Source organism: Neoarius graeffei, chromosome 4 (assembly GCF_027579695.1).
Source record: "Neoarius graeffei isolate fNeoGra1 chromosome 4, fNeoGra1.pri, whole genome shotgun sequence".
Taxonomy (NCBI): Eukaryota; Metazoa; Chordata; class Actinopteri; order Siluriformes; family Ariidae; genus Neoarius; species Neoarius graeffei.
In genome coordinates this window covers 63723608-63795696 of record NC_083572.1, presented here as the reverse complement: position 1 = coordinate 63795696, position 72089 = coordinate 63723608, and the positions used below count along the sequence as shown (strand labels likewise).

At 40.8% G+C, this 72089-nt stretch overlaps 4 protein-coding genes across 5 annotated transcripts in view; 2 read left to right on the top strand and 2 right to left on the bottom strand.

The window, feature by feature from the left end:
- rps26l (ribosomal protein S26, like) overlaps positions 1–1946 on the top strand; it is a 10065-nt gene extending 8119 nt beyond the window's left edge. The window contains exon 4 of the mRNA XM_060919468.1: positions 1851–1946. Coding sequence (XP_060775451.1) covers positions 1851–1886 — 36 coding nt within the window. The 3' untranslated portion in view covers positions 1887–1946. The remainder of the gene's footprint in view (positions 1–1850) is intronic.
- Positions 1947–16915: 14969 nt separating this feature from the next.
- rplp2 (ribosomal protein, large P2) lies at positions 16916–26031 on the top strand. Its single transcript, XM_060919466.1, has 5 exons — positions 16916–17023; positions 25238–25361; positions 25530–25578; positions 25694–25789; positions 25905–26031. The coding sequence occupies exons 2-5, from the start codon at positions 25239–25241 to the stop codon at positions 25979–25981; spliced, it is 345 nt and encodes a 114-aa protein (XP_060775449.1). The 5' UTR covers positions 16916–17023; position 25238; the 3' UTR covers positions 25982–26031.
- An 18777-nt stretch (positions 26032–44808) lies between these two features.
- LOC132884436 (uncharacterized) lies at positions 44809–49148 on the bottom strand. The gene is made up of 6 exons (XM_060918278.1): positions 48906–49148; positions 46858–47992; positions 46212–46352; positions 45989–46059; positions 45547–45878; positions 44809–45341 (listed from the first exon to the last, which is right to left on the bottom strand). Exons 1-6 carry the CDS (start codon positions 48945–48947, stop codon positions 45308–45310), a joined length of 1755 nt encoding a protein of 584 aa, XP_060774261.1. The 5' UTR covers positions 48948–49148; the 3' UTR covers positions 44809–45307.
- A 14471-nt stretch (positions 49149–63619) lies between these two features.
- LOC132884434 (potassium voltage-gated channel subfamily A member 10) lies at positions 63620–65296 on the bottom strand. 2 transcript variants are annotated; one of them, XM_060918277.1, is made up of 2 exons: positions 65223–65296; positions 63620–65129 (listed from the first exon to the last, which is right to left on the bottom strand). In XM_060918277.1, the coding sequence occupies exons 1-2, from the start codon at positions 65294–65296 to the stop codon at positions 63626–63628; spliced, it is 1578 nt and encodes a 525-aa protein (XP_060774260.1). In that variant the 3' UTR covers positions 63620–63625. The 2 variants fall into 2 exon arrangements, with proteins under 2 accessions (XP_060774260.1, XP_060774259.1); XM_060918276.1 differs by having other exon boundaries at positions 63620–65296.
- Between the last annotated feature and the right edge of the window lie 6793 nt (positions 65297–72089).

Genomic DNA, 72089 nt, shown 5'->3' with positions numbered 1-72089 from the left:
AGGTCTTCCCTGAAAGAGATGTTGTCTGGATGGGAGCATATGTTGCTCTAGAACCTGGATATACCTTTCAGCATTGATGGTGTCTTTCCAGATGTGTAAGCTGCCCATGCCACACGCACTAATGCAACCCCATACCATCAGAGATGCAGGCTTCTGAACTGAGCGCTGATAACAACTTGGGTCGTCCTTCTCCTCTTTAGTCCGAATGACACGGCGTCCCTGATTTCCATAAAGAACTTCAAATTTTGATTCATCTGACCACAGAACAGTTTTCCACTTTGCCACAGTCCATTTTAAATGAGCCTTGGCCCAGAGAAGACGTCTGCGCTTCTGGATCATGTTTAGATCCGGCTTCTTCTTTGAACTATAGAGTTTTAGCTGGCAACGGCGGATGGCACGGTGAATTGTGTTCACAGATAATGTTCTCTGGAAATATTCCTGAGCCCATTTTGTGATTTCCAATACAGAAGCATGCCTGTATGTGATGCAGTCCCATCGAAGGTCCCGAAGATCACGGGCACCCAGTATGGTTTTCCGGCCTTGACCCTTACGCACAGAGATTCTTCCAGATTCTCTGAATCTTTTGATGATATTATGCACTGTAGATGATGATATGTTCAAACTCTTTGCAATTTTACACTGTCGAACTCCTTTCTGATATTGCTCCACTATTTGTCAGCGCAGAATTAGGGGGATTGGTGATCCTCTTCCCATCTTTACTTCTGAGAGCCGCTGCCACTCCAAGATGCTCTTTTTATACCCAGTCATGTTAATGACCTATTGCCAACTGACCTAATGAGTTGCAATTTGGTCCTCCAGCTGTTCCTTTTTTGTACCTTTAACTTTTCCAGCCTCTTATTGCCCCTGTCCCAACTTTTTTGAGATGTGTTGCTGTCATGAAATTTCAAATGAGCCAATATTTGGCATGAAATTTCAAAATGTCTCACTTTCGACATTTGATATGTTGTCTATGTTCTATTGTGAATACAATATCAGTTTTTGAGATTTGTAAATTATTGCATTCCATTTTTATTTACAATTTGTACAGTACTTTGTCCCAACTTTTTTGGAATCGGGGTTGTAGAACAATTAATGATTTTGGGGGGCCGTGTGGCCCAAAATTCTCCGCCGTTTTTTTCCTGCTTCACCGTGACCCACTTCAAGATACTACATCATGCATCACATGGTGTGCTCTCCCCGTTCGTGCAAGGCATTGTGGGGAAACAAAATTGAAACAGGAGAGGAAATGTGTGTGAATGAAACGTGAAAGAGTGACTACAGTAACGGAAAGTGAGAAAAAAAGACGTTATGTTGTGAAGGAAAGGAAACACAGGACCAAACTAATAAATATCGGCGGTCAGCGAGCACCTTGGCGTGATCAGCTGTTTGTTTAGTGACAGAATGATGTAACCGTCAGTGTACGGTCAAGGTAAACTTGCACATGTGCACGCCAGACTTCCTCTGTCTGCTTGACTGCGTGAAGCGAGCAATTTCGTGCACGTCATTTGCTAGGGAATCCCTTCAATTTAAATAACTTCCCAGCCACAGAATGTGATTTTTTTTTGGGAGATATTGCAGAAATAAATGTGTATCACAGTGACCAAATTTCAGAGGGAACTAAATTTCCCAAATTTTATGAACTCGAAAGGCTGTATAGCTTTAAACAAAATCTGTGCACACGAATGTATAAAACTGCAAAGCTTCATTATATCAGGCGATGAAGTAATAATAAAAAAAAACACTGCATATACTTATAATTTCTTTGTGAAGAACCCCCCACACACACACATTTGACACATCCCTCCCCTCTTAACTTTTCTGCACTAATTTTATTTTTTGCTTTTCTGCAGGGTGTTGCCCCCAGAGCTCCTCCAAAGCCAATGTGAAGAATGAGTCAAAAACTGTACATTTATGTGCAAATGGAATAAAATGATTTGACGATAAAATATTGTCTTGTATGAATAGTGGTTTTATTGTGTGTTAAAGATGCTTTCAGTATTACAATGATCACTGGTGTTTCAGAATTACTTTAAAATACACTTTGACTGGAAACCTATATACAGTATATACTTTTTGAAATAGTACATTAGATTTTGTTTGGTTTGTGAAAGAGTTACATTTTGGCTCAGGGTTTGACAGCACAATAATCCTAATATTTGAGCCATTTCCTTTTTTGGTCTGCTGTGCTATTCTGTAGGGCTCATCTGCTTTGTATTGTTCAAAGGAGGTTTACGCAATGAATAAGGGCTGATCTCAGATCACTTTTACTTCCCTGTTGATTGTAATTTTAACAGCTGCAGAAAGGAGCTTAATATATGTTTTAATTAAAATGGGTCAAATTAATTGAATGATTTCTAACTCATCAAGAACCCAACTCATTCAGTGGAAAAAACAAATGTCTTGTTATAGCATTGACCTAACACGGAAAATATTTCCTGTGGAGACATCAAAGCATAATTGACACTGATGCTACTTGATTCCTTGTTGAATGCCACCATCAACTGTTAAGAGCAGAGATCTTGTGCATTTATAGACACCTTTTACCTGCGAGCTCTCAGATCCACAAACCGTAGCTGCCAGAGCATCGTTTTACCATCTGCCTAACCTACATATTGGATTTGAAACTGCTGAGAGAGCTGCTAAGTCTCTCTGATCCTCTTTATGAGGTGCCTTAAGCACCAGTCTTTTCTTTCCCAGAGAGATGGTCATTTGGAGTAGACTGTACCTAACTGGTCAACTGATTTATGTTCAATCGAACATGATCTTTCACTGAAGAACTGCCTTCATGGAATTGTAAAAGGAGCAGCACAAAGAAGATCTGGTTGTCTTAATATACCCACCGTGTCTTGAGGTGTCTGAACAAGGAAGTGAGTCATTCTATAATTTGGGGTATATTTTGCATTAAAAAAAAACCCAAAAAACTGTTCTTTTTCAATAGAACAAGCAGAGATTCTTGTGAATATACTTTAGTGTACCATATCTGCTAGTTGCAAAGTGTAACTAACATTAAAAAAAAAATTAAGGGAAAGGATGTTTTTGACTCAGTTTGTCTGATGTTAAGGACAAATGATGTCATTTCAGTTATTTGATTAAATTCTGCACTTCAAGTGAAATACAATTTTAAGGGCTCTTCAGTGTATTCTGCCATTATATACAATAATGATTTAATTTTTTTCCCCCAGATATGCGGGTGATATTCAGGACTGAGATATATATATATATATATATATATATATATATATATATATATATGGACATATAGATACGGATGAGTGTTTTATGTGTCACTTGTGAGGAAATTGAGTTGTTTTGAGAAGTTTGGATACTTTGTTGATATAAAAAGAACACGTTAGCTTGAAGATATGAAGTTTATCTTCTCATGTTGAAAAAACTCACATTTTTCATATGAAAGACATTGTGGATCTGAGTGACATTCAACAGTTATTCCACAAAATTGAGTTGTATACAAGCTGATATATATATATTTTTTTGCAAATTCGATGAAAACTTTATACCAAATGTCTGACAAAATCATTTCTGCTTACAATATAAACAAACCGGTGAAATGATAATAGAAAATTGTGAAAAATGCTATAATTCTTGGGGAAATAAATGTTCTTACCATCAAATACTTTTATTCCATATTTTGTTGCTTTTTTTTGTACATTTTGGGGTTTTGTTTTTGAGTAGAGTTTTTATTTTGTCCTTGGTTGATTTAGCAAAATACTGTGCCATTTTGTTTTTCCTCACTGTATATGAGCCATGTGATTGCTCATATCCAGTGAATATGGATAGAATAATTCCTGATATTTCACTTGGATGGTGTCATTCCCAGTGTTTTCCTGCTTACTAGATGTGTGTTGTCAAAATGGTGAACTGGGTCAAAAAAGCAGAAAAAATTACCATCAAAGAAAAATGCATAGACTTTAATAAATACTTGTATACACATGAGTGTTTATTAGAGAGGTGGGTGGGCGGGCGGGCAGGCAGGCAGGCCTCTCCACTCATCCTCCAGACTCTAGGGCCTTGATTTCCAAATGAAATGCAAATTTACTTTTCATATCAGGCAAGAATCGGACAATATTTGAATTTGAAAACTACAACCCCAAGTCAGATAAAGTTCGTATGCTACAGTGGTGCTTGAAAGTTTGTGAACCCTTTAGAATTTTATATATTTCTGCATAAATATGACATAAAACATCATCAGATTTTCACACAAGTCCTAAAAGTAGATAAAGAGAACCCAGTTAAACAAACGAGACAAAAATATTATACTTGGTCATTTATTTATTGAGGAAAATGATCCAATATTACATATCTGTGAGTGGCAAAAGTATGTGAACCTTTGCTTTCAGTATCTGGTGTGACCCCCTTGTGCAGCAATAACTGCAACTAAACGTTTCCGGTAACTGTTGATCAGTCCTGCACACCGGCTTGGAGGAATTTTAGCCCATTCTTCCGTACAGAACAGCTTCAGCTCTGGGATGTTGGTGGGTTTCCTCACATGAACTGCTCGCTTCAGGTCCTTCCACAACATTTCGATTGGATCAACGTCAGGACTTTGACTTGGCTATTCCAAAACATTAACTTTATTCTTCTTTAACCATTCTTTGGTTGAACGACTTATGTGCTTAGGGTCATTGTTTTGCTGCATGACCCACCTTCCCTTGAGATTCAGTTCATGGACAGATGTCCTGACATTTTCCTTTAGAATTTGCCGGTATAATTCAGAATTCATTGTTCCATCAATGATGGCAAGCCGTCCTGGCCCAGATGCAGCAAAACAAGCCCAAACCACGATACTACTACCACCATGTTTCACAGATGGGATAAGGTTCTTCTGCTGGAATGCAGTGTTTTCCTTTCTCCAAACATAATGCTTCTTATTGAAACCAAAAAGTTCTATTTTGGTCTCATTCATCCACAAAACATTTTTCCAATAGCCTTCTGGCTTGTCCACGTGATTTTTAGCAAACTGCAAACGATCAGCAATGTTCTTTTTGGAGAGCAGTGGCTTTCTCCTTGCAACCCTGCCATGCACACCATTGTTGTTCAGTGTTCAGATGGTGGACTCATGAACATTACCCAATGTGAGAGAGGCCTTCAGTTGCTTAGAAGTTACCCTGGGGTCCTTTGTGACCTCGCCGACTATTACATGCCTTGCTCTTAGAGTGATCTTTGTTGGTCAACCACTCCTGGGGAGGGTAACAATGGTCTTGAATTTCCTCCATTTGTACACAATCTGTCTGACTGTGGATTGGTGGAGTCCAAACTCCTTAGAGTTGGTTTTGTAGCCTTTTTCAGCCTGATGAGCATCAACAACGCTTTTTCTGAGGTCCTCAGAAATCTCCTTTGTTCATGCCATGATACACTTCCACAAACGTGTTGTGAAGATCAGACTTTGATAGATCCCTGTTCTTTAAATAAAACAGGGTGCCCACTCACACCTGATTGCCATCTCATTGATTGAAAACACCTGACTCTAATTTCACCTTCAAATTAACTGCTAATCCTAGAGGTTCACATACTTTTGCCACTCACAGATTAGATTAGATAGAACTTTATTGATCTCTTTGGGTGGGTTCTCTCAGGGAAATTAAAATATATGTAATATTGGATCATTTTCCTCAATAAATAAACGACCAAGTATAATATTTTTGTCTCATTTGTTTAACTGGGTTCTCTTTATCTACTTTTAGGACTTGTGTGAAAACCTGATGATGTTTTAGGTCATATTTATGCAGAAATATAGAAAATGCTAAAGGGTTCACAAACTTTCAAGCACCACTGTATGTTGAAATTAAAAATGAAAATGATTTGTCAATAATATTTCACTTCCATTGTATTCAAAATAAGACAGTAGCGCATTATTTGATGTTTTACTTCATGCATTTTATCGTCCCCCCCCAAATAAACACATTTCAATTTTGATATTTGCAAAACATTTCAAATAAAGTTGGGATGGTAAAGCATTTACTGCTTTGTAATGTTGCCATTCTTTCTCACAACACTTAAAAGATGTTTAGGGACTAAGGACACCAAGTGATGAAATGTTTCAGGTGTTATTTTGCCACACATTCTCTTTTGGAGACATAGGGGACAGGCACCGTCTCCTTTTCCAGCCATGCCTTTATAATGTGTACAGAATTTGGTTTTGCATTGTCTTGTTGAAATATTTCTGGAAAACATGTCACCTTGAAGGCAGAATATGTTGCTCCAAAGTCTCATACTTTTCTGCATTAATGCTGCTATCCCAGAAGTGAAGGTTACCTTTGGCAAGGGCACTGACACAACCCCATACCATGACAGATCATGGCTTTTGGATTTATTATTGGTAACAGACTGGATGGTCCTTTTTGTCTTTGGGCTGGAGCACAGTGTCCATTTTTTACAAAAAAGACCTGGAATACTGATTTTTCCGACCACAATCCACTTTTCCACTGTGTGATGGTCCATCCCAGATACCTCAGAGCCCAGAGAAGTCAACAGCGCTTCTGGACACAGTTAACATAAGGCTTCCTTTTTGCACAAAGTTTTAACTGGCATTTGTGAATGTAACTCGGTATTGTAGTGCTTGACAAAGGTTTGCCAAAGTAATCCTGAGCCCATGTGGTTATATCAGCTGTAGATGAAGGATTGTTCTTGATGGAAGTGTTGTCTGAGGGATCGGAGATCACAGATGTTCAACTTAGGCTTGCACCCTTGCCTTTGTGGTTATATCAGCAATATATACATCAGCTTACCCATCATAATTCCTCCACATTCCTTGAATTGTTTAATGATATTATGAATTGTAGAGAGTGAAATATCCAAATCCCTTTGGGTCTTTCTTTGAGGAGCATTGTTTTTAAACATTTCAATAATTTTGTCACCATAAAAAACCCATAATGTTGACAAACTGGAGATCCTCAGCCCATCTTTTCTCCTCAAAGACTAAGCCTTTCCTGGATACTGATATTGTTCCAAATCACGATTGCAATCACGTATTGACATCACCTGTTTCAAATCACATCATTATTTAATTCTTTTGCCTCATTAGTAGCCCTAAATTGCTCCTGTCCCAACATTTTTTGTGTTGCAGGTCTGAAACACAGGAAATGATGTATATTAACAAATTAAATGAAGTTGACCAGACAAAACATAAAATATTTTGGGCTCTTACTCTCTGCAATGAAATGCAGGTGAAAGTAAATTTAGAAATCACTGCTTTTTTTTAAATTTGCATTTTCCATACCGTCTCAACTTTTTCTGATTTGGGGTTAGAAGAAGAAGCCTTAGGCTACATCCACACGACAACGGCAACGAGATTTTATTAAAAAAAATATCGCGTCCACATGGGCAACGGATCAGTAAAATATCAGGTACATATGGCAACACAGCGCTTGCTGAAAACGATGCAATACACATGCCACACCTCTACGTGCGCTGTAAGACGGTCCCATCGGAGACACCAGAACAATAGAAGAAGTAGGATGCATGCGCATAAACCCCTTCTTCTACCCGGTGTGAAGTACTCACAGGAACAAACACACAACAACAAGAAGAAGATGGCTGCGACTACGTGAGGAAATCGTGCCTTCTGTGTGTACAAATTAGTTTTATTAGTGTTTATAGTTTTATATAACTTAATTTTCTTATTGTGTGTGAACATTTTGAAAAGCATTTTCTCATCTCATTATCTCTAGCCACTTTATCCTTCTACAGGGTCGCAGGCAAGCTGGAGCCTATCCCAGCTGACTACGGGCGAAAGGCGGGGTACACCCTGGACAAGTCGCCAGGTCATCACAGGGCTGACACATAGACACAGACAACCATTCACACTCACGGTCAATTTAGAGTCACCAGTTAACCTAACCTGCATGTCTTTGGGCTGTGGGGGAAACCAGAGCACCCGGAGGAAACCCACACGGACACGGAGAGAACATGCAAACTCCGTACAGAAAGGCCCTCGCCGGCCACAGGGCTCGAAACCTTCTTGCTGTGAGGCGACAGCGCTAACCACTACACCACCGTGCCGCCCCGAAAAGCATTTTTATCCAATAAAAAAAAGAAATTCAAGAAATGGTTCAGTTACTTGTTTATTTAAAAGAAAAGCTGTATACAAAAGTGAATGCAATGCAGTGGTTCATACAAAACAGCGAGAGTGCTGCTTGTTCTAGTCATGTGGTTGTGACGACATCGTAAACAAATCCGTTTTACTCACCCAGACGACTTCACAACGGCGCCGTTGCCAGATTTTTCCACTCTGGAACCCGTTCTCAAAAAATATCGTTTTGGGGCACCCAAAACGCCGGTGTCGTGTGGACGCCAGGCCGAAACGATAAACAATTTTATCAGATTCACCTGAATCCGTTGCCGTGTGGACAGGGCCTTAATTTGTGACATGCACACTCAAGCACAGTGAAGTTTGTCCTCTTCATTTAACCCATCTGAAGGAGTGAACACACGCATGCACACACATACCGAGAGTAGTGGGCAGCTATGCTACAGCACCCAGTGAGCAGTTGGGGGTTCAGTGCCTTGTTCAAGGGCACTTCAGCCCAAGGTCGCCCCATGTTAACCAAACTGCATGTCTTTGGACTGTGGGGGAAACCCACGCAGACACAGGGAGAACATGCAAACTCCACACAGAAAGGCCTCCATTGGCCACTGGGCTCGAACCTGGAAATTTCTTGCTGTGAGCCAACAGTGCTAACCACTACACCACCGTGCCGCCCCTGGGTTGTCCAACAATTGGTCTCCTCAGTTCCTAAATGTTTACAGAGTGTTGTTCAAAGTTGAGTTGATGCAACATGATGGTAAACATGCCCCATCTCAACTTTTTTTGAAAGTGTTTCTGGCATCAAATTCAAAATAAGCATATATTAAAAAAAAAAAACAATAAAAATTTCTCAGTTTCAATTTTTGATATTTTGTCTTCGTGCTATTTTTAATGAAATGCTTCTATGCTTTGCAAATCATTACATTCCGTTTTTATTTACAGTTTACACAGTGTCCCAACTTCTTTAGAAACAGGGTTGTCATTAGAATAAATATAATTATGATCAATAGACATGGAATGTACCTCAAATTATAGAATGTCTCACATAATAACAAAAGACTGGGTTCTGAAGAAAATATTTTGTTCCTGTGGCTAATTTTCCCATTTCTTCTAGACATTTGGGAATAGTAATTAAAATGGCTGATCGTCATGAAGCTGGGGAGGAGAGGGAGATGGAGGCACAGGAAGAGATTAGTGAAGAGGAGGCTCTCCTGCACTTTGGCCGCTACACCGAGGCCCGAGGTTGCCTACCCTGGGAACAGCGCACATTCAAGGAGAAGTTGATGCATCACCTGGATCGGATGTTTCTAGTTTTTCTTGCCATTTTCTTCCTGGTTATAGTCTCAGAATTTGCCTATAAAATTTGGTATATTACCAACTGGTGGAAGATTTTGGAATTGATACTTGACTCTGTATCCTACCTCTTCATGCAAGAGAATGAGGAGGAGCTACTTGAACTGTGAATAGTTTATTATTCGGCTTCAGTCTGTCAACAGGATTGTAGACGCACATGTAGCCATAAAAATGGGAAAATAATTTTTCATATGTTTGTTCCTTTTAGTAGACTCCATGACTCAAGTAATTTGTACTTGGTGAAAATGTGAGCTGTAACTGCCATACATGAATAAATCATTATTAAGCATATGCAGTGTATTTTTGTTATCACTGTTTAAAATGGAATCTGTGGAATCCAAGTAGGCACAAATATTGCGTACATTTAACCAAATGACGGCAAAAAAAAGGAGCAGTTGTTGGCTCAGGTGTTTCACAGCAATGGCTCTGCTGACATACTCAGAATTTCTCGGGAAATACAATTTTCAGTTCCTATTAAAGAATATTAAATTGTTTCCTCAGTACTATACAATCTCAACTTAAAATTTTTTAGTATAACCTTAAATTAAAATATAAATAATTTATTTTTGAGAAGGGTTAATTCAGCTATATTGGTTATATTGAGGGTGGCACAGTGGTATAGTGGTTAGCACTGTCACCTCACAGCAAGAAGGTTCTGGGTTCAAGCCCAGCAGCCAACAGGGGCCTTTCTGTGTGGAGTTTGCATGTTCTCCCCGTGTCTGAGTGGGTTTCCTCCGGGTGCTCTGTTTTCCCCCACAGTCCAAAGACATGCAAATTAGGCTAATTGGTGGCTCTAAATTGATCATAGGTGTGAGTGTGAATGGTTGTTTGTCTCTATGCCCATGTTTACATTAGACCGTATCAGCGGATCCTCAGATTAACGTTTTTAAAACGATTAGTGTGCACACAGCAACACCAATACACGATTTGCGTGCACATAGCAACGCCAATACACGGATACGCTCGGCTCCGCAGGCATCCTGCGCTCCAAATCACTCCGCCCTGAACAGCGAGTGCCCTCTGGAGGGTGCGCACTCCGGCCCTGCGCAGCTCACACAGCGCGCGAGTGAAGTGCACAAGCCACGATTCGGGACTGAGCCGCTGTGTGTGTGATCCCAGCGCATATCACTTACCACTTGCAAGTGGAAGGATGGCAAGCCTAAAGACAATCATAACTACACAATGGGCAGTATTTGCATCAGTATTTGCAGTATTTTCATACTTTTATACTCTTTAATGAAAGGTGATACAAGGCGGAAGTCCGCGCCGTTTTTCAGCAGTCGCGTCACATGACCAACGCCAGTGAATCAGGAAGGTGGATGTCACAGTGACATTGTCCAATGAGACACCAGCTAGAGCTCAGCACAGCGTATCTGCGTATTCTCAATGTTTACACAGCACCGGAGCTGACACGATCTGGACTGAATACGTGGACCCTGGCGGATTCCCGTTTCCCGGCGTTTCCAGGCGGTTTAATGTAAACGGACAGTGCATCCGCGAAGAAAACGAGACAGATACGGTCTAATGTAAACGTAGCCTGACTCTTTACATATAAAGAGAAGGGGGGAAAACAGAATTGTATCATATTTTAATGAAGTAATATTTAGTCTTTTGGCAAGACTGATTGAAAACCATTTTTAAAATGATGTTTGGAAATTTGGGACACATTTAGCATTAACAAATTGGCTTATGCCTTTAATTTCATCATCAATTATATGTTTAAAATATTATTCTGATTCTGATTATTTATTAGTAGTATACTTATTCATCACTTATCCAATCACATTTCCATTAAGAGGATTTAAATAATATTTTCAAATTCATCACTATATTCTAATATTGTATGAACACAGTAGACCAAGTAAAAGTTGATTACGTACTGTATTAAGTACAGTGACTACAGCCTATGTAACATTCTATAATTCATTTCTCACATTATTAACAATAACAGGGTTTAGCAAATCTTGTGTTTAGACCGATTAAATTCTAAAAATTCTACTCCTACTCCAAATTCATAACCAATCTTTATTAAAATTCAGTGTGCACACATGAATAAATAATAATTATGATAGTAAAAAAATACATTAATAACCCTTATCATAACTATAGTTGTGGGTGGTCTGTAGTTTCATGCATCCATTATATTCCTTCACTTTTCCTCTCTCCACTTAATGTAATTTATGACTGCCCCAATTTACCCGAACCATGTTGTCCCAAAACACCAAACCACTTTGTGGTAATTTGGGTTATTTGGCAATTATTAAATTCTAAACATATGTAACTGTATCCATCCATTATCTGTAACCGCTTATCCTGTGCAGGGTCACAGGCAAGCTGGAGCCTATCCCAGCTGACTATGGGTGAGAGGTGGGGTACACCCTGGACAAGTCGCCAGGTCATCACAGGGCTGACATATAGACAAACAACCATTCACACTCAATTTAGAGCCACCAATTAGCCTAACCTGCATGTTTTTGGATTGTGGAGGAAACCCACACAGACACGGGGAGAATATGTAAACTCCGCATAATAAGGTCCCCATCAGCCACTGGACTCGAACCCAGAACCTTCTTTCTGTGAGGCGACAGTGCTAACCACTACACCACTGTGCCAGCCCTCCATATGTAACTCTGCTATAGTAATTCTCATTATCTCTAGCCGCTTTATCCTTCTACAGGGTCGCAGGCAAGCTGGAGCCTATCCCAGCTGACTACGGGCGAAAGGCGGGGTACACCCTGGACAAGTCGCCAGGTCATCACAGGGCTGACACATAGACACAGACAACCATTCACACTCACATTCACACCTACGGTCAATTTAGAGTCACCAGTTAACCTAACCTGCATGTCTTTGGACTGTGGGGGAAACCGGAGCACCCGGAGGAAACCCACGCGGACACGGGGAGAACATGCAAACTCCACACAGAAAGGCCCTCGCCGGCCCCGGGGCTCGAACCCAGGACCTTCTTGCTGTGAGGCGACAGCGCTAACCACTACACCACCGTGCCGCCGCTATAGTAATTACTATACATATTATATGTATATATATCATACGTGGAATAAATTAGTCAAGACCATATTATAACATTCGGGAAAAAAATAGCCAAAACACATATCTTTTTTCCCTGCACTAAAGTTTAATGATCACACCCCCATATATGATACCACATGACTTAATCATGTTGCAATCAGGGACTTTATCTGTAAGGTTTTGCATCCTAAGTTTTAACTCACTTCTCAGACCAGAAAACAAACCTTGGCCCTGTTTCCCTGTGTTAGTTCATGATGGAAATTAAGATCATAAACTTTTATTATCTATAATGTACCATTCAGAATAAAAAAAAGAGATTAACCCTAATTTGTACAATTCAAAACTGTATCCAAATTTGAACATTATTCAGAAATTGATCACTATATAGGCCAGAAATGAAGCAAAGAAAAATGTAGGTTGCCTTTAACTGTATAATGCATCGAAATATCTTTATCCCTTTTCTATTCTGTTAATTTATTTGTGATACCCCAATAGCTTTTTGGTTGTTTCCCCCCTATATTCCCCCCCCCCCCCCCCCCCCCCCACCCCCCCCCCGTGCATTAGTGGCTTTATTGTAATGTACACTGTAATTATTATAGAATGTGTATTGTAAATTATTAACCCATAATGCCGAACATAAATGTTATTTAGTTTAGTAGTTAACTGCTGCATGGTGGTGCAGTTGATTAGCACTGTTGCCTCACAGCAAAAAGGTTCTGGGTTTGAGCCCAGTGGCCGACGGGGGCCTTTCTGTGTGGAGTCTGTACAGGGGTAAGTCAAAAAGTTTTAAGACAGATGTTATAAATTCAAAAGAATACAAAGAAGGAATTATCTGATGGAAACATCGCTTGCAGAAGTGTTTAGACTTAAATAGAGGATATGTAGAGAAATAGCTTTGTTATTTTCGTAAATAAAGATTTTTTTCATTTGTCTTAGAACTTTTGGACTTACCTCGTATGTTCTCCGGCTGCTCCGGTTTCCCCCCACAGTCCAAAGACATACAAAGTTACGCATCTCCCATAACCCAGTATGGAACAGAACGGGACGGAACAGTACCGTCACATATTTTGATGTGGTGTCACGTAGTTTCTTATGCCTTCCGGGTTTTTATATGCTGTTCCATCCCATGTATAAAGTGTTTCGTCCCGCAATACCATTTTTGTGACATTTATTTACATAATGTATAATCTTACCTGGGGCGGCACGGTGGTGTAGTGGTTAGCGCTGTCGCCTCACAGCAAAAAGGCGAGGGCCTTTCTGTGTGGAGTTTGCATGTTCTCCCCGTGTCCGCGTGGGTTTCCTCCGGATGCTCTGGTTTCCCCCACAGTCCAAAGACATGCAGGTTAGGTTAACTGGTGACTCTAAATTGACCGTGAGTGTGAATGGTTGTCTGTGTCTGTGTCAGCCCTGTGATGACCTGGCAACTTGTCCAGGGTGTACCCCGCCTTTCGCCCGTAGTCAGCTGGGATAGGCTCCAGCTTGCCTGCGACCCTGTAGAACAGGATAAAGCAGCTAGAGATAATGAGATGAGATAATCTTACCTTTTCTGTTCCAGTTTCACAGAGACATCCGTCACATCCACCATTTTATTAATCGGTACTTACATTATTCATCCCTCCTTTACAGATGAATCCGTCCCATCATGTATAACATAAAGTTAGAAGAAAAACAAAATATATTGTTTATTGTTTTATTGTCAAAACATGTAACTTAACTACTATTTATTCATCTATTTTACAATTTCTTGCCTCTTCCCCTACCTCTACCTTTTCGTTTCTTTAGCTGACATCGTATACATTTCAAGTTCTTATCTTTTTTGATCTGTGCTTCTGTTTTATGACCCACGTTTTCACAATCAGTGTGAAACCACATTTTACATGCATTGCACATAAAATACAAATCCGAATCTTCTGGTAGCTTACAACTACAGTAAAGCCTTTCTACATGAATGGTTCTATATCTATCAGTTTTCTCAACAATTTTATGTGGGAACATAGTAAAGAGTTTGTTTTGTATACAAGTATGTAAGTGCTCTCTCATGACCCTAACATCATACTCGACAGTACATGGGTCAATGCTATGTAAAATACTGACACAATTTGCTATGGCAAATACACCACAGGAAATAGTATCAGGTTGGGATTGAACATCTACAAATTTCAAAACTAGTGACATTGATGACACTGGTCTTGCAAACCAAGCCACACTTCTTAAACATGTTAACCTGAGATAGTTGCCTCCTCCACTGTCTAACACATCAACATCTCCATCATGACAGTTAAAAGTGGAGACAGCTATCCAGTGAGAACTCATCCCAACAGGATGGCGCTCGTTCCACCACATGGGATTTCTTTGTGACGTCACGCCAAGGTATATTTCGTAATTGGAGTTCCAGGCTTTTAGATCAATTTCAATTGAAAATATCGTGAATATAACGTTAATACAATACGACGGGATATAATAATACTGGATAATCAAAAAATACATGACAGTGATACATATGAGTACAAGATGTTAAGTATGAAACCCCTGAATATTTAGAAAACGTAACGTTATTTTAATGTACTGTCCCGTTCCGGTTCATACTTTCCATACCGGGTTATGGGAAACACCTACAGTTAGGTTAACTGGCTACTCTAAATTGTCTGTGTGTGTATGATTGAGAGGAGAAAACCTCTATAATAATCCAGCAACGGGAAACCACTGCTGTAATTTTTCCCTAGAGACTTTGATGGCGGGTGGCCGGGTGGTGTAGTGATTAGCACTGTTGCCTCACAGCAAGAAGGTCCGGGTTTGAGCCCCGTGGCCGGCGAGGGCCTTTCTGTGCGGAGTTTGTATGTTCTCCCTGTGTCTGCGTGGGTTTCCTCTGGGTGCTCCGGTTTCCCCTACAGTCCAGAGACATGCAGGTTAGGTTAACTGGTGACTCTAAATTGACCGTAGGTGTGAATGTGAGTGTGAATGGTTGTTTGTCTCTGTGTCAGTCCTGCGATAACCTGGCGACTTATCCAGGGTGTACCCCGCCTCTCACCCATAGTCAGCTGGGATAGGCTCCAACTTGCCTGCGACCCTGTAGAACAGGATAAGCAGCTACAGATAATGGATGGATGGATGGATGGATGGATGGATGGACTTTGATGGCTGAAGCCATAGACATATAAACATAGATGCCGCCTTCAGCGTAGAATCATACGTCATCCTCGTCCCCATATTGGATGTGGCATAGCCGAGAATAAAGATGCCTCATTCATGTGCTGCGTTTAACTGTACCAACAGGTTTACCGTCCAAATGAGATCACATGGGATTACCTTTCACAGGTGAGACTGGAAAATACTTTTCATTGTATTTGGTCATTATAACGTAATTTTACGAACAGATTTTTCTGACTTTGTGGCTAATATGAAGTCTCGCGCATAATAGCCGCTCGGTGAAACCTGTCTCCAAACAACGAAGTATTTCCTTCGTAACTACGCTGATTGTTGTTAGTTGCTTAGCTAACTTTTCACATACTATGTAGGTTTCCCAAAAATAAAGACATGAAAAAGCAGTGGGAGACAGCTGTGCGACGGGAAGGGTTTTCTGCTACTCCGTCATCCATGCTCTGCAGTGAACACTTCAGAACGGAGGATTTTGACAGAACAGGTCAGACAGTCAGGATCAGAGAGGGAGCTGTTCCTTCAGTCTTCAGTTTCCCAGCTCATCTCCACCGGGTAGGTGTATAGTTATAAGCAGTGAGAATTAGATAATACAGTGCCACACTATGATGAACGTTTTTGAATGTATGATGAATGTTTTTAACCTTTCTGAATGTGAAGGAATCAGTGATGTATTTTGTTTTGGTATGACGTTAGAACCTGGCCGAACTCAGTTTGGCGGTCATTCAGCTCACTTTATTCAACGAGAGTAGGTCTGTGTGGTGACTCAATAAATAAAACAGTACATTTTTATTTTCATTCACTATTTCCAGTTTTTCCACTATTTCCATCATTTATCATATTCAGTCTTGTAGGTTGGTTATTGTGGCCTCAGGTTTTGGTAGCTTGCTACGGTATGCTGACTGATTAGCTTACCTGAGCTATCTATCGCGGATCTGTCACTAGTTTGCAGTGTACACGGTATTTCGCACACTATTTATAACCATCACATTAAAAGTTATATGTGTTGTTTTGATGCCTGTTTGTTTCCAAATATATACGTGTGTGTCTTAATGGGTGAATAAAAGGCATCGAGTTAAATATTATTGTAGAAAGGGGCTTTATGAAGTTCAGTCCATTTACTTGCATTGGTTTACGGGGAAGATTTGCCACATCCAATATGGCGGACACTCTGACGTATCCCAGCAACGGGGCCGCCGTCAGAGCGTCACTGTAGTGATGTGATTGATTGATAGATAGAGCTAAGTGCTGCCACCTACAGGGTTTTGATGATTTTTTTTGGCAAATAATTTTCTGACCAATGACAAGCTGAGAGTTTGACGAGACACTTCGTGGAACCAATCAGCTTGCTGAAAGCTCCTTCATACTGACGACAGCTCCCTACTTTCTTTCTTCTCTTTCCGGAAACTGCAGCGAGTCCAACGTTTCGGGTCTTTCAGACTTAAAGTGAGTTATTTTCAGTCTCCAAGTCTCGTTTTTATTTAAATACGATCAAGAACGGCAACTAGATTAACACGTTACAACTAAAGCGGCCTGTTTTTGTGTTTTGTTCCAGAAAACGGGGTAAATACAGGACGCTATCTTCGTCTTGCCGTTGCTAGTTAGCCTTTTAGCAGTTAGCCTGGTGGCCATGCCGTGTGCTCGACTCCATTTTGTTATTGAGTCTCGCAGTGCATTACAGTTAATCGGTTTGGAAATAAAAGCCTAAACTTATTATAATAAAGTAATAGTCACAGTTATCAGTGTAAATATGTGTAATTTAGGTTGAAGTGTCTAACAGTAGTTTAGAGGGAATAATATGCATATCCATACAAGCTAAATAAAGGCGAGCTGTTAGCTGAACCGCTAGGAGGCGCACGCTTCTGAAATCCGAAATATTCTATTTCAGTACTAATAAGAATATTTTCGGAAGTGGTTAAACATCAGCCTCATGGAGCACAGCATTGTCTGGACTGATTTGTAGCACAGCATGTCTCAGTAAAACTCCTGATTTTGGTTGGTCAGATGTTCTAACAGCAGCTCTGACAGTGACAACTGGAGTAAACTCCCATCTGTAGTAATGTGCTCTGAATGCTGTGTGTTAAGGGTTGTTTTACAATCAGGGTACTAAGTTTGTGTCACAGGGGTCCAAAATTCAAACTGTTTCTTGTACCAGTTTTTAAGTGAAGGACAAGTTAAAGAACAGATTTCAGGTAATTTTTTTTTAACATATGTGTATGGTAGTTTTGTGTAATCTGCTATAAGATAAAGAAGATTAAGTGTAGCTTTAAGCAGGGCTGGGAGAAACAAATGAAGTGATTCTCGGAGAGGACATTATTATTTTTTTTTTGACAATTCAGAATCCACTACTTCCAGGGGCGCCGCCAGAAATTTTGGGCCCCATGAAAGATTAGAATTTTGGGCCCCCCAACTTTGCCCACCCTCGTCACAATTGCCTTGTCATTATTTGACTTTTGATAGCCCATAGACCTTGAGTTTGTGACTGTTATTACATTTTATGTATTAACCTACCAGGGACCAGATGAAAACTGGTCAGTGACTAATTCTGGTGCATTTACAATCGCAAATGAAAATTCAAGATTTTGCCACATGCCTTCTTGTGCTAGGACAATTGGTAGTGAAATGTGTGATGTGACTGCTAATAAATCATAGAAAAAGTTTTCTCCAGCTCCTCAATTTGAAACCAATGGTTTAGAACGTGTGAGCATTCCACACACGTAACCATGTCAAACACTTGACTGGTGTCCGTTATTAGCAACACTTTTTAATCTAGCAAACTGTATATGGCACTCGCTCATTAAAAACTTCAATCCTAAAGCATTTATGGGTTGTATTGCTGCTTACCTCCTTCTCCAAAGGGGGGTTCAGTGGTTTGGTAGGGCGGAGGTCCCCCTGAGGCTGAATCTGTGCATATTTAGGGCACCCCATTAGTTATGAAACTGGTTATTAGCACCAGCATAATGTAATATTTCATCTCGTTTATTATCACACAAGTCAGTTCAGTTATTAAAATGGAAAAAATGTCACTGTACAAACTGTAAAAGTGTTCTCTTGATAGGCTAATCCAGCCACGTTCATACTGTTCATTTACCATTCGCTAATATTTTGAACACACATGTGAGCGATAGCTACCTTTCTTTGGGAAAAACTGAGTGACCAGTTGCCTGCCTCTCCGGTCCCTCTCAGCTTTCAGCTGCCTTTCTTTACATTTTTGACAGCCACTCTTCATATTTAGCGATCATAGGCTGTACGCACTCCACTGCTGGCTGGCTGCTGCACCGCGACACAGCAGCAAGTAGCGTTGCACTGATCAGCACACAGATTTAACGCATCGCGCTTCTACCAGAACTGGACCGTACCATTTTGCAAAAGGGGGAGGGTTAAATGACAATATGTTGAAGAACTCAAGAAATTGACAACCTTGTTCAATTAGCTCATTTTACCAGATGGAATATTGCATTGTTGTTTTTTCAAAAGTCTTATTAAAATCATTAAAAGCATATTATCAGCCCCTTAAAGGGCCCCATGGCAGTGCTGGGCCCCTAGAATTGTTCTAAACCCCCCCCCCCGGCGGCGCCCATGACTACTTCCATAGGGCTTTTAAATATAAGGCTGTAAGCTTTGTGTTAGTTGTCTCTAATATTTATGTCCCAATATCTTGACCACATTTTAGGATGAAAATAATCATTTTAGATATGTTATTTTATATTGAAAAATTAGCTGTCTCGGAGAGGACTTTTTTTTGACAAAATTGCATACTAATTTGATCAAAATAGTCTGAAAACTTACTGGCATTCAACATTAAAACTTTGTTTCCAGTGATATGGAACCAAATATTTGTTTTATGGTATAAAGAATGATTTAAGTGCATCCCTTTTGGTCAAAAAAGCACTTTTTCTAAATGACACGAGTTATTTTGCTAAATATGACACATATTGCTATACATTCACCAAAAATAACGTCATCACCAAATTTTTTTTTTGCATGGTAAATAGCTGTCACAGGGCTACAATAAACAACCAAATATATTTAGTCAAGCCTTTTGATATTGAAGATAATAAGTGTTAAATGTGATTTTTATCTTGCGTACCCTGATTGTAAAACAACCCTTACTGCATTATACTAACTGCTCATACACAGAGACTTGTATAGCGAATCTTCCACATCATCTAAAGCTAATAATAAACAAGTTCAAAGTGTTTTTTGTCATATGCACAGTAAGGACATGTCCTCTTGCACAGTGAAATTCTTAGTTTGCTGTCCACCATGAATGCCAATTACAAATAAATAAATAGGTGGAAGAAATAATACAAAGTAAAGGCAATATAGTGCAAAAAAAACCCCACCCAGTATAGTGCAAAATAGACTTGGGCAACCTTTTATTGTCATTCATTATACAAGAAGTGTACACTGAATGACATTTTGTTGCAGTTTGGCTCAGCACAGAATTAAACACAAAGCGTATTAAATTAAATTATGCAGCAGCAAAAATATTATAAAGTGACCTGTGGAATTAGGAATGCTCAAGTTATAAACAGGAGTTTGGGTTTGGAGTTCAGCAGTCTGGTGGCCTGGGGGGAAAAAGCTGTTAGAGAAGCTGGTGGTCCTGCACCTAATGCTGCGGAACCTCTTTCCAGAGGCCGGAGGGGAGAACAGTCCATAATGAGGGTGTGAGGGGTTACTGATGATGTTTCTGGCTCGAGACATGCAACGCCTTGGTGCAACGTCCTGAATGGAGGGAAAAGAAGTCCCAATGATTTTCTCTGCTGTAAGCATGCACCGATACTGGCATCGGCCCCGATACTCCACTAATATACTCCTACTCATACTTGTCAAACAGTTGCCGATACCATGAACCGATACCAGTGCCGATCCCATGCGCCGATACCAATATTCCCCGCAGCGCTTTTTGTTCCATTTGAGAGAGAAAAAAAAACTGAAGCATTGTTGAGCTCAGGCTTGAGCATAATATGATAGGCTATACCATGCGCTGATAGTGTTCCGTGAAGCGCCTTTTGCCAGCGTCCGTTCGAGGGAAAAAAGCCTCTCCCAGGAAAAAAATTGTAAATCTCAAGCATTGAGCGTAGGCTAATTTCGTCAGAAGACAAAAAAAATTGTTCGACAACAACCCATTTTTCCATGACGAAGATGTGTTTGCGTAGTCATGAAACAGTGCCGTCACAACATCTTTCCCCAACACTGTCATTTTAAACATCTCTCCACACTCCACTCCCTTTCGCTGCCATACGCAGATAGGCGTACGCTAAGATCCCCAACGTTGTCCTTTTTTAATGTTGGCTATTCGCCTAGGTAAGGGTTTTGTAGGACAGGCTACTCACTAACAAACAAATGAAAATCGGATTTTTGTATAGGTAAATCCAACCGGCAGAGTTTTTAAGTACGAGTCCAACCGGGAGAGTTTAAGAGTGAGAGAGAGAGCTTTAAGAAATGGCTGATTGAGTTTTCCAACTTGTTTCAGTTAAGGGCAACGCTAAGACCAAGGAAATTGACGTCCCATCTACAGGTATGGAGCTCCACGAGCACGGGACGCGATGTTGCGAATGGACAGCAACAGCGTCTGCCTAACAAGTTCTGCGGCTGAGTCTTCTTCTCTATACACTCGTTCATGACTAGTTGTCTCCCTCTGCTGGGTACTGAATGTCAATGCGCAGAGTTGTAGTGGGTGATTGTGAGCATAGTGGCGGCCCGCGGGTGTTAGATTATAGATATGTAGGTAGCCTATATTTTAATAACATCAACAGTATCGGTAGTACTCGGTATCGGCAAGTACTGAAATGATAGTACTCATACTCGTATCGGTTTTCACAAATGTGGTATCGGTGCATCTCTACTCTGCTGTCCTCACCACTCTCCTCACAGTCTTCCAGTCAGAGGCACTGCAGCCTCCACACCACACAGAGATGCAGCTGGTTAGAACGCTTTCTATGGTGCTTCTGTAGAATGTAGTGAGGATGGGTGGGGGCAGGTGGGCTCTCATCCTACGCAGGAAGTGCAGATGTTGCTGTGCCTTCTTGACCAGTGACGCAGTGTTCACAGACCAGGTGAAGTTGTCTGTGATGTGCACCCCCAGGAACTTGGTGCTATTGAACTCTTTCTTTCCCACCGCCATCAGACTCCTGAACAGCTGACAGGAGTCTATAACCATGGACTACCTCCCTGTAAACTGTCCTTGACTGTTTTTTACATTTGTTCGCACATTACTATAATACACATTAGTGTATTATAGTGCAAAATAGGCAGTATAATACAAAAATAAGGCAATGATCAGACATGGCAGCAAAAAGAGCAGTAATGTGCAAACAAATGTAAACAGTCAAGGACAGTTTACAGAAAGGTAATCCATGGTTATGGACTCCTGTCAGCTGTTCAGGAGTCTGATGGCAGTAGGAAAGAAAGAGTTCTTTAGTCTGACAGTCTTCCATTTCACACTTCTGCACCTCCGGCCTGAGGGTAGAAGTGTGAACAGTCCGTGCTGGGGGTGGGTGGGGTCTTTGAGGTTGGAGGCAGCTCTCCTGTGGACTCTGTGGTGGTAGATGTTCTGCAGAGAGGACAGTGGAGTTTTGGTGATCCTCTCAACAGTCTTCAGATTAAAACTTATTTAACAAGTTAAATATGTGGGCAGCCATGGCCTGAAGGGTAGAGAAGCCCAAAGGGTTGCAGGTTCGGTTCCCGGGACCAGCAGGAAAAACGTAAGAGGAGTTGAATGAATAAGCAGCACTTTCCCCTCCCTCTGTATCATGGCTGAAGTGCCCTTGAGCAAGGCATCTAACCCCCAACTGCTCCCCGGGTGCTGTAGCATAGCCGTCCACTCCTCTGAGTGTGCGCGCGCTCATTGCTCACTTGTATGTGTGCATGCATGTGTTCACTGCTTCAGATGGGTTAATACAGAGGAGGAATTTCACTGTGCTTGAGTGGTGCTTTTAACAAAAAAAAAAAGTATAACTCTTGGTGACACTTTCAACATTTAAAGGAAGAGTTTTCAATGTCAGCAAGGTTTCCACAGTCTGCCGTCTTTGTGGTTTCTTTGGAACATGACAAGCTGCGTTTTTTTTTTTTTGTCTAATTAGAAAATAGAAATGGCAAAAGTAGAGGTGATTTAATGGACTATTTGTAGCTGGTATAACACAGTTGATAACTAGAAGGGCACTCGGTGGAGTGTGAATCTCTGCCAAGCCACATACAGCGGGGAAAATAAGTATTTGATACACTGCTGATTTTGCAAGTTTTCCCCCTTACAAAGAATGGAGAGGTCTGTAATTTTTATCATAGGTACACTTCAACTGTGAGAGACAGAATCTTAAAAAAAAAAATCCAGAAAATCACATTGATTTTTAAATAATTAATTTGCATTTTATTGCATGAAAAGTATTTGATACAATAGAAAAACAGAACTTAATATTTGGTACAAAAACCTTTGTTTACAATTAGAGGTCATATGTTTCCTGTAGTTGTTGATCAGGTTTGCGCACACCGCAGCAGGGATTTTGGCCCACTCCTCCATATAAATCTTCTCTAGATCTTTCAGGTTTTGGGGCTGTCACTGGGCAACACGGAGTTTCGGCTCCCTCCAAAGATTTTCTATTGGGTTCAGGTCTGGAGGCTGGCTAGGCCACTCCAGGACCTTGAAATGCTTCTTATGGAGCCACTCCTTAGTTGTCCTGGCTGTGTATTTCGGGTCATTGTCATGCTGGAAGACCCAGCCACGACCCATCTTCAATGCTCTTACTGAGGGAAGGAGGTTGTTGCCCAAAATCTCACGATACATGGCCCCATCCATCCTCCCCTCAATACAGTACAGTTGTCCTGTCCCCTTTGCAGAAAAGCACCCCCAAAGTATGTTGTTTCCACCCCCATGCTTCACGGTTGGGATGGTGTTCTTGGGGTTGTAATGCATTTTATTTTTTATTTAGAAGTGCCTTTCAAAACACTCAAGGACACTATACAAACAGTAAAAACGAGTAAAAACAACAGGATGTACTCATCCTTCTTCCTCCAAACACAGCGAGTGGAGTTTATACCAAAAAGCTCTATTTTGGTCTCATCTGACCACATGACCTTCTCCCATGCCTCCTCTGGATCATCCAGATGGTCATTGGCAAACTTCAGACGGGCCTGGACATGTGCTGACTTGAGCGGGGGACCTTGCGTGCGCTGCAGGATTTTAATCCATGACGGCGTAGTGTGTTACTAATGGAAATCTTTGAGACTGTGGTCCCAGCTCTCTTCAGGTCATTGACTAGGTCCTCCTGTGTAGTTCTGGGCTGATCCCTCACCTTTCTCATGATCATTGATACCCTACGAGGCGAGATCTTGTATGGAGCCCCAGACCGAGGGAGATTGACCGTCATCTTGAGTTTCTTCCATTTTCTAATAATTGCACCAACAGTTGTTGCCTTCTCACCAAGCTGCTTGCCTTTTGTCCTGTAGCCCATCCCAGCCTTGTGCAGGTCTACAGTTTTGTCCCTGGTGTCCTTAGACAGCTCTCTGGTCTGTGAGAGCCAGAATTCTTGCTGGGTGGTACGTGATCAAATACTTATTTCATGCAATAAAATGCAAATTAATTATTTAAAAATCATACAATGTGATTTTCTGGATTTTTTTTTTAGATTCTGTCGCTCACAGTTGAAGTGTACTTACGATAAAAATTACAGACCTCTCCATTCTTTGCAAGTGGGAAAACTTGCAAAATCGGCAGTGTATCAAATACTTATTTTCCCCGCTGTATCATCAAAATCAAATCACTTGAACCTCGGATAATACTAAAACTCTACACCAAATTTCATAAAAATCCATTCAGTACTTTAAGTTACATGGGGAACGGACAAAAAAAAAGTCATGGCTCTGCAAACGTATCCAGATTTGCATCAAAATCTAATTAGTTTTTCCTTGGCCCATGGCCTACCTTTCCTCAAAATTCCTTCAAAATCTGTTCACTACTTTTTGAGTTACATTGGGAACAGACAGACAAACTGAAGTGAAAACATAACCACCTCCAACAAAGTTGGCAGCGGTAACAAGAACTAGTCTTAGGGATGTTCTACACCATTAAACATAACCTTAATAGTTATAAAGCATGACAAGTCATGCATTAATAAATTAAAAAAAACTTGTAATCATTGGTAAGTTGCCAGAGTATAAGATAAGCAGCTATAAAATTTCAGTACTGTTTTTTGGGGAAATTATTGATATCATTATGTTGTCAATATTAAAGTTTCTTGTAATTTCTACACTAACTTTGCCTGTTAACTATATCATTAAAATTACACTTGCCCTTTAAATTTGACAAAAACGTTTTAAAAAGTCTTGGTGTCAGATTTCTGAGAACTGATTTAATATGGTAAATGCATTTTAATAAACAGTCAATACATTTTTACAGTACTCAACATCTTGAAGGTTGAGAAATGGAACTGTGCAACATTAATTTTATTTGGTCAGATGTGTCTATATTTGTGTTTGAAAGAGTGCAGTTGTGCCCACTGAGCAAGAGCACAGAACAGGAATGCTACTCATGTCATGTGACAAACCAGTAAGGTTTAAGAGGCCATCATGACTGAGATTCATTGATGAGCTAAGGTGGATGTCCTTGAAACTGCTTTTGTGCATCATGTTGTAATGAAAAGTCTGCATTATTCTTTCCAGAATGCGTTACGTGGCCGCTTACCTATTGGCTGTGCTGGGTGGCAACACCAGCCCCTCCACCAAGGATATCAAGAGCATCCTGGGGAGTGTAGGAATTGAGGCCGAAGATGAACGTCTCAATAAGGTTTCCCCGCCGCCCCCTTTAAAAATCTGTACCTTATAACCCAAGTATTTTTGCACACTGAAATCATGTGATTATGAGGGATATGACTAGAAGTGCATTGTGCAGCCACTATGTAGACTTGATTTTTGAATGCAGTGGTTTTATAGTGATGTTTGTTTAACTTAATAGGTCATCAGTGAATTAAATGGCAAGGATATCAATGATGTCATGAATGCAGGTATGTTGTGTTTTTTCTTTATTTGCTTTTTTTGAAGCAGTTTGACTTTTTAAGAGTGTGAAGTGAATCCTCCAATATCTGAACCAAAAATAGTTATGAGTACACATTTCTGTAGGCCTCGCCAAGTTAGCCTCCGTGCCAGCAGGTGGTGCTGTGGCAGTTTCTGCTGCTCCTGGTGGTGGGGCTCCTGCAGCTGGAGCAGCGCCTGCAGGTAAGCTTTTTATTTTTGATTTACAAATTGTCAGTTCTTATGCAAGTGTTTTAAATTTTATTTTTTCCCCCAGTATAGTCTTGTGAAATTAAATGAAAACTTATTTTTCTTTTAGCGGAAGAGAAAAAGGAGGAGAAGAAAGAGGAGTCTGAAGAGTCTGATGAAGACATGGGCTTTGGTCTCTTTGATTAATCTTTCTTGTTTTCCTTTAAAACCAATAAAAATTGAAAAATTGGCTTAAACATTTGGACTTGTTTACTGAGTGGTTTACGTTTATATTCAAATATTTGTCCAAAATTTCCATACGTTTTTATAGGTTTATGTACGCATTATACCCAAGAAGTGGTTCTTACCACCTGTTGATTTTAATCAGAGGATTATATTCGCTTCAACCTACATGCAAAATGTGGTGTCCGATTATATACAGCCTTTATCAACATGAAAAATTCATGTCACACCTAAGACATCAACTCATTAATTTGAATGGTTAACATAAAATATGAACTTGATTTTTAAAAAATGTTTTTATTTTTATGTGACAGCCTGGTTTATACTGTACATACTACACTGTGTGTGTTATGCACATTTGTATCATAACGTGATGTGGGTATAAATTATGTGGGGTGCATACAGAAATACACATAGTGGGACAAACTACTGTGTGGGTACGAATATTACACGTGGGTATAGAAACAATGTTTTTTGTAGAAACTGCACTGTGAATATAAATTACACGATGTGAGTATATAAAGGAGTTGTACGTGTATATAAACTACGCGTAGGTCTAGATCCTGGTTTATACTGTACTTTGTGCTAATATGAATTACAGTGTGTGTGTGTATGGAAACTAAATGTTAGTATAGAAACTATGCATTGTACATATACAGTGCCTTGCAAAAGTATTCATACCCCTTGAACTTTTTCACATTTTTCCACCTTACAACCACGAACTTAAAAGTTTTTTATTGAGATTTTATGTGATAGACCAACACAGAGTAGCACAATTGTGAAGTGAAACGAAAATGATAAATGGTCTTCAAAATTTTAAACAAAAATCTGAAAAATGTGATGTGCATTAGTATTCAGCCCCCCTGCGTCAATACTTTGTAGAGCCACCTTTTGCTGCAATTACAGCTGCAAGTCTTTTGTGGTATGTCTCTACCAGCTTTGCATATCTAGACACTGAAATTTTTGCCCATTCTTCTTTGCAAAATAGCTCAAGCTAAGCCAGATGGGATGGAGAGCGTCTGTGAACAGCAATTTGCAAGTCTTGCCACAGATGCTCAGTGGGGTTTAGGTCTGGACTTTGACTGGGCCATTCTAACACATGAATATTCTTTGATCTAAACCATTCCATTGTAGCTCTGACTGTATGTTTAGGGTCATTATCTTGCTGGAAGGTGAATCTCCTTCCCAGTCTCAAGTCTTTTGCAGCCTCCAACAGGTTTTCTTCCAGGATTGCCCTGTATTTAGCTCCATCCATCTTCCCATCAACTCTGACCAGCTTCCCTTTCCCTGCTGAAGAAAAGCATCCCCATAGCATGATGCTGCCACCACCATGTTTCACAGTGGGGATGGTGTGTGCAGGGTGATGAGCAGTGTTGGTTTTCTGCCACACACAGTGCTTTGCATTTAGGCCAAAAAGTTCAACTTTGGTCTCATCTGACCAAAGCACCTTCTTCCACATGTTTGCTGTGTCCCCTACATGGCTTCTTATGCCTGTCTTTCAACAGTGGCTTTCTTCTCGCCACTCTTCCAAGAAGGCCAGATTTGTGGAGTGTACGACTTATGGTTGTCCTGTGCACAGATTCTCCCACCTGAGCTGTGGATTTCTGCAGCTCCTCCAGAGTGATCATGGGCCTCTTGGCTGCTTCTCTGACCAGTGCTCTCCTTGCTTGCTCTGTCAGTTTAGGTGGACGGCCATGTCTTGGTAGGTCTGCAGTTGTGCCATACTTTTTCCATTTTTGAATGATGGATTGAACAGTGCTTCCTGAGATGTTCAGAGCTTGGGATATTTTTTTTATAACCTAACCCTGCTTTAACCTCCTAAGGCCCAAGCTGTTTTTTTTACATGCATTTTTTTATTTCTCTTTGCTATTTGGGCTTATTAGAACCTGATTAGAATAAAAACTAAGCATCTTTTGATAAGATGTACTTTTAGAGAAAAAGTATGTCCACATATGTGGATTCTTGTTCCGAATTTCCATAAAGTGCTGTCCACGCATGTGACCGCTAAGCCCTAAGAGGTTAAACTTCTCCAGAACTTTATCCCTGACCTGTCTGGTGAGTTCTTTGGTCTTCATGATGCTGTTTGTTCTTCAGTGTTCTCTAACAAACCACTGAGGCCTTCACAGAACAAGTGTATTTATGCTGAGAGTAAATTACACACAGTAGGACTCTATTAACTAATTAGCTGACTTCTGAAGGCAGTTGATTGTATTTGGAGGTATCAGAGTACACTCTTATCCCATGGATTAAAGTTTTCCGTCGCTACAACGGATTTCCGTCAACTGGGAGCGCTAAAGGTCAATAATGAGAGTGATGCAGATCCGAGGAAAAAAAAAGGGGGGCCCATAGGTCTGACACCGATGTGATTTAGAACTTCACCAAGCTGCTGTGATTGCCTGTTGTTGAACCCTTTCTTGTGCTATGTTTGAGTATATGTAAAGGAATAAGTTGTTGCGCTAGATAGGCATAAATAAATACAGCCTATGCTACTGTCTAGTCCCAGGGAGGCTCGGCGTAGGCAGCGAGCCGCGGTGCTTGGCTTGAGTTTCGTTTCTATCGGTGGCTCCAGCCCAACTTTGCACGCTTGTAACTCGGCCAGGGGAGGTCCCAGCCTCTCCAAACTTGGCAGCCAGCGACCTCTGCCCTCTCCCCAACGAACCAGCGCTGCCAGGGCGGGCCAGCCCCGCGCCTCGGGGCGCGATTCACCCCAAGGTGAGCCGCGGCGCTCCGCATCAGTTTCCTTTTAACGGTGGCTCCACTGATGAAACAATCTGGCTGTCTCCACTGTGGCAATGTGTGATGTTTATTTATTAAGTCTTCAGTGGGTAGGCGGCCATAAGGCCTTTCGTCGAGGGGGGGATAATTATGGGCCCCAGATCCCCCTTTGCCTAGGGCCCCCAAATAGCTTGAAACGGGCCTGTGTCCCGGTTCTTCATGAAATCACACGTGCACGCACAAATTCATTAGGTTAACTTTCCATGTTGACAAAAAAGGCTTCTTTAACTCCTTGCTCATACCAACGATCCTCTCTGGCTAAAATGCCTACGTTGCAATCCTGAAATGAGTGTCCTTTGTTGTTAAGATGAAGATAGACAGCAGAGTCCTGGCCTGAGGAACTGGCTCTCCTGTGTTGAGCCATGCACCTGTGAAGTGGTTGTTCTGTTTCCCCAATATACGAGTCTGTGCATTCCTCACTGCACTGAATTGTGTACACTACGTTGTCCTGTTTGTGTCTGGGTATTCTGTCCTTAGGGTGGACCAGTTTCTGCTTCAGGGTGTTACTGGGTCTGAAATGTTTCGGAATGTTGTGTTTGTAGAAGATCCTCCTGAGTTTCTCAGATAGACCAGAAATGTAGGGAATGACAGTGTTCTTGTATTTGTTCCTGTTATCCTCCTTGTCTGTTATGTTCCTTTTTCTGATCTTGAAGAAAGCCCAGTTGGGATACCCGCAGTTCTGAAGTGCTTTCTTGTTGTGATTCTGCTCCTTCTCTTTTCCCTCTACCGTTGTAGGAATGTTCTGAGCCCTGTGTTGCAAGGTCCTAATGACCCCCAATTTGTGTTCCAGTGGGTGGTGTGAGTCGAAGAGTAGGTACTGGTCTGTGTGTAGGGGTTTCCGGTAGACCTCGATGCTAAGGCTTCTATCTTGTCTAATGTGTACATCACAATCCAAGAAGGCTAGATTATTCCCACTGACGTCCTCCCAAGTGAAATTGATGTTGATATCTATTACACTGATGTGCTTAGAGAAGGCTTCCACCTCATGGGTTTTAATTTTAACCCAGGTGTCATCCACATACAGTGCCTTGAAAAAGTATTCATACCCCTTGAACTTTTTCACATTTTTCCACCTTACAACCACGAACTTAAATTTTTTTTATTGAGATTTTATGTGATAGACCAACACAGAGTAGCACATAATTGTGAAGTGAAACGAAAATGATAAATGGTCTTCAAAATTTTAAACAAATACAAATTTGAAAAATGTGGCATGCATTAGTATTCAGCCCCCTGTACTCTGATACCTCCAAATACAATCCAGTGCAATCAGTTGCCTTCAGAAGTCATCTAATTAGTTAATAGAGTCCTACTGTGTGTAATTTACTCTCAGCATAAATACACTTGTTCTGTGAAGGCCTCAGTGGTTTGTTAGAGAACACTGAAGAACAAACAGCATCATGAAGACCAAAGAACTCACCAGACAGGTCAGGGATACAGTTCTGGAGAAGTTTAAAGCAGGGTTAGGTTATAAAAAAATATCCCAAGCTCTGAACATCTCAGGAAGCACTGTTCAATCCATCATTCAAAAATGGAAAAAGTATGGCACAACTGCAGACCTACCAAGACATGGCCGTCCACCTAAACTGACAGAGCGAGCAAGGAGAGCACTGGTCAGAGAAGCAGCCAAGAGGCCCATGATCACTCTGGAGGAGCTGCAGAAATCCACAGCTCAGGTGGGAGAATCTGTGCACAGGACAACTATAAGTCGTACACTCCACAAATCTTGCCTTTTTGGAAGAGTGGCAAGAAGAAAGCCATTGTTGAAAGACAGGCATAAGAAGTCCCGTTTGCAGTTTGCCAGAAGCCATGTAGGGGACATAGCAAACATGTGGAAGAAGGTGCTTTGGTCAGATGAGACCAAAGTTGAACTTTTTGGCCTAAATGCAAAGCGCTATGTCTCATCTCATCTCATTATCTCTAGCCGCTTTATCCTTCTACAGGGTCGCAGGCAAGCTGGAGCCTATCCCAGCTGACTACGGGCGAAAGGCGGGGTACACCCTGGACAAGTCGCCAGGTCATCACAGGGCCAAAGCGCTATGTGTGGCGGAAAACTAACACTGCTCATCACCCTGCACACACCATCCCCTCTGTGAAACATGGTGGTGACAGCATCATGCTATGGGGATGCTTTTCTTCAGCAGGGACAGGGAAGCTGGTCAGAGTTGATGGGAAGATGGATGGAGCTAAATACAGGGCAATCCTGGAAGAAAACCTGTTGGAGGCTGCAAAAGACTTGAGACTGGGAAGGAGATTCACCTTCCAACAAGATAATGACCCTAAACATACAGTCAGAGCTACAATGGAATGGTTTAGATTAGGGGTCACCAAACTACGGCTCGCGGGCCAGATCCGGCCCGCCACCCCCCTTTGACCGGCCCCTCTGCCCCCCATCACTTGAACCGGCCCTATGAGGCAATCCCCAAAAATTGTTATGGCCTATTTTTTTAAATTGCTTTTTGGCAAATAATAACATGTCTGCATCTTGTATTTTGTTGATTTTATCAATTAAAATTGATATTCAGTTATAAAATGAACTATTCATATTTTCCGAATTTTCGTCATATGCTCGCGATCAAGCAGTGACAGGCAGCGCATGCGCAGAGAACTGTCAGTGTTCAGGACAGCAAAATGGCTAGCGGTAAGCGAAAAGCTGACAGAGAGTGCAGAGTTTTTAAAGAACAGTGGACCACCGATTATTTTTTCGTTCAGTGTAAGGACCGTGCAGTTTATCTTGTATGTAAAGAAAATGTGCCGGTTTTCAAAGAATATAATCTGCGTCGTCACTATGAAACCCGCCACAAAGAGTATGCTAGTTTGCGAGGGCAAACAAGAGAAGACAGGATTCGGAGGATGAAATGCGGACTGGCTGCACAACAGAATGTATTCCTTCACCAAACCCAGATCAACCAGGCTGCTGTCCGAGCTAGCTATAAGGTAGCTCACCTACTAGCTACCCATGGAAAGCCGTTTACTGATGGGGACTTTGTTAAAGTATGCATGCTTGCTGTGGCCGAGGAGGTGTGTCCCGACAAGAAGGATGCACTCAACGCGGTGAGTCTCTCCGCACCTACTATGACCAGGCGAACCGAAGATTTGGGGGACAACGTGTATGACCAGCTGAATGAGAAAGCGTCAGAATTCGAGTTTTTTGCTTTGGCCATGGATAAGAGCAATGACGTGCAGGACACAGCACAACTGCTGTGATCTATTGATCTATTGCTCATATTATTATAATTTCACTGTTTTTTAAAATGTATTTATTTTATAGGCCTATTTATTTGTCCTTTATTAAGTGCTGCATACAATTATTATTTATATTATTAATAATATCAACAGGCCTACCTACAATTTATAATTTTCCACTCACCTTTGCCAGTGTCAATCACCTCAAATAGGCAGATGTTTCTTACCTTGAAAGCTTTGATGTTATTTTTATTAGAAAATAAATAAATGGAATATCTGTGGTATTTCAAATTAAAACAAAGTGTGAAGACTTGATTACTACTTTTGCAAACCACTAGTAAAGATAAACAAATATGTGCCAGGAATCAAGTGTTGATATAGTAGTATGGATATAGTAGTGGGGATGGCCGTGCCAGGCTAGTAATCTCTACTACACAATGAGGCCTGCTGGTGGTCATATTTGTCTGGGTCATACAATTCTATGTGATATAGCTGACCCGACCCCGGCCCCCATCACAGTCAGGAACGACAATGTGGCCCCCAGAGAAAAAAGTTTGGTGACCCCTGGTTTAGATCAAAGAATATTCATGTGTTAGAATGGCTCAGTCAAAGTCCAGACTTAAATCCCATTGAGCATCTGTGGCAAGTCTTGAAAATTGCTGTTCACAGATGCTCTCCATCCAATCTGGCTGAGCTTGAGCTATTTTGCAAAGAAGAATGGGCAAAAATTTCAGTGTCTAGATGTGCAAAGCTGGTAGAGACATAAAACAAAAGACTTGCAGCTGTAATTGCAGCAAAAGGTGGCTGTACAAAGTATTGACGCAGGGGGGCTGAGTACTAATGCACACCACATTTTTCAGATTTTTATTTGTTTAAAATTTTGAAGACCATTTATCATTTTCGTTTCACTTCACAATATGTGCTACTCTGTGTTGGTCTATCACATAAAGTCTCAATAAAAAACATTTAAGTTTGTGGTTGTAAGGTGGAAAAATGTGAAAAAGTTCAAGGGGTATGAATACTTTTTCAAGGCACTGTATCTGAACCAGTGGCTGGGAGCAACTCCTGAAAAAGTGGTCAAAGCTTTATGTTCCACTTCCTCCATGCATAGATTCCAATCTATACATGGAGGAAGTGGAACATAAAGCTTTGACCACTTTTTATAGATTCCAATCTGTGCATGGAGGAAGTGGAACATAAAGCTTTGACCACTTTTTATAGATTCCAGTCTATACATGGAGGAAGTGGAACATAAAGCTTTGACCACTTTTTCAGGAGTTGCTCCCAGCCACTGGTTCAGATATGTGGATGACACCTGGGTTAAAATCAAAACCCATGACGTGGAAGCCTCAACGACACCTTAGGACTGCTTTTCATCCATGAGAGGATAAATACGTGATGCCTTTCGGATGAGAGGTGAAACGTCTCCAAGAATCTTCAAGCAAGTCCAATTGCTCTCTTTTACCACCCACAGTTTACTATGACCTGGATGACTGAGAATCTTCACAGACAATAGATAGATTAGCATTGATACATGAATCCATGGGTTTAGAAGCTCAGGCGACAATTCCATATTTCAATGCAAAATCGCTAGCTGCTAAACTTGGTCTACACAGACTGTGCACTGAAACCATGCAAGCTCGCTCAGCCTGCTGGCGCTTCTTCATGTGACGTCACAAATATGGCTCCAGACTCCCTTGGGATTTTTCTAGATGCGTTTTGTTATTTAATTTTTTTCTGCTGTAGACAGATGGTCTTTTGCAAAATTACCCTTCTGGATGAGTGTGTAAAGGGACATACTTTCATATAAAAAAAACGAAATTGGTCCAGGATATGCACTTTAAAACAACGTGTGACAGAAATGGTTAAAAAATGCTGTTTAAAAACAAAAAAAACTAAAATTCCCTCTTATGGCCCTTTTCCACTACCCTTTTTCAGCTCGCTTCAGCTCACTTCAGCCCGACACGGCTCGCGTTTCGACTATCTCAAAACAGCACGACTCAGCTCGCTTCAGCCCTGCTTAGCACCCAAAACTCGCACGGTTTTGGAGTGGGGCTGAAGCGAGCCAAACCGAGCTGAGTGGGGCTGGGGGCGTGAGCAGACACTCCCCTGTGCACTGATTGGTGAGGAGGAGTGTCCTCACATGCCCACACACGCCCCGCGAGCACGCTGGGATCTGTCAACACCGTAAACCCGGAAGAAGAATAATTACGAATTACGAGAATTTCTGGAGCCTTATGCACCTCGCCTCATCTATACGCTCTTGCCAGTATCTGTTGGCGTTGTCGGTGACAACAAGCCACAGCACCAAGACCAGCAACACTAACGACTCCATGTCCTCCATGTTTATTGTTTACTATCCGGGTCGTGAGACTACCGCTTAAAAGATCACTGATGTCACTGTTTGCGCCGCTTAATGACATCACGTGACGTCCACCCACTTTCGCTAACTCCACCCAATGTGTCCACCCACTTCCAGCCAGCACGGTTCAGCGCGGTGGTAGTCGAAATGCAACTCCAATAGCCCCGCTCAGCCCGACACAGCCGCGTTTGTAGTGGAAAAGCGGCAATAGTGTCTTAGACTTTAATAAAAAAAATGTCTTTGGTGATAAATCTTGTACTGAACAGTTAGTATAAATAAACAACACGAGTGCGTTTTTCCTCATGTTTCATGGCAATATGATTACATCACTGTATAATGTATTTATTTACAGGAAACTAAAGCAGATATGCCACTATTGCCTTCTGTGTTTTTCCAGCAGTGAAACACGGAACTCACCCAACAGTCAACAGTTATGTGGTTCATGCGACACTGCCCCCTCTCGGCACAGGCAGCTATGAAAACTTCACCCTGTACGAGTGTCCGAGCACGACTTCATAACGTGTTCACTGAAGTATGAATCAGCCCTGAACTGTGCTGTAATAGGGGAAATTATCAATGGCAGTGATGACTCAGAAATATCATATCACTGAGAAACCGCAGAGCACAATATTTTGTGAAGATTTCCTTGTTCCGGAAAACAAAACAAACAACTTGCCAATTACAAATAGGGTTGCCACCCATCCTGGAGGTATAATACAGGATCATCCCATATTTGAACATAAAATACTGTAATAAAACACAATTTGTCCTGTATTTTCAGACACATAGTTTCATAGCCTATACTCGGTCTTCAGAGTGCTGAAAATAACATACTATCAAGTAAAATCAAACCTACAAGTGAAGTGAAGGTGTTTAATTTCAGTGGTGAGCTCCTGACTGACAAGCTCTGCATGCTGTGTGAAACCACGTCACGTAATGCCAGCGTCAGCAGTTGCCTTGTACAGTTAACCCCTTCAGATACAAGGAAAAATGCTATGGATCTTCATGTGTACAATTATACACATTATGTCCAAAGGGGTTAAACATGGTAGTAGCACCTCAGTTGCTGTTTTAAAATTATGTCTGCAAGTCCGCCCGTGACACGTAAGAGGCTATTAAGATATAGGGCTGAATGGGAGACAGGGTACCAGTGGGTCAGTTCTGTCCCTGGCGATAAATACAAGGCAAACTGTACAGTTTGCCATTGAGCTTTTTCGGTCACACATGGAGGGGTGTGTGACCTTAAGCAGCACGCTGCAGGTGCTACCCATGAGCCATTCCACCGAATCGGTGCCATTTCCGTCCCTAGAAAATTATATGTATAAATGCACATAAAAATGTAGTTTAAAATAAATTTCCTTATTACACAAAATGTCCCGCACATTGATCTGATTTCAAATTTAAGATATATAATTGTAAGGATTAATAAAAACTACCTAAAACACTGAAAAATAGCATGTGTTACCTGTCCCCGCACTCTAACTTTATACTTAACTATGAAATATTATGATTAAAATCCTTCAGAAACAGTATTTCTTTTGCACTGTTGTGTGACTCCATATCCTATCCATTGTTTAAATATATTTTTTTCATAAGAAATCCACAATATCTTAGTTAAAATGCACATTTTAGTCATGTCCCTGGGTTTTCACTCAGTCCTGTTACCCAAACATATTACCCCATCTGACAAATTTGGAATATTCCATAAATCACATGCTCAACAGGAAGTTACATCAGTTGTGTCTTCTGAAGGCCATGGGAAGACCAAGAGTTAGTTCTCTCATTTACTTTTCTGTATATTTGATGATTTTTTAACTTTGACTGATAAGGTCAATGTCAACATACTGTCCTGTTACTTAAATTATTTCTTAGATGATATTTGTTTAGGGCGGCACGGTGGTGTAGTGGTTAGCGCTGTCACCTCACAGCAAGAAGGTCCGGGTTCGAGCCCCGTGGCCGGCGAGGGCCTTTCTGTGTGGAGTTTGCATGTTGTCCGCGTGGGTTTCCTCCGGGTGCTCCGGTTTCCCCCACAGTCCAAAGACATGCAGGTTAACTGGTGACTCTAAATTGACCGTGGGTGTGAATGGTTGTCTGTGTCTATGTATCAGCCCTGTGATGACCTGGCGACTTGTCCAGGGTGTACCCCGCCTTTCGCCCGTAGTCAGCTGGGTTAGGCTTCAGCTTGCCTGCAACCCTGTAGAACAGGATAAAGTGGCTAGAGATAATGAGATGAGATGAGACAGATTTTTGGTAAATCACTAGAATGTGCTAAGTGTGGCCATGCTATTAGCGATGACGCCATGTGGCTTAATTTCATGTATTAGCTAATCCTAGGCTAAAAACTCAGCCCTGTTACTTTCAGTCCTGTTACTCATATAAAGAGTATGCAGCCATCTTTGACTTCCAAACCTTGTAAAAAAAATAAATAACGTAGCCTCAGGTTGACCTGAGGTTGAATAGTTAAATATGTGTGTTATTATAATCAGTGTTGAAAAGATATAACAAATTAAGTTTAATTTGGGAGTGGTACAACAAGCAAATGGCACCCATTCGGTGGAATGTCCCCCTTATCTGAGCAGCTGAAGAGCGTACTACACAGTGGAATCGCTCAATAACCCTAACCCCTGACTACATCATCGCTTGTTTACCACAGTGCAATATGGGTGATACCTGGGGTCAGCTCTGCTATATTGTTTACTTTCGCCTTTGTTAAACACTGCATTGTTCTGTCTAACCGGTTTTAACCATGCCTAAAGTGAATTGCTGTGTGCCTTACTGTGTCTCCACAACAAAGAGAATACCTCATTTGAGCTTTTATCAGCTGCCAGTTGAGGAGGAGAAAGAAATGGACAAGTTTAACCTGCAACGAAACTCTTCAAACTGAATTGAAATGGACAAATGTTTGTAGCTTACATTTCTCTGGTGGGAAAAAGACATACTTAAACTGTGACCCAGCAATATTCCCATGGTCTGTGGAATGGCCTTCGGTTATATACAGTATGATTATAACAATTGACAGTGTTCATCATCTGAAACTAGCAATATTCCAAAGCCTGTTAAACAAAGAAGCATTCTTCAGCCTTTGCCTTTCAACATGCTATTCTGCCTCCTCTCGCCTCTGACCCCACAGCAGCACTCAAGATCTGTGAAGAGGATGTTTGTCAGCTTTTTTGCAGACAAAAGATCAGGAAGGCACCCAGCCCAGACTGTGTCACCCTCCTGTCTGAAGGTCTGTGCTGATCAGCCGGCCCCCATCTTCACCCAGATCTTCAATAGATCCCTGGAGCTGTGTGAAGTCCCCTCATGCTTCAAATGCTCCACAATAATCCCGGTTCCTAAGAAAACCACCATCACAGGACTGAATGACTACAGGCCTGTAGCCCTCACATCTGTAGTCATGAAGTCCTTTGAGAGACTGGTGTTGTCACACCTGAAGGACATCACAGACCCCCTGCTGGACCCCCTGCAGTTTGCCTACCGGGCAAACAGGTCAGTGGATGATGCAATCAATATGGGACTGCACTACATCCTGCAACACCTTGACTCTGCAGGGACGTACGCCAGGATCCTGTTTGTGGACTTCAGTTCAGCGTTCAACACCATCATTCCAGATATCCTTTGCACCAAGCTTACCCAGCTCACTGTGCCCTCCTCCACCTGTCAGTGGATTATAAACTTCCTGACTGACAGGAAGCAGCAGGTGAGGCTGAGGAGCATCACATCCAGCACCCGGACTATCAGCACTGGCGCCCCCCAGGGGTGTGTGCTCTCCCTACTGCTCTTCTCCCTTTACACCAACGACTGCACCTCAAAATACCCGTCTGTTAAGCTCCTGAAATTTGCAGACGACACAACGGTCATTGGCCTCATTCGAGATGGTGACGAGTCTGCATACTGACGGGAGGTTGAACGGCTGGTCTGTTGGTGCAGTCAGAATAATCTGGAGCTGAACACACTCAAAACTGTGGAGATGACAGTGGACTTTAGGAGGAGCCCCCCTACCCTGCCACCCATCACCAACAACATTGTCACTGCTGTTGAAACCTTCAGGTTTCTGGGTTCCACAATCTCCCGGGACCTGAAGTGGGAGACCAACACAGTCACCATCATCAAAAAGGCTCAGCAGAGGTTGTACTTTCTGTGCCAGCTCAGGAAGCTCAACCTGTCTAAGGAGCTGCTGACACAATTCTACTCTGCCATCATTCAGTCTGTTCTCTGCTTTTCCATCACTGTTTGGTTTGGATCGGTCACCAAACAGGACAAGAACAGACTGCAACGGACAATAAGGTCTGAAGAGAAAATTATTGGTGTCAGCCTGCCCTCCATCCAAGACCTGTACCTGTCCAGAGTCAGGAAACGGTCAGGTAACATCTCTGCAGACCCATCACACCCTGGTCACAAATTGTTTAAACTTCTCCCCTCTGGAAGACGCTACAGATCACTGTACGCAAAAACAACCAGACACAAGAACAGTTTTTTCCCTCAGGCTGTCTCTGTGATGAACAGCTAAAACCGGACTCAAATATCAGTAACATCAACTGTGAAATATCTGCACACTCATACCGTCATTCTGTGCACACTGTATATTTATATTTATATTTACTAATTCATCCTTGCACTATGCTGTCTATACCAGTACATATATTTACCCTTCTACATGTACATAGCTTTTTGTTTTTTGTTTTTGTCTACGCTTTTTATCTGTTTGTACTAAGAGAGCTAAGTGAAACTGGAGTCAAATTCCTCGTGTGTGTTCACATACCTGGCAAATAAAGTTTTTATTATTATTATTATTATAATACCAAAGCAATCAGCAGCCGAATGAGCCTGTTGGACCGACAAAACTCTCAAACCATGAAGGATTCTCTTCTGAGTATGTATAATGTTCAGTGTATCTCACTAACGGCATTTATTGAAGAAAATGCATTTATACTGAACATGACATGGCAGATCAGTGGGTTTCCAAATATTTTTTTTTGTAATGTTTCCTGATATCAAGTTTTATTTAACTAATCACTCATTTAGAAATGTTTTGATAAGACATTATGAGATTTGATGATGATGTTGTGCAGTATGGTAGATTTGGTCAATCTTTAGGTTGTATGAATTCTTGTCACTTATGTCTTACCTTCTCACCAAGCTTGATTTGGATTCCGATTTTACTGCTGTAAACCCTCGACATGTTATCCACCTCTTTAAATCACCAATGTCATTGTCTTCCACGACAGAGCATGGCAAAATTGCTTCTCTCACATCGCTCTCACGTAAAATTAATCTAACATCCACTATATTGCACAACTACCGACCCCGGCTATCCCCCATAATGCACTGCAATAAACAAGTCATGATGTAGTTATGCTTGGGGGCTATTCCTTATACCTCACACTTCCGCTGAAATGAACATGGTATATGTTTCATAAGTATATTGCCAACTGTAACCAATATTTTCACCTACATTACCCAGTCTTATCCAACATACAGTAGGTAGCTTTGCAATAATCAGCAAATTGATCATGTCCCTATTCCATGCATTCTCATAAGGTTAAGATAGTTAGTTCATAATTCATAAATATGGTGCAATATGTTGAATATGAATATGACAATTTAAAATATCTAAATCTTAGTTTACTCTGTGTCATCCATAAACATGATACACATTATTTTTTTTTCTAGCTCAGTAAAAAAGGATCAAACTGTCTTGTGGTATTTAATAGCTCAGTCCATACATATTTAGTCCATGCATATTTTTAATCTAATTAATGACTCCTCTTCAGGTACAGTGATGCTTGAAAATTTGTGAACCCTTTAGAATTTTCTATATTTCTGCATAAATATGACCTAAAACATCATGAGATTTTCGCACAAGTCCTCATCTCATTATCTCTAGCCACTTTATCCTGTTCTACAGGGTCGCAGGCAAGCTGGAGCCTATCCCAGCTGACTATGGGTGAAAGGCGGGGTACACCCTGGACAAGTCGCCAGGTCATTACAGGACTGACACATAGACACAGACAACCATTCACACTCACTTTAGAGTCACCAGTTAACCTAACCTGCATGTTTTTGGACTGTGGGGGAAACCGGAGCACCCAGAGGAAACCCACACGGACAACATGCAAACTCCGCACAGAAAGGCCCTCGCCAGCCACGGGGCTCGAACCCGGACCTTCTTGCTCTGAGGCGACAGCGCTAAACACTACACCACCGTGCCACCCGCACAAGTCCTAAAAGTAGATAAAGAGAACCCAGTTAAACAAATGAGACAAAAATATTATACTTGGTCATTTATTTATTGAGGAAAAGGATCCAATATTACATATCTGTGAGTGGCAAAAGTATATGAACCTTTGCTTTCAGTATCTGGTGTGACCCCCTTGTGCAGCAATAACTACAACTAAACATTTCCAGTAACTGTTGATCAGTCCTGTACACCGGCTTGGAGGAATTTTAGCCCATTCCTCCATACAGAACAGCTTCAACTCTGGAATATTGGTGGATTCCCTCACATGAACTGCTTGCTTCAGGTCCTTCCACAACATTTTGATTGGATCAAGGTCAGGACTTTGACTTGGACATTCCAAAACATTATTCTTCTTTAACCATTCTTCGGTAGAATGACTTGTGTGCTTAGGGTTGTTGTCTTGCTGCATGACCCACCTTCCCTTGAGATTCAGTTCATGGACAGATGTCCTGACATTTTCCTTTAGAATTCACTGGTATAATTCAGAATCCATTGTTCCATCAATGATGGCAAGCCATCCTGGCCCAGATGCAGCAAAACAGGCCCAAACCATGATACCACCACCACCATGTTTCACAGATGGGATAAGGTTCTTATGCTGGAATGCAGTGTTTTCCTTTCTCCAAACATAATGCTTCCCATTTAAACCAAAATGTTCTATTTTGGTCTCATCTGTCCACAAAACATTTTTCCAATAGCCTTCTGGCTTGTCCACATGATCTTTAGCAAACTGCAGATGAGCAGCAATGTTCTTTTTGGAGAGCAGTGGCTTTCTCCTTGCAACTCTGCCATGCACACCATTGTTGTTCAGTATTCTCCTGATGGTGGACTCATGAACATTAACATTAGCCAATGTGAGAGAGGCCTTCAGTTGCTTAGAAGTTACCCTGGGGTCCTTTGTGACCTTGCCGACTATTACACGCCTTGCTCTTGGAGTGATCTTTGTTGGTCGACCATTCCTAGGGAGGGTAACAATGGTCTTGAATTTCCTCCATTTGTACACAATCTGTCTGACTGTGGATTGGTGGAGTCCAAACTCTTTTTATCGATGGTTTTGTAACCTTTTCCAGCCTGATGAGCATCAACAACGCTTTTTCTGAGGTTCTCAGAAATCTCCTTTGTTCATGCCATGATACACTTCCACAAACATGTGTTGTGAAGATCAGACTTTGATCAATCCCTGTTCTTTAAATAAAACAGGGTGCCCACTCACACCTGATTGCCATCCCGTTGATTGAAAACACCTGACTCTAATTTCACCTTCAAATTAACTGCTAATCCTAGAGGTTCACATACAGTACTTTTGCCACTCACAGATATGTAATATTGGATAATTTTCCTCGATAAATGAATGACCAAGTATAATATTTTTGTCTCATTTGTTTAACTGGGTTCTCTTTATCTACTTTTAGGACTTGTGTGAAAATCTGATGATGTTTTAGGTCATATTTATGCAGAAATATAGAAAATTCTAAAGGGTTCACAAACTTTCAAGCACCACTGTAACTGCTGCAGAGTTGACACATGTATACCACACTGTTAAGCACAGAAGCTGAGCCAGGAAATCTTTCAAGACTCAAAAATTGCCAAGAAAATTTATTGTGGGAGAACAAAAGTAGAGGCATTAGTAAAATATGCCCTTGCACCAAAAGCAGTGAAAATTTTGACATCAGAAAGACTTCCCACTTATTTTTATTTTTTTTTGGGGGGGCGCCCTTATTTTTCCAGGCAGAATGTCTAATGTAGGATTCTAGTTGCTCAACTGTCTTAGGTCTTTTTTGTCATATCTTCTGTTTTATGATGCGCCAAATGTTTTCCATGGGTGAAAGATTTGGACTGCAGGCTGGCCAGTTCAGTACCCGGACCCTTCTTCTACGCAGCCATGATGCTGTAATTGATGCAGTATGTGGTTTGGCATTGTCATGTTGGAAAATGCAAGGTCTTCCCTGAAAGAGACGTCGTCTGGATGGGAGCATATGTTGCTCTAGAACCTGGATATACCTTTCAGCATTGATGGTGTCTTTCCAGATGTGTAAGCTGCCCATGCCACACGCACTAATGCAACCCCATACCATCAGAGATGCAGGCTTCTGAACTGAGCGCTGATAACAACTTGGGTCGTCCTTCTCCTCTTTAGTCCGAATGACACGGCGTCCCTGATTTCCATAAAGAACTTCAAATTTTGATTCGTCTGACCACAGAACAGTTTTCCACTTTGCCACAGACCATTTTAAATGAGCCTTGGCCCAGAGAAGACGTCTGCGCTTCTGGATCATGTTTAGATACGGCTTCTTCTTTGAACTATAAAGTTTTAGCTGGCAACGACGGATGGCACAATGAATTGTGTTCACAGATAATGTTCTCTGGAAATATTCCTGAGCCCATTTTGTGATTTCCAATACAGAAGCATGCCTGTATGTGATGCAGTGCCGTCTAAGGGCCCGAAGATCATGGGCACCCAGTATGGTTTTCCGGCCTTGACCCTTACGCACAGAGATTCTTCCAGATTCTCTGAATCTTTTGATGATATTATGCACTGTAGATGATGATATGTTCAAACTCTTTGCAATTTTACACTGTTGAACTCCTTTCTGATATTGCTCCACTATTTGTCGGCGCAGAATTAGGGGGATTGGTGATCCTCTTCCCATCTTTACTTCTGCGAGCCGCTGCCACTCCAAGATGCTCTTTTTATACCCAGTCATGTTAATGACCTATTGCCAATTGACCTAATGAGTTGCAATTTGGTCCTCCAGCTGTTCCTTTTTTGTACCTTTAACTTTTCCAGCCCCTGTCCCAACTTTTTTGAGATGTGTTGCTGTCATGAAATTTCAAATGAGCCAATAGTTGGCATGAAATTTCAAAATGTCTCACTTTCGACATTTGATATGTTGTCTATGTTCTATTGTGAATAAAATATCAGTTTTTGAGATTTGTAAATTATTGCATTCCGTTTTTATTTACAATTTATACTTTGTCCCAACTTTTTTGGAATCGGGGTTGTGCAATTGGATGGAAAAGTTACAATTGGATATCCACAACATTTATACAGATGTCCACAATTGGATTTTTCCTGGTAAAGTTGCAGCTGTACATATCCATATTGACATTTTTACTAGTCAAAGTGTATTTTTGGATGGGCGGCACGGTGGTACAGTGGTTAGCACTGTTACCTCACAGCAAGAAGGTTCCAGATTCGAACCTCATGACCGATGGAAGCTTTTCTGTGTGGAGTTTGCGTGTTTTATCCGTGTCTGCGTGGGTTTCCTCCGGGTGCTCTGGTTTCCCCCACAGTTCAAACACATGCAGACAACCAGGTTGCACAAGCCAGTGCATGCTTCGTGCCGGTCCCAAGCCTGGATAGTTTGGGGAGGGTTGTGTCAGGAAGGGCATCCAGTGTAAAAACCTATGCCAAATCAAATTTTGCGGAACAGATCTGCTGTGGCAATCCCTAACGGGAGGGGCTGAAAGAAGAAAGTGTATTTTTGGATATTCAAAATTACCAAGTTTTTTTTTAAGTTAAAACAACAAATATTTTTTTACAGTTTTATTTTGGATATCTGAAATTAAAATTGTTTTTTCCCCTAGATATCAAAAATGCAATTGTGGATATCTGAAACTCAAAGCCCAGTACACATGAATGGCAAAAATGATTGTCATTTATCCTTGGAAGAATGACATTGTGGGTAACAGAAATGACAATTGTGGATAGGAAGAATGTCATGGTACAGTAGATATCTGAAATGTTCATTTTGCCCAAGAAGAACTGAATTATGGATAGATGCAGTACATATCCAGTCTATCTATTGAACGTTAAAACCGTTTGTCATTGTTGTACTGAATATCAGCATGGCTGCGAGCAAAGGTAAGCCATAGGTAATATACACTAATGCCAGATGTATGTGGACACCTGTGGATCAATGTTTTTGGGTTGAAGCTTGCTTTTTTTTTTTATTTATTACTGTTCAGTGTCAGTGTGTGCCAGAGGCTTCAGCTGAATGGTATATCAGGAATATGTTGTATTTGTAGTGTTGCTCAAATTATTTCTGATCTAGATGAAAAGACTTGACCAGGGAAGTCCTAGACTCAATGTTTTCAGACATTCAGCAACAGGAAGCTTACTCCTTTTCTATCTATTCTTCATTTACCTGCATAATATCTTATGCAGATAATTGCTTCTATATCAAGAACCAAATTCAGACAGTTCATCAAAAGGAAATGATCATATTTATAGAAGAAAATTGTATTTATTTTATAAATAAAATAAATATTTTAATTTTTATTACATCTTAAATTACATTGTGTATGCCTGCACACACATTTACAGCATATTAGAAATCAGGTTCACATTCTTAAGTACTATTAATCATTATTATAAACTGTTAATTTTATTTCTACTAATAGAAATAAAACAAATTAAACATTTCCTGAGGAAACGACATCACTGTATTGCTTGAAATTACTTGCTCCATTCCAGAGCTTTTACTAGATTCTACTCAGTGTATTTTATTGTCTGATTAGTTTGATCAGAACCATGTGTTAAAGGTCTCTTACATGCTGAATTCTACTGGTTTCTGATCTTCACATAAATAGACAATTTTGATGCAGTTTGATGATCTACTGACTCTAACAAAAATAGTCAATAACAATAATATGTAGTCATCAGCTGGCTGCAGGCCATACAGCTTTCACATAATGTGTTGGTTTATTAGATTCAGAAGCTGGTTTATGATATTTTGCCTTCTGCATGGTCTCCAAACCTGATGGTGAAAGAAAAAAAAAACTTAAATTTTCCTACTGATACTTTATCATGTTAATTATGTTATTACTATTTACTACTTTATCTACTAATCAATGATGCATGTATATGTTAGAATAAGTGCATATACAAAACTAGCAGAACATACTTGATGGAAATTGAGCTCAACTGATTTGAAGATAAACTTTAGAAAATGTTTGACTCACCACTCATCTTTTTCTGAACTCTCCTTTAATTTCATCTGGTCCTCTATGGTTATATCTGTGACGTGAGGGTGACTCTCACACATGTAAGTAAAACGTTCCTTGAGGTACTGGTTCCCAAAGCCGAGGATATGTCCAGGAGTATGGCGAGAGAGAGCAGCCACTCTTGCTGTGAAGTCAAGTGTGAAGGCAAACTTGACCAGCTCTGGAGCTACCACAGGTGGCTGTGTTATCTGTTGTCGGACTTCAGAATTGACATACTGGTCTGCCAGTTGCTGGAAGGAATGATAGGTGATTGTGTTGAAGTAGGAGCTAATGGTAGAATTTTCCTTTAGCTGTAGGGAAGAGGGTAAAGACATTATGAGTTGTTTCTAGGCTTTAAAAAAAGGTCACTCATACTTTAATTCTTCGCATAAGACTTAAAAGATCACTGGAAAAACCTCACCTTATCATTTATAAGATCACCTTCCTGTTTTATCAAATCAATGATTCTTTTAATAATTTCCTCTTGAGACCCTGCATGAATAAAGGCAGAAATAGTAAAATTTACAGGTCAGGTCATTTAATATTTTCTCAAATATTTCACATTAAAAGCTTATTCAAATGTATCCATTTCCCCCTAAAATATTGATTTTATACACAGTATAATTGGACAATGCAGTACTCACTTGCTAAGGCAGTAGTCTGAACTGAATCAGTGAACGTTTTGTTTTCTTCTGTGGGGCTGTTTTTCACCTCATGCACAATCTTTTCCAGTTCTTCAGACATTTTTTCATAATAGGACCTAGTGGCCTCTACCTCTTCAATTGCTGCAAAAATGAATAAAAGGGAAATTTCCAAACATGTCATTGGGTATTTGAAACAGGAAATTTGCACAATAGGTAAATACTGTTATGATGGACATCTGTTATGAAGCAGTTCATTAAACCTACAGGTTGATATATTTTGTGTTAGTGATGGAGAGACTACTCTTATGCATAATTGTAGAGATATTTTTAAAACTTCTATGTGTGTGTTTGCCTGTGTCCGCCACTGTTGTTTGTAACACAATTATGGATGCAGATGTTTCAACTGGCGATTATTAAGGTTGAGCTAGAAATGTGGCAAAAATGATACAAGTTTCTAAATTTATAGTAACAGTGTAAATGTCTCTTTTATTTTGATATAACTCATATTAATTGTTACAACTGCCATCAATATTTTCATTACAAAAGGTCTTCCCTGTAAAAACTTACAGGAAGCTATTGTGTAAGGCTATTTGAAATTAGCTTTGAATTTGCCAATTGTACAAACTGAAATGTATTTAATACATACATTGGACTTGGGAATTGTGGGCTTCAGTAAACAGATCTAAAGTAAGTGGCCGCACAGTTGTCTTATCCAGGCCCATGTCCCCGCTGCGACTCCTTAATGAGATCATCCTCTGAGATCGTCTTCTCTTGGACTTAGTGCGGCGCATGATGTTGCCATCACCAGTAGAGATGGGAAGGCAGGAGATTGGAGGAGTTGCAGGTTCTGGAATAGGAAGTGCTTCTTCAATTCTCTCATCATCATCATGTTCATCCTGTTTGTCATTGTACCCTCTGGAGAACCATCCAATAACACTCTTCCATACTGAAGGCTTCTTAATCTTTTTTCCCTCTTTGGTCTTCTTTACCTCTGTTAAACTCTCTAGCTGAGGTTGAGTGGGCAGTGGAGTATCTTCAATCTTGAGGTTTTCTGTCTCTGGTTTAAAGGAGTCTTGAGATAGTCTACTATTGCGCTTGCCTTTATCAAAAGGTGAAAACCATTTCCTCTGTTTTCCATCAGAACTCTGAGATGCAGAGGAGCCATCCTTTCTGGTAAGAGAGCTTTGCCTCCAAAGTTTAGACTTATCAGAGGTTTCATTTTCTGTTACTGGTTCAGAAAATGCTTTATCTTTACCAAGTTCCTCTTCTGAGGCTGCAGGTGTAGCCTGAAGAGAGGGTATATTTGGTTGTCTACCATCATGCGTATCTTTATCAAAATGTACAAAGTATTTCTGTGGCTTCCAATCAGAAGTCCAAGATGCAGAGGAGCCATCATTTCTGCTGAGAGTGCGTTTCTTTTTCCATTGTTTTGATTTGTTGTCAGTAGTTTCACTTGCTACCTGGGCCTTCTTGTTTGTTTCTGATTCTGAGAAAGCTTCGTCTTCACCAAGCTCCTCCTCTGCTCCTGAGGGTTTAAGATGAAGGGAGATATCGCTGGAATGTTTACGCTCTCTCTTATCTCGCTCCGCAGCAGTGACCCATTTGTGTGGTCTCCGTTCTCTTTGAGTTGAACAGTGTGACCCATCGTTAAGACTCAGGCTTCTTTTTACATACACTTCCAGGAGCCGTTTGCTGTCCTTGGCTCCCACAAACAGCACCTGGGGCTTGGGCTGTGCATTCTGGTCCACTTGAGATAACATGACTACCGTATGCGATCTTAGCTGAAAAGATAAAAAGAATAATGGGCATACATTACTTTTGGAAGTGCAATCATTTGGATCATATTTCATTAGAATTTAGAAAAGATTTGAATGCCGTAGCTGGACAGTTTCCACCATTTCGGCAAACGTTTTTTCATATTCTCACATTAGTCAGACGGATTAGGTCTTATCAAGTCAGGTCAAGTCAAGTTTGTTTGAATAGCGCTTTTAACAATAGACATTGTCCCAAAGCAGCTTTACAGAATCTGAATGACCCAAGACATGAGTCAATTTTACTGTATCCCTAATCTATCCCTAATGAGCAAGCCTGTGGTGATGGTGGCAGGGGAAAAAAACCTCCCTCAGACAATGTGAGGAAGAAACCTTGAGAGGAACTGGACTCAAAAGGGAACCCATCCTCATTTGGGCAACAACAGACAATATGACCATAACATGAAGTCAGTTTCGGTAATGTTATAAACTCTTCATTAATGGAAACTTGAGTGCAAAACTGTTCATGACAACCGCAGTCCTCAGCCATAAAAGCATTACTGTTATTTGTACAAGCTACGCACACCTTCAAAATCTCTCTCTCTCTCTCTCTCTCTCTCTCTCTCTCTCTCATGTATTGACTTGTACAGGAGTCGTTTCTAAGATTTTACAAGTTTACTTTAGTACAGTGGTAGTTCAGTGGATATAGGACTTCTGATCAGAGGTTCCAATCCCACTGACCAAGGAAGTTAACCTTCAGCTGCTCAACTGTATAGATGAAATAATAATAATAATAATAATAATAATAATGTAGGATAAAGCGGCTAGAGATAATGAGATGAGATGAGATAATAATGTAAGTCGCTCTGGAGAAGGGTGTCTGCCAAATAATGCAAATGTAGGTAAATGATTAAATTATAAAGAGAGTCGATGTTGTCCTTACCTTTTCACCAATGCCTCTCTCTTCACTAGCAGTTAATGACATGAATGTATTTTATATTAACTATGTCCAGGACGAACAGGTAGTTGTCGTGACAGCTCTCGAGCCATGTAGGGGCGCCTCTCCTGCTATTCCAGCCCCCTGGCGCTCACAGCCAATCCCATGGCGCGGTTGCGCAGGTAACGCACGCGCTCAGGCAGCAGGTCAGGTGACACAAGGGATTTTACGGCTGTTGTTTTTAGTTTACTGCTGCAAGCGAATGAGGAAGTAGGTGCACATTTTACAGGAAGCTGTTTTGTGGTTGAGGCGCTTTCTATATCCGGTAAATAGGCGAGGTTTCGTTATTTATGGCCATGTTTACAACTCTCGCCATTTTAATGCGTGGTTCACTATTTCTGACTCGTTTGGTCAAAGTATTTATGTGGCAAGGAGCGTTGGAATAAAAGTAGTCCAGTCAGCAGAAACTCTTTGTCTTCTAGTCTCACCGTCCTCGTGTACTTGACCTCTGGACTGGGAGTGTTCATGAGAGCTCATGTTTAAAGTCACTAAACTGCTTTGTGACAATGTCTACTTTTAAAAGAGCTATAAAAATAAACTTGTTGAAATCAAAACTGAAACGTGACCTCATATATTTTTTCACCAGCCAGCCGGACTAGTTACCTTCCAAAGTAACTCGCCAAACAGAAAAGCAACTCGCCAAAATTTGTTCATGTATGAATTTTACTTCTGTCAAAAATAACACAAAAGAGAGTAGTTACCATTGTTCATGACTAATGTGCATTTATTTCAAGACCCGAGTATTTTGATACTGTTGTTAAATACATAAATGAGAACAACACAGAGCACCATAATATAATATTTCATCTCATTATCTGTAGCCGCTTTATCCTGTTCTACAGGGTCACAGGTAAGCTGGAGCCTATCCCAGCTGATTACGGGCGAAAGGCGGGGTACACCCTGGACAAGTCGCCAGGTCATCACAGGGCTGACACATAGACACAGACAACCATTCACATTCACACCTACGGTCAATTTAGAGTCACCAGTTAACCTAACCTGCATGTCTTTGGACTGTGGGGGAAACCGGAGCACCCGGAGGAAACCCACGCGGACACGGGGAGAACATGCAAACTCCGCACAGAAAGGCCCTCGCCGGCCACGGGGCTCGAACCCGGACCTTCTTGGTGTGAGGTGACAGGGCTAACCACTACACCACCGTGCCGCCCTAATATAATATCAACAAATAATAATATATTGGAAAACTTGGCAACTTGGTGTATGAGTATTGAAAGCAAATATACTTACTATCATGACTATAGCACCCAAAATATGTCCAACATGCTTTCTGTATTTAACCATTTATGAGAGAGAAAGCATTAGGAGCTTCATATTGACTAGGAATCAACTTGAAAAAAATTAATTATTCCATAAAAATTGTATCGCAGCCAAGGCCTACCCTGCTCCCACGTTTGCTTATAAGTCCTTTGTCGTTTCTCCTTCTCGTACACTTTATCGGCGGCCTTTTTCTCCTCTTCAGACCGAGGTCGCTTTGTCCCCGTCTCTGGCGGTTTCTGTACACCTTTCAGAAAATTCCACATCGCAACGTAGCTTTGGCAGATGTAGATGTAAACAACAACAAAAACACGTGTTTAAATGAGTGATAATGTGGCCACATCTATTGAATCTGATAACGTGATTACCGCGATATTCAACGAGATGCGTTATATGCATGCGCAGTAGTGAAAAAAACGACAGCCTGACTCGTACACGATGTGATTCGGAATTCTTCGGTATTTTCCGTCCTGCCGATAAACACATCGATTAACACAGACACGGCACATGCTTAATATGTGGCGGCTTTAGTTGACGGTGTGTCTGAATTAGGGCTGTGCGATATGGGAAAAAATGAATATCCCGATACATTTTCTCCATTTCACGATATAGGATATATTGAAATCTCCTCTAAAGGACCCCATGAAATCTAACTTTTACTCTTTACTGTTTTCACTACAATCCCTGCAGATTAAATAACATTCTTGGTTAACTTTACAGGTGGTTTTCAACAACACATTTTAAATTTTCATGCTCGTGATTAATCACAATTGAGTTAAAATAAGACTATTTTTATTCAACAAAGATGTAGCACAAACTGAAAAAACAATCTTGAAAATTGCAACAAAGGGGCAATAAGAGCTGCTCAGAGCTCAAATCAATAAAGTGCAAGCTCAACACTGAGAAAGACATTTAGCCTAAATAAGAAAAGTGCTCTTTCATTAAATTATTTTAAAAAATAGAGGTAGATCTCCAAGCTATTAACCTGACTACTAAGAACCACTGGAATATTCACAATAGAGAGAGAGATTGAGGGAGAGAAGAGAGAGATCTGCAAAACATAATTTTTCTCTTTGCACACTTTTAAACTGAATGTTTTCTGGCTCTGCCTCTCAGATGTGTATAATTCCGGTATTGCCTTCTCTGTAAAATGTCTGCGACCATGCAACTCATATTTGGGATCGAGTGTGTTTAGTAATTTTTGGAAGCCTGGTTTTTCCACTATACTAATCGGGATCATGTCTTCGGCAATGACGTTAGTGATTGCATCCATTATAGCTCTCCATCTCTGACTCATTTTCTCATATGGGGGGGGGTTGGAGAACGAGGCCGCTATGGTCATTTGTTTAGCTTGTGTGGGGGTTTTAGCTTGTGGGCAAGTAGTTCGGAGTTTAAGAGACTCTTCATACTGTACCGGGTGAGTTTTCATATGATGGAACATATTTGTAGTGCTGCTGCCTTTCGTGATGACAGTTTTTTTTTTTGCACACTTTACAAACTGGCATTTGCTGTTCCACGTCCTCCTCATGATATCCAAAAAAATGGCAGATGACTGACCCCTTACTAGTTCTTTTAGGAACCAATTCGTTTGCTTCCATTTTTAATTTGTCACTGAAATTGACAGAGCTTACACGGTAGCCTATGCAACACCAGCGATTGCACAAACTGAGTCAGCGCTGTAAACCGAAACTAGAAAATCTTCCCACAAGTTCCTTTCAGCACCTAGATGTCGCCCGGGATTGGTTGGCGAGTGCATGACGTTATTGTTTTTTTAACCCTTAGGCAGCCTCTCACATTACTGCCTGAGGGACAGGGAGAAAACCACCAGGAAATGTTTTAAACAAACGCAACAAACACGAAACAAATGCAAGTCGGCAGATGACCATAAAATACTCGATAGTTACGATATAATAATTTTATGTATCTCACACAGAATTTTCGGAGATATATCGAGTATATTTGATATATTGCACAGCCCTAGTCTGAATTTTCGCTTCATATATATTTTTTATTTTCAACTAGCCAGCCGGGCTGGCTAGTGACAGGAATTACCCGCCAAATGACAAATTAAGTCGCCTCAGGCGACCGGACCACCGCGAATTTCGAGCCGTGTATATGTATACATGTGTGTGTGTATGTGTTATTTACCAGCAGGGAGGTCCGTATCGTGAAATACTGTGACCAAGGTCTTGAAAGATTGACCGAGGCCTCTGGGCCGAGGTCAGTATTCAAGGCCGAGGTCATGGTATTTCACCATACGGACTGACCTTAAGCTGGTAAATAATATATTTAGTTTTTTCTTTACCAAATTCTAACAGAAAATGAGAGCGCCCGAAAGGGAAAACCGAGCTGAGCCGCCATTTTGAATCCTCATTCACGGCTGTAATGCAAATTGCTTCCTCCTCGGTATACAAGTGCACTTCCATGGCAGGGAAAAAATTGAGTCATTCAGGATTCAGCCAGGCGGCACAGTGGTGTAGTGGTTAGCGCTGTCGCCTCACAGCAAGAAGGGTCGGGTTCGAGCCCCGTGGCTGGTGAGGGCCTTTCTGTGCGGAGTTTACATGTTCTCCCCGTGTCCGTGTGGGTTTCCTCCGGGTGCTCCGGTTTCCCCCACAGTCCAAAGACATGCAGGTTAGGTTAACTGGTGACTCTAAAGTGACCGTAGGTGTGAATGTGAGTGTGAATGGTTGTCTGTGTCTATGTGTCAGCCCTGTGATGACCTGGCGACTTGTCCAGGGTGTACCTCGCCTTTCGCCCGTAGTCAGCCTGGATAGGCTCCAGCTCGCCTGCGACCCTGTAGAACAGGATAAAGCGGCTAGAGATAATGAGATGAGATGAGGTTTTTAGCTTTCTCCTGAAATGTTTTCTTTTACTTCTTCTTCCTCAGGGTAGTGAAACTCGCTTTCGCTGTGAACACTGTTGTTATCGCTATCCATGCTGTAAAATTAATGCTATTCTCCTGAGAAATGCTGGCAAAAATTTATAAGATTTTTGATAATCTTATAAATAAATCTTATTTTAAAAAAAGATAAATGTTGACAAAAAATTGCTACGTTTGTTGTTGTTGTGAACGAGCGAGTCACCAGAGGTCCGTAACTGGGGTCCATACCATAGGATACGGACCTGCTCGCCAGCCAATCAGAGCGCAGGATTTGATGGAAACCGCACTGTGAAATTTTTTTTTAATGATTTAATATTCTTGGACACTTTATTGATCCCCCCCATGTTTAATACTGGCAAAGAGCCATAAGTGTAGGCTTGCATAATTGTCTTTTTTTTAAAGCTCCATTTAATTCTTCTCTCCAAGCCTTGAAACTACACTAGAAGTAATAAGTATTGACAAATCAAAAGAATTTATATTGAATTATCACTAAACAAAACAACTGGAATACATAATGTCATTTATTTAATGATCACCTGTAACAGATTTTATGCACTGATCTTGTGTAAATTATCCTCCATGCTATCAGAAAGAGATTTTTATTTTTTATTTTTAAAGCTAAGGTCCTTTAAAGAATGCTCAAATGGTTGTTTTAGTGATGTTTTTAATTTATTTTTAATTTTTTAAAACAAGAATGTGTTTCTGATGGAAATAACAAATGAATAATTTTGTGCATTTGATCCTTGATGGAACAGGAGTGTAGGCCAAATGCAGGTCTGTTGGGTTAGATTACATGCCTCCTCCATAGGATCTTGATGAACTTAGGTTTCCACTTGCTGTACATGGTAAGGCACTTAACACATTAGATAGGAATAACGTAACAGCCTCTGAATCTGTAGTTTTGTATCATCTTTAAATCACTGACTTAAATGCAGACTGAGCAATCTGTAACCCCTACATGTGATGAATCATATATACACTACCGTTCAAAAGTTTGGGGTCACTTTGAAATTTCCTTATTTTTGAAAGAAAAGCACTGTTCTTTTCAATGAAGATCACTTTAAACTAATCAGAAATCCACTCTATACATTGCTAATGTGGTAAATGACTATTCTAGCTAAATTCTACTAAATGTCTGGTTTTTGGTGCTCACTCCAGTGTTCTAATGGTACAGTGTGTTTGCTCATTGCCTCAGAAGGCTAATGGATGATTAGAAAACCCTTGTACAATCATGTTAGCACAGCTGAAAACAGTTGAGCTCTTTAGAGAAGCTATAAAACTGACCTTCCTTTGAGCAGATTGAGTTTCTGGAGCATCACATTTGTGGGGTCGATTAAATGCTCAAAATGGCCAGAAAAATGTCTTGACTATTTTCTATTCATTTTACAACTTATGGTGGGAAATAAAAGTGTGACTTTTCATGGAAAACACAAAATTGTCTGGGTGACCCCAAACTTTTGAACGGTAGTGTAAAATAATTCATTCTTTGATAGGTATATACAGTATTTGTTTACTTCAAACGTTACTTAAAATTGTATTATTTAAAATTCATTCCAAAACAATATAACCAGCCCTATTTTGTCTGTATTCCTGTATAGATGTTTTATTTTTAAACACTTGTATAGACCTATGGGAGTTAGTCTTTTTTTTTTTAACTTTCTCTTGATTGGTTTATATTATGTTGTCCTTATTTGCTGTTATTTCAGAAAGTGCAGTTTAACACCATATAAAATCATGACATTTGTCACAACTGACATCTATCTCTCTTTTAAAAATGGTTCTGCTGTTCTGTATTTTCAAAATGTTATTTTCAAAGGTTATCACAATTTTACTTATTTTTACTTTACTGTCTGCCAAAGGAACTTTTTATGAGTCATGATTTATAGCAAGCTTTGTAATTTATAACAAGATAAGTATAAAGCATTAGTCATCTGATATTGAGGCACATAGTGTGTATTTACCAAACCTACAGTGAACATTGTTCTAGCGTGTCCACTAGGGGGCACTCGAAGGACATTTAAAGTCATTGCCAGGAGCCTGCGCCATTGGGTTTACTGGGGAGTTCCATCAGCGGGCGTGTACGTGTGACACCATTTCCCTGCTCAGTCGACGTGCACAGGAGATTGATGACGGAAAGACACCTGACTTCTGAGTTTAGGAGTTAAGACCAGAATTTCAGCTGTCTCCAGTATCATTAGGCCAGCTGGGTTCCAGAGTCCTCTAAACAATGAAGCAGTATTTTGGATTCACATTGCATATAGATACATTAATGTAAACATCAAACATCAATTATGTAAATGGTGCTAGTTAAAACACCCTATCTGGTTGACTGACTGCTGCTGTACTTAGGTGTAGCCTACTAATCACATTAAAAGAGTAATAATGTCCCAGTTGAAAGAAGTCAGTTTCTGTATACTAACACGCCCCATAGGGCAGCATAGTGGTGCCACTTCACAGACTAGAATTGAGCCTGAGCTCAAGTTACTGTCTGTGTGGGGTTCCACTATATCCATGTGGGTTTCCTCTGAGTTCTCTGGTTTCCTCCTTCCTCCACAAAATTGAAACACTAAATTGCTTCTATGTGTGAATGAGTACATGAATGTGTCTGAAAGGTGCTCTGTGATGGAGTAGCATTCCATTCAGGGTGTATTCCTACTTCACACCCAGTGTTCCCAGAATAGTGAATGGGTGATATAATGTAATCCAGCAGGGAAAAGGCCACGGCATAGCTGGTATCTCATCTCATCCATCTAATATATTAACTGGTAGCAGTAGTGCAATGAGTCACGGAATTGCCGATATCTTCTTGAATGCAGTATATACAGGTTTACTTAGACAGTCCACTGATTAAACAAACTGTAAAATGTCTCAGTCATGGTTTGGACTCATTGGTGCTATGACCAGAGCTGCTGTTTCACTTTTGGTTCCATGTTTTTATAATAATTTTAACCAATTCGTTTTAGTATATACTCCCAAAATGACAACAGATTCAAGACGTTACTGGATACATCATAAATGTTTCTCTCTAAGGTATAATGACTCGTAATAGAAACTAAGTCATCAGATCAGTCTGGGACCATTTTGAATTATTGAGCAAGACCAAAACGACAGCTAAATAATTAACAAACTGGGTGTAGCAAATGTAGGTGTGGGAAAGAGAGAGAGAGAGAGAGAGAGAAAGGGGAAACTACTAAGTGAAGCAACATTTATTAAGCAGTGCTTTTTTTTCTTTCTGTTTCTCATTTCTGCAAACTAAGTGCACTTACAAGAATTTCTGTCCACAAGCCAAGTGAATGCCTGATATACTACCACTATCACAATAGTGTAATATTTATATCTTATATAAAACTTTCTGAGGTGTGTGAAGAGTTCAAAACAAGTACATTAAATGGCATATGAATTTGGTGCATTGACCTAGTAATATGTCAGTTGGAATTTTATAAGAAAAATAGTCTTGTTGTTTTTACTAACTGCTCATTTCAGAAAAAAGTCTAGCACAAATATATTATTAGAGAGAGAGTTAGGGAGAGGAGAGCTAGCCCCTTAGGAGATCTGTAGCTGTCAGAACAGATGGAAGGCCACCCTACAAACGTCCACATGCACACACCCTGACTGCAGAGTTCAGGTAGGTGTCACATTAGCCTGCTATGTATGTCACACAGGCAATCAAGAACAAGGCATACTGTTCAAACAGTGGCTTCATCACATACAGTTTGTGTATCTTGAGAAGAAATCTCTGGTTTTCGTATTTGTAAATGGTAGTTTATTTTAAGAGTGGTTGTTTAATTAGTGGACAGTAAATATGCACACTTTAGTTACATGACTAATCAGGACTGCATGAAGGGATAAATTGCAGCACGCTCAGGTTATAAGGGTCAGTATCTTTCACTTTCTGGCTCTTGTAGATGTAATCAGTCTTTCCTCAGCCTTAGCTGGAGAGTAATGTGTTCCATCTACAGAACTAGAAAGATCTGGACATTCTACACACTGCAAGGCTAGAACAAAATGTCTGGCCATTAATTGTTGATGGCCAGGTCTGTCTTCATTCTGTGGCTGACCTCATGGCACACCTGACCAGTTAAGTATGAGACAGACCATGGCTGTAGTGTATTAAACCGACTATGTGCTCTTATGTTGGGTTTTTTTCTCTTTTCTCCACTTTCCTAATTAGTCTTAACAGGGGCTATCAGCTCAGTGTCAGGTTCGAGAGATAAAACTCAGCACACAGTTTTCAGCAGGCAGACAGCCAAAGGATCAGCTCAGGGACTACCATAGGGCCATTTGATCTCGTACAGTCCCGTGGACTCATTTTCAAGTCATTTATTATATGTTATATGGAAGCAATAATCATTTACACTCTGAATTCATTTGATATCATTTTCAAAAAGAAGTACATTGAAAAAATGTGGCTTTTGAACTGTTTCCCCCCCATAATGATTTATAACAGACAATCATACAACCACCAAATATGATGTTCTGCAGAAATAACACTACTCAGATGTTTGTCACACTATCCTTTCCAGTCATCTTACATAACCAGAAAACTCTGACAGCATTCTCTTACATAACATATGCATACTATTAGGTTGCATTGCTGTCTCACTGCTCAATATTTTATTACCTGTGCTGCACTTTCACCTCCAGGTAACACATTCCTCATGACTAAATGTCAAACTGACTCATGTTGCTTATAATGATCAAATTTAACTTAATGTAATAAAATGGTTGATTTTCTTAAAACAATGATGGTTGCCTTAATTCTGTGTTCAAGTCAAACCACATTGGTAAATTATGCTAATTATAATATTATTATATCTTATTGTTTCAAAATCACATCTGAAGGTCATTCAGGCTCTCAAAAATGTAATGCAAAACTTGGATCAAATGTTCTGACTCAGCAAAGTCACCCAGTCTCTGGCTGGAGGCTTTATGTATGGTAGAGGCAAATATTGCACCCGAATTAAAACTGGGTTCAGGAAGGAAAAACTACAGTGTCAGCTGCTGGCTAAGTTCGGATGTAGGTTTTCTTTTTCACTTTCACTGTGATATTTTAAGCCGGTGAGACAAGAGAGACTTTAACTAAACTCTGCAGGAATGTCATTCAGAAATGGGAAAAGTCTGATTAAGTTTTTAATCAGGTAGTGTCTTTTGTGCAAATTTTATTTTTGTGTTTTTCCCCACTGATATTGGTTCAGGGCGGCACGGTGGTGTAGTGGTTAGCGCTGTCGCCTCACAGCAAGAAGGTCTGGGTTCGAGCCCCGTGGCCGGCGAGGGCCTTTCTGTGTGGAGTTTGCATGTTCTCCCCGTGTCCGCGTGGGTTTCCTCCGGGTGCTCCGGTTTCCCCCACAGTCCAAAGACATGCAGGTTAGGTTAACTGGTGACTCTAAATTGACCCTAGGTGTGAATGTGAGTGTGAATGATTGTCTGTGTCTATGTGTCAGCCCTGTGATGACCTGGCGACTTGTCCAGGGTGTACCCCGCCTTTCGCTCATAGTCAGCTGGGATAGGCTCCAGCTTGCCTGCGACCCTGTAGAACAGGATAAAGCGGCTAGAGATAATGAGATGAGATGAGATATTGGTTCAGGTATTCTGTCTGCAGAGGAGCCTTCAGTTTATTACTCCTCTGTGCCAGCCATGGCCAACTCTGATACTTAACCCTTTGAGATTACTTTACATACAGAGCAGAGATACTATGTGTACTTAATGATTAATGCATTCTCAGAATGCACACACCTGGTCAAAATCTCTCCTAACAGAGCCCAATTTCAGTGTTTGTGGTTAATATCAAGTGTTTGGGGAAGGAAGACTATTGTACTTTCTACAGAATGCTTGAAAAGGAACTGATGAGGCCAGTGATGAAGGGAAACCTCTGTAAAATGGTTGTACGTACATGAGTTTTGATATGAAGTAAGAGTCATCTACACTTAATACACCATTACTGCACTGACAATGCATGGACTGCTCAAAAAAGGATAAAGAAAATAATATATTTTATATTTTAGTATATTTATGTTTAATAAAAGGCACTCAGAATATCATGATTAAAATATAGTGTTTCTATGGTCGATTTTCAACATGCACCCATTTATGAAATGCTCTATTATGAATTCAAGTTCATAAACTATTGTTAGCATCACCTTTGTCATGGATTGTAGGCATTCCAAGAGTCTTTTTAGGGTCTTAGGCAATCTATGAATATGTAATATAGACATATGCTAACATATGCTATGCATCCAGTGTGTTTTGTCCATAACATTTAGCATTGACACAATGTTAACTACAGTGGTGCTTGAAAGTTTGTGAACCCTTTAGAATGTTCTATATTTCTGCATAAATATGACCTAAAACATCATCAGATTTTCACACAAGTCCTAAAAGTAGATAAAGAGAACCCACTTAAACAAATGAGACAAAAATATTATACTTGGCCATTTATTTATGGAGGAAAATGATCCAATATTACATATTTGTGAGTAGCAAAAGTATGTGAACCTCTAGGATTAGCAGTTAATTTGAAGGTGAAATTAGAGTCAGGTGTTTTCAATCAATGGGATGGCAATCAGGTGTGATTGGGCACCCTGTTTTATTTAAAGAACAGGGATTGATCAAAGTCTGATCTTCACAACACATGTTTGTGGAAGTGTATCATGGCAAAAACAAAGGAGATTTCTGAGGACCTCAGAAAAAGCGTTGTTGATGCTCATCAGGCTGGAAAAGGTTACAAGACCATCTCTAAAGAGTTTGGACTCCACCAATCCACAGTCAGACAGATTGTGTACAAATGGAGGAAATTCAAGACCATTGTTACCCTCCCCAGGAGCGGTTGACCAACAAAGATCACTCCAAGAGCAAGGCGTGTAATAGTCGGCAAGGTCACAAAGGACCCCAGGGTAACTTTTAAGCAACTGAAGGCCTCTCTCACATTGGCTAATGTTAATATTCATGAGTCCACCATCAGGAGAAGACTGAACAACAATGGTGTGCATGGCAGGGTTGCAAGGAGGAAGCTACTGCTCTCCAAAAAGAACCATCTGCAGTTTGCTAAAGATCACATGGACAAGCCAGAAGGCTATTGGAAAAATGTTTTGTGGATGGTTGAGACCAAAATAGAACTTTTTGGCTTAAATGAGAAGTGTTATGTTTGGAGAAAGGAAAACACTGCATTCCAGCATCTCATCTCATCTCATTATCTCTAGCCGCTTTATCCTTCTACAGGGTCGCAGGCAAGCTGGAGCCTATCCCAGCTGACTACGGGCGAAAGGCGGGGTACACCCTGGACAAGTCGCCAGGTCATCACAGGGCTGACACATAGACACAGACAACCATTCACACTCACATTCACACCTACGGTCAATTTAGAGTCACCAGTTAACCTAACCTGCATGTCTTTGGACTGTGGGGGAAACCGGAGCACCCGGAGGAAACCCACGCGGACACGGGGAGAACATGCAAACTCCACACAGAAAGGCCCTCGCCGGACCCGGGGTTCGAACCCAGGACCTTCTTGCTGTGAGGCGACAGCGCTAACCACTACACCACCGTGCCGCCCCGCATTCCAGCATAAGAACCTTATTCCATCTGTGAAACATGGTGGTGGTAGTATCATGGTTTGGGCCTGTTTTGCTGCATCTGGGCCAGGACGGCTTGCCATCATTGATGGAACAATGAATTCTGAATTATACCAGTGAATTCTAAAGGAAAATGTCAGGAAATCTGTCCATGAACTGAATCTCAAGAGAAGGTGGGTCATGCAGCAAGACAACGACTCTAAGCACACAAGTCGTTCTCCCAAAGAATGGTTAAAGAAGAATAAAGTTAATGTTTTGGAATGTCCAAGTCAAAGTCCTGACCTTGATCCAATCGAAATGTTGTGGAAGGACCTGAAGCGAGCAGTTCATGTGAGGAAAGTCACCAACATCCCAGAGTTGAAGCTGTTCTGTACGGAGGAATGGGCTAAAATTCCTCCAAGCTGGTGTGCAGGACTGATCAACAGTTACTGGAAATGTTTAGTTGCAGTTACTGCTGCACAAGGGGGTCACACCAGATACTGAAAGCAAAGGTTCACATACTTTTGCCACTCACAGATATGTAATATTGGATCATTTTCCTCAATAAATAAATGACCAAGTATAATATTTTTGTCTCATTTGTTTAACTGGGTTCTCTTTATCTACTTTTAGGACTTGTGTGAAAATCTGATGATGTTTTAGGTCATATTTATGCAGAAATATAGAAAATTCTAAAGGGTTCACAAACTTTCAAGCACCACTGTAAGACACCAAGTCAGAGTACAAGCTTTAAACCAAATGCTGAGAGAAAACTATTTTTATTTTTGGCCAATTTAGATTTTCGCATTGCACTTATTTTTACCTGCTGTTGGTTTTAAGGTTAGTTACATATTATTTGAGGAAAATTAACCTCACATGAAAGTGCAGCACTGTATTGCTGTAATGCGTGCATATAAATGTCATTATATTGTTTAAAACGAACAGCTGTGTGATAGTTATAAAATATATAGCATTAATCAAAAATGAGTGTAATGACAGAAAAAAAGCATTTCAAACATTTGGTAACTGCATAGTTGTATGTCAAGAGATTATTTTTAACTTTAACTTTTTGATTTTCTCTTTAACTGTAGGCAAATGGTTTACTGAATGTATGACTTTATGTATTACATAGAAGCATGTTTGTGTGTGGTGTCCTGAGATGGGCTGCCTTGTGCCCAGTGTTCCCAGGATAGGCTCCTGACTCTAACGAGGATGAAGCAGTTACTGAAAGTGAGTGAGTAAACAGTTTGATATATTAGACCACAAATTATGAAGATAATTCGTATTTTCAGGTAATCAATATACATACATTATTTGTTAGATATAAATTATAATTTAATTATGGTGTCTATTAATGCACTACAAAATGCTAGAATGTTTAGAAGTGATAATTTAGGTTAAAACATATGACATAAAGTACCGTTCTCTTTCTGTTTTTTTTAACAGTATGTTTTCCATCATGCTCAGTACTGTCATGCTTTTTTTCTAAACACTGACTAATCAACTTCGCTAAGCTATAATGACCCAAGGCTACAGTTAACAGATGCTACACTTTCTTCTAAAGATACACATGCTTCTAAAGAGGCACATTTTAGATGGAGTTTGTCCATATTCTAACTAAGAGGTAGTTCTATAAGGTTATAACAGAGATCATCTCATGCATGGTGTGCAATATTTGGCCATAACTCTTCTGAGTGCATACTGGAGAACCAGTGAAGCCATCAATTAATTGCTGTGTACTGGAGTGACAGAGATTTTGACAAAATATGAAACCCTACATGCATACGGTAGATGAACTCATATTGCTTAAGCACTGTAAAACATTTCATATTGGTTTAACCTGAAAATGCAAGTTAATGCAATTTGACGATTATCTTTGTTTCAACTCAGAAAAAGTCTCAATTAGTCAAAACAACTAAGTAATTAAAGTCTAACCTTTGAAAATTTGCACAGATTAGTTCAAATTAAAACACTTTTCAGAGCTCATTGAGTTAAAGAGAAAACATAAGTGGACATAACTAAACAAGGCTGAAATGTTTTACAGTGAGTCTACACTATATAGTACATATTGTTATGTGGTTTTCACATAGAAACAGTAACAAATTCTGAGACAGATGCATGCCCAATTAAAACTATGTGATCAAAACTATATGATGCTTCACTGTAATGTGAATTTTGCATTCCAGGCTCCAGACCAGACTCCCAATTTTAGACATGTCTTGGTATGAATAGTAACTCCTGGATAAATGTGGGACAAATGGCAGATGCTACCTTGATAGTGTGGGCCATCCAAATATAGTACAGTATGACAATCTGTGGTAAAAAGCCAAAGCAATAAGCCTCATATATTTCAAAGGACACATTCTGAGACATTTAAAGATGGAAGACAGTTTGGAGTAAGCATTTTTCACACACAGCAGTGTCAAAAAATTATGTCAGTATGAATGTAAAGGAACAACATGTTCAGCAAAGTGCAGTTGTAGGAGCTGGCTAAGAGTGCAGAATCATCAGTTGAAGGGCTCTGGAACAAAGGCACCTAATTTCTAGTAATTTAGCAGCCTATTTTGACTTCAGTGAAATCAGATTCCTTAGAATTTTTTTAGTAAGCAGATTTACATTTTTTACTTTTTTCAGTGCTAATTAATCTCTAGCGCTGATAAGCTGCTTAGAATGCATTAAAGGGGAAAGCTCCTTCATCAGCCTTTGCAATTGCCCTACTGGCTCTTTACTAGGCAGACCCAAGAGATTTTAAGGTGTAGCACAGCCATGTGTCTGAGGTGTTTACAGCAGCCTTTGGCCTGCTCTGTATTGTTTCTTGACATGACCGCACTTACAACCAAAGAACTGTTAATTTATGCATTTCATTAAGTACATAATTGTTAATCCAAAATAATGTCTTCTAAATGCATTGTTGTTCAGTCTTTTTATTGCTAATAATCCTGGTTTTAGCAGAGCTACATTTTTCAAGGGATGCCATTTTTTTCAGTCTGCCAGTTCCCATTGGACTTGTCCAGAGAATAGTTACTATCATATTTCTGCTCAGATTCCCGTTTTGCAGCAGCCTCTACAGCTGCATCTATCACATACTTCCCTGCCTGCTCTGCTTCACGATGGTAGAAATAGTTGAAGTTCGAAACAATGACAGGGACAGGTAGAGCAATTGTCAGCACTCCAGCGATGGCACAGAGGATTCCCACTATCTTACCCCCAAAGGTGACTGGGCACATGTCACCATAGCCAACTGTTGTCATGGTGACCACAGCCCACCAGAACCCCTCTGGGATGCTCCCAAATTGTGTTTCGGGTTCATCAACCTCAGTAAAATAAATGGCACTGGAGAAAAGGATGACGCCAATGAACAGGAAAAAGATGAGCAAGCCAAGCTCCTTCATACTAGCCTTTAGGGTTTGCCCTAGAATCTGTAGCCCCTTGGAATGACGGGAGAGCTTGAAGATCCTGAATACTCTCACCAGCCTAATGAGACGTAATGTGGCCAGAGACATGTTCTGATTAACTGCTGAGTCATGAGTGACCAGGAGATCTGTGATTAGAGTAATGAAGTACGGCATGATAGAAACAACATCAATCACATTCATGATGTTGCTGAAAAACTTACTCTTGCTGGGACACACAATAAAGCGCACTGATATCTCAAAGGAGAACCAAATTACACATATAGTTTCTACCATAAAGAAGGGATCACTAAAGGTAGATTCTAGGCTTTTGGGAGCAGGGCTTGGAGACAGAAGTGTTCCGTTAGTATCAAGGGTTAAGTTAGCAACTTCATGGGGGAATTCATGATCATCGCGGAACTCTGGGAGAGTCTCTAAACAGAAGATACAAATGGAGATAGTGATAACAATAACAGACACCACGGCCATAGATCTGGCAGCAGTAGAGCTCTCCGGGTACTCAAATAAGAGCCATAACTGACGGTAAAGCTCGCTTTTCGGCAACTGAGGTTCGATGTCACGGACGAAACCTTCATTCTCCCTGAACTGTTCCATCACTTCCTGTCCCAGCCTGTAGAAGATAATCTCATCAGTGAAAACATCCAGTGGTACATTTGCTGGTCTGCGGATCTTACCACCAGACTGATAGAAGAACAGGATTCCGTCAAAACTTGGGCGATTGCGGTCAAAAAAATACTCATTCTTCATGGGGTCAAAATAGTCACTCCTCCTCTTAGGATCTCCAAGCAGAGTATCAGGGAACTGGTTCAGAGTTTTAAGTGTTGTTTCATACATCATTCCTGAGACATTGATGACTACTCTTTGGTCACCCTCTTCAAGTTTCTGCTTTTCTGCAAGCAAGTCATCACAACAGTCTTTAGCTACCTTGCCTAGAAGAGCCTCACAGGGACTGCCTTCATTATTCATAAGTACTTTCCAGTTAGAGATGAGACTGTTGCAACTTGAGGTCCCTTTCTTAGTGAGTGTTGTGGAAGAGGTTGTTGTGTTTCCAGGCCTCCTATATCTTTGTGGTGAATGCGTTGGTGAATCCAGACTATGGGTCAGCTGGTTCTGCTCCGGTGTCTCTGAAGTGGGTGAAGCTGGATACCCTGAGTCACTTGGGTCTCCCAGGATAATTCCGATATCATCCAGGTTCTCAAAGTTTACCAGAGGAACCTCCATGGCCTCCCTGCCCTCCCTGGGGCACACCTGAGTTGCTTAACCCAGGATGAACTGCTGAGTGGAAACCACAGGCACAGGCCACCCTGTTCTACGTATACTGCAGAATGCAGCAAGCTAGAGGAGGATCCAGGCTTGTCCAAACTTGTTCTGCAGCAGGGAAACAAATCCCAAGACACCCTCACCTGATCTGTAGACAAAGACAAAAATATAGAACATCCGTGTCATTGCCCATAACTAAACTTCATAGTGGAATTCAACTGAGTTAAATCAGATTAATCTGATTCTATATACTGGATAAAATAGAGGAATTTCTGTTGGATAGAACTTCCCTTGGACATTTCCTTTTCAAGGCTTCAAATAATTTTTTGTTGGACTGTATTCTGTACAGTTTAACTTATTTGGTTTGTCCTCTCCTTGAAAAGTCTTCAACATTCATAAATAATGCATTTAAATAAGCCGCATGCGTATTCTCTTCACCTGTGTCCAGTCAAAAGTGAAGATCACATTTTATAATCCTATTTCATTCATACGTCTCTTTTATTGTACCTCAACTAACCACAGCCCCTAATCCCCAACAACACATCGGACTACCAAGCTCAGCAAATGTAGCTAATAGAGGCTTTGCACCATCATTGCTCAATGAAAAGAGCCTGACAGACACTCAGAGTTAGAAAAGTAAAAAAAAAAAAACAGTCAACAGTCAAAGGCATGTGGAATAAATCTACAGTTACGTCTAGGATAATTTGAAAATGTTCCAGGAGTGGGGTCTAATAGCATTCAGTTATAAATGGAACATCACTATTACATTTACATATCTATTATGTTATTTTTTGTGTAATTATGTTATACTTTTATATTATCAAATGCATAACGGACTAATACAATATATTCATAAAGGTTTGTGATGTGACTGTAAGTCACAAATGATAAATGTGTGGACAAAAACTACTGCTACTTCTTAACTTCTACTTCTGTTTCCCAGTAGAAAGGTCCTAACTCAGTCACAACACCTTCAGGTCTAAAAGACCCTATGTATGAGTTAATACATTTTGAATATTTCTGCTAAAACACTTACTTTTTTGTTTTTACAGATTATAACAAATATCTGTGTATCAAACAACCAAACAAAAAACATTAAAAATTTTCCATTATCAACACACACAATCACACACTTGTATAACATTGTCCGTCTTATTAACAGTATCCCACGGTGATGAAGTCAATTCTCTGATTAAGAGAATTATCTAAACTTGATACTGTGAAACCAGCATCAACTTAATGGAAAAGCCTTTGTGACCAAGGTAAGTTCAAGTGGCAAAAGAAGAGAATAACACACTTGACAGTTCTCACTCTGTATGCTCATTTGGAGCATAGTGGACAGAACCATGCTGCAGCGGGAACCTTGACCAGGATAAAGGAGCTACTGAAGATGAATGAACATATGAATGATTTTGGAGTACAGTAATAAATGATTTAACAAGGTAAGAAAGTGACAGGAACATTTCTTGTTATCCTTGCTCTAGATAAATGGCTTTGTGGTGGAGAACCATGTTAAGTTCCTTAATATCAGTCAACTATTTTCCGGGGAGTTTACTTGAGACTGGTAACCAAAGCCTAGACAAAGGATTTAAACAGCTAGCCTTCTTAAAACTTGACACCGTGAAACCAGCAGCAGCTAAAGAGAAAAGCCATTGGCACTCTGACAACTCAAGTGGCAACATTGGACAGTAATACATCTGACACCTCTCACCTTCGCTCCATGTGATATTCCACTGACCCTATTAGTATACAGCGGGGACTGTCCTTTCCACTATAGTAGTCAGAGGGCCAAGTTACACTGACACTGGAGCTTTGTGTGGGCATGCATTTTTCTTTTTTGATATCAGCAAAATATATCTTAGTTTTGCTGTTAGCTAAAAGCATGTCCATTCATTGATAGTCTAAGATTTCATAGATACAACATTCAGGAAAAAAAAACATGGATAACAGTAAAATAATAATAATAAAAAGTTCACTGTTTTTATGACCCCAGCCCCCATGCATTTATATATTTCTTTTCTTGGCAATCAGGAAAATACATTTAAGGTCCTGATGTACTACAGATGTTGTAAATAATAAAAAAAAAGGTGAAAGTTATAATAGTGAAGAACTTTAAATACAACCCTGATTCCAAAAAAGTTGGGACAAAATACAAATTGTAAATAAAAACGGAATGCAATAATTTACAAATCTCAAAAACTGATATTGTATTCACAATAGAACATAGACAACATATCTGTGGCAGCGGGGATGTGGTCAAGCGCCGGTCTGTGACAGGAGGGTGGAGTCAGGGAAGGTAAGTGGCAGAATCACTACACCTGACTGCAATTAACCTGTTTGTGTGTGTCTTCCCAGTGACCGCGCCCTATTTAGGGAGGGAGAGCAGAGAGCAGAGGATCTCTCCCAAACCAGACACCTGATGTGTGCGTGCGTGTGTCTGGCGGTGTGTGTGTTTGAGAGACCACTGAAAAGTGTAAAAATAAAACGATTGTTGAACCTGATCTCTGTCCTGCCATCCTCTGTGCTCCACCCCTTCATAAGAACTGTTACAGTGGTGCCGAAACCCGGGATCTGGAGCACAGCAGCCTAACAGCCCCATGGAGTCTTCCCCGTTCGCTGAACTGGTCCACGCCCTCGCCACGGCCCAGCAAAGCCAGCACCAGGCACTACTCACCCTCCGAAAGGAGCAAGAACAGCGGTTCGAGGCCCTGGTGTTGGCCCAACAGGAAGATCGAGAAGCGTTCCGGCACCTCCTCGCGTCGGCGGGGTCCACCAGCGCTCCTACCGCGGGCCCGTCTCCCCTCACCGTCACTAAGATGGGCCCGCAGGACGACCCTGAGGCGTTCATCATGCTCTTCGAGCAGGTCGCCAAAGCCTCGGGGTGGCTGATGGAGCAGCGTGCGGCGCGCCTCCTCCCCCTGCTAACGGGAGGGGCACAGCTGGCCGCGCTTCAGCTCCCCGCCGACCGCCGGCTGGCCTACGCGGACCTCTACTGGGCCATCCTCCAGCGCGTGGGGCGCACCCCAGAACAGCAGCGCCAGCGCTTCTGCGCGTTGCGCTTGGAGGAAGTCAGCCGGCCGTTCGCGTTCGGCCAGCAGCTCCGGGACGCCTGCTGGCGGTGGTTGAGGGCCGACAACTGCGATGCCGAGGGAATCATCGACCAGGTGGTGCTGGAACAGTTCATCGCGCGCTTGCCAACAGGAACTGCGGAGTGGGTCCAGTGCCACCGCCCGGCGTCGCTGGATCGGGCAGTCGAGCTGGCGGAGGACCATTTGGCGGCTGTCCCGGTGGCAGGACAGAGATCAGGTTCAACAATCGTTTTATTTTTACACTTTTCAGTGGTCTCTCAAACACACACACTGCCAGACACATGCGCACACACATCAGGTGTCTGGTTCGGGAGAGATCCTCTGCTCTCTGCTCTCCCTCCTTAAATAGGGCGCAGTCACTGGGAAGACACACACAAACAGGTTAATTGCAGTCAGGTGTAGTGATTCTGCCACTTACCTTCCCTGACTCCGCCCTCCTGTCACAGACCGGCGCTTGACCATGCCCCCGCTGCCACATACCCCCACCGCCCTATTTAGGGAGGGAGAGCAGAGAGCAGAGGATCTCTCCCGAACCAGACACCTGATGTGTGTGCACGTGTGTCTGGCGGCGTGTGTGTTTGAGAGACCACTGAAAAGTGTAAAAATAAAACGATTGTTGAACCTGATCTCTGTCCTGCCATCCTCTGTGCTCCACCCCTTCATAAGAACTGTTACAATATCAAATGTCGAAAGTGAGACATTTTGAAATTTCATGCCAACTATTGGCTCATTTGAAATTTCATGACAGCAACACATCTCAAAAAAGTTGGGACAGGGGCAATAAGAGGCTGGAAAAGTTAAAGGTACAAAAAAGGAACAGCTGGAGGACCAAATTGCAACTCATTAGGTCAATTGGCAATAGGTCATTAACATGACTGGGTATAAAAAGAGCATCTTGGAGTGGCAGCGGCTCTCAGAAGTAAAAATGGGAAGAGGATCACCAATCCCCCTAATTCTGCGCCAACAAATAGTGGAGCAATATCAGAAAGGAGTTCGACAGTGTAAAATTGCAAAGAGTTTGAACATATCATCATCTACAGTGCATAATATCATCAAAAGATTCAGAGAATCTGGAAGAATCTCTGTGTGTAAGGGTCAAGGCCGGAAAACCATACTTGGTGCCCGTGATCTTCGGGCCCTTAGACGGCACTGTATCATATACAGGCATGCTTCTGTATTGGAAATCACAAAATGGGCTCAGGAATATTCCCAGAGAACATTATCTGTGAACACAATTCACCGTGCCATTCGCCATTGCCAGCTAAAACTCTATAGTTGAAAGAAGAAGCCGTATCTAAACATGATCCAGAAGCGCAGACGTCTTCTCTGGGCCAAGGCTCATTTAAAATGGGCTGTGGCAAAGTGGAAAACTGTTCTGTGGTCAGACAAATCAAAATTTGAAGTTCTTTATGGAAATCAGGGACGCCGTGTCATTCAGACTAAAGAGGAGAAGGACGACCCAAGTTGTTATCAGCGCTCAGTTCAGAAGCCTGCATCTCTGATGGTATGGGGTTGCATTAGTGCGTGTGGCATGGGCAGCTTACACATCTGGAAAGACACCATCAATGCTGAAAGGTATATCCAGGTTCTAGAGCAACATATGTTCCCATCCAGACGACGTCTCTTTCAGGGAAGACCTTGCATTTTCCAACATGACAATGCCAAACTACATACTGCATCAATTACAGCATCATGGCTGCATAGAAGAAGGGTCCAGGTACTGAACTGGCCAGCCTGCAGTCCAGATCTTTCACCCATAGAAAACATTTGGCGCATCATAAAACGGAAGATACGACAAAAAAGACCTAAGGCAGTTGAGCAACTAGAATCCTACATTAGACAAGAATGGGTTAACATTCCTATCCCTAAACTTGAGCAACTTGTCTCCTCAGTCCCCAGACCATTTACAGACTGTTGTAAAGAGAAAAGGGGATGTCTCACAGTGGTAAACATGGCCTTGTCCCAACTTTTTTGAGATGTGTTGTTGTCATGAAATTTAAAATCACCTAATCTTTCTCTTTAAATGATACATTTTCTCAGTTTAAACATTTGATATGTCATCTATGTTCTATTCTGAATAAAATATGGAATTTTGAAACTTCCACATCATTGCATTCCGTTTTTATTTACAATTTGTACTTTGCCCCAACTTTTTTGGAATCGGGGTTGTAGGTAATAGCACTAATTTGTCTTATTATATATAGTGAAACCTGCACAAAACAATTTTTTGATTAGTTAAATGTGGTACAAAGCAAACAATTAGCCTTTTACTTCCAAACTCATTAAGTACTGTTAAAAATAAGTCGAACTTTTGAAATTAGTTTTCTTTTTTTCCCCAAATTATCATTCTGCTTTTCCTTGGTTAGGTTACAAATGGGGAAACTGGGAAGTTAATTCTTACTTAATTATTAGTTCTTTAACTTGAAACAAATGTGCTTGTACAGAGTCAATTTTGCCAATGCTAAACATTTGCCAAAGATAAACAGCAGCAGTGAATATGTGCAAATAATGTGGGAAAAGTGAAGCCTGAAGTCAGATGATGTTACAAATCCAGTTTATCATATATACATACTTCAAAACAGTTCCTTCTTAAAGAAAATGATTTTGCTTATTTGCATGATCATCACTCGCAGAAAGCTAAAAACACAACCCTTAACCAGTGCTACTACTGACATTTAGAATTAGGTATTGCCTTTTATATTAACTGCAATTATCAGGAATAAGTAATTATTGTAAAAAGGAAAATAATAAAACAAAATTCTATGTGTACAAAAATTCCATTCATGTTCCACCACTAAATATGTGTATACCTACTGAATGTTTTGTCTTTTAGACACTGATTATTTTTCACCTTTCTTGTATGGTCAGTGTGTGTTAAATTACGCACATTCAGCCTGTCTGCCCAGTAAACATTATTGCATGCCAAACTGCGGATTTTCTGTCTTAGACTGGAAATATTTTGTGTATTGCAAAGATGAAAGACTTTTAAAGACATTTAAACTTAAATATAAACTGAAATTGCAATGTAGTGGTAACAGAAATGTCCAGTATAAGCCAGAGGTTATAAATGTCTCCATGGACATGTCATAGTTTACACATATTAGTTTGTACACTATCTAGTTTGGGAATGTATTTTTTTTCCTCCATATACTGAATATTCTTGCATTTTGTTCCTTTCTTCATTCAACTGAACAACTGCAGTTTTAATGCATTCCATTTATATGGTCGTTACAATATCATGGTATAAAATCTTATTTCAAGGTAAAGAAAAGTCTCTGTAGTAGAGAGCTGTAAATGTACTGTATATGTTTTCAGTATGGTTTAATGCATTATACAGCCCATTTTAAGATGTGATTTACAGAATTTAGATACTCACTTGGAGTTTACTACAGTATTAGGTGCTGGTTTAAACTGGATAAAACAGAGAGGAAGGTGACATGAGCATCTGTCATTATTCTGTTGCACTTTGTCTAGAACAATGTATAGAGGGAAGATATCAAAGTCCACTGTGGAGGATGTGTGTGTGGAGTTTAGGGAACATCAATCATAAAATGGTAGGAAAGTTTCCCTGGGTACACCACAAGGATAAACCCATTGTTTAACACTGGGCACATCTGGATTATTTGCTGACTCCACACTCACTGCAGCACTATGGAGGACAAAAA

Bases quoted from the DNA above. Each gene is read 5' to 3' on its own strand.
- rplp2 (XM_060919466.1), top strand. From the start codon at position 25,239: ATGCGTTACGTGGCCGCTTACCTATTGGCTGTGCTGGGTGGCAACACC. The intron at 25,362-25,529 runs GTTTCCCCGCCG...TTAACTTAATAG, and splicing joins AAGATGAACGTCTCAATAAG to GTCATCAGTGAATTAAATGG. The intron at 25,790-25,904 runs GTAAGCTTTTTA...TTTTTCTTTTAG, and splicing joins AGCTGGAGCAGCGCCTGCAG to CGGAAGAGAAAAAGGAGGAG.
- LOC132884436 (XM_060918278.1), bottom strand. From the start codon at position 48,947: ATGTCATTAACTGCTAGTGAAGAGAGAGGCATTGGTGAAAAG. The intron at 47,993-48,905 runs GTAAGGACAACA...TTATCTTTTCAG, and splicing joins AGAGAGGCATTGGTGAAAAG to CTAAGATCGCATACGGTAGT. The intron at 46,060-46,211 runs GTGAGTACTGCA...TTATTCATGCAG, and splicing joins TCAGACTACTGCCTTAGCAA to GGTCTCAAGAGGAAATTATT.
- LOC132884434 (XM_060918276.1), bottom strand. From the start codon at position 65,296: ATGGAGGTTCCTCTGGTAAACTTTGAGAACCTGGATGATATCGGAATT.